The sequence below is a fragment of the Drosophila takahashii genome, chromosome 2L (genome assembly GCF_030179915.1).
Source record: "Drosophila takahashii strain IR98-3 E-12201 chromosome 2L, DtakHiC1v2, whole genome shotgun sequence".
Classification (NCBI taxonomy): Eukaryota; Metazoa; Arthropoda; class Insecta; order Diptera; family Drosophilidae; genus Drosophila; species Drosophila takahashii.
The window spans coordinates 33,903,905-33,975,993 of record NC_091678.1 but is presented as its reverse complement, the minus strand read 5'-3'; the positions used below and the strand labels follow the sequence as shown (position 1 = coordinate 33,975,993).

Sequence of the window (72,089 nt, the reverse complement as noted above, 5' to 3'; positions counted from 1 at the left end):
TCGCCTCGTTTCCACTCCCTTCGTGGTATGGCTGGGTCACAAATGAACACCAGGTCTCCTTGACGAATGGGCTCGACGCGCTTGCACCATTTCTCCCTGCGCACAAGAGTCGGCAGGTACTCATGCACCCATCGCTTCCAGAAACGATCCCGCATCATCCTCGCTATGCGCCACTGCTTCCTGGTAGTGCATCTCACGGACTCCTGTCCGTCATCCTTGGGAAGATCTGGGACATCGGGTGCTCCCTTCAGCAAATTGTTGGGTGTCAGTGGAGCCTCCTGGTCCACAGTCACTGGTAGATGAGTGAGCGGACGAGAGTTTACTATACTCTCCCCTTCAATCAGCAGGTTCTCCAGTACGTGCTCCTTGGGCGCGAGTTCCTTCATCGTGTGCGCCAGCACCTTCTTTACGCACTGCACCATCCTTTCCCAGGCGCCACCCTCAGCTGGGTTCGCCGGACAATTGAAAATCCACTCGACTCCTTTAGACGACAGCTCGCCCTGGATCTGTAAAGGATCGAACACTTCGCTGAACCTCTTGGCCTCGCGGTCGGCTCCAACGTTATTTTTCCCATTGTCGCCCCTAATTCTGACGACGGGTCCACGGCGGCTCATGAAGTTCCTTATAGCGATTATGCAGGAATCGGTGGACAGATCGTGAGCCATTTCCAGGTGGATAGCTCTTGTGGTCAGACACGTAAACAGTGCCACCCACCTCTTTTCCGTGCGACGTCCAACCGTCACAAATAGCGGTCCAAGATAGTCCAATCCGATATACTTAAAGGGCCATCCGTTGGCCTCAAGCCGGTCCTCTGGCAGGGGATCCATGTCGGGCTGAGTTGGTCGTGCTCTTCGCAGCTTACCACCCTCCGTAGCAGCCTCCGTACAATCGGCTGCCCTTGGCGGCCCTTCCTTGGCTGTCCTCAGCAAACGCTTCTCGCTGCGATTGCCGTACCAGCGCGCGCTCAGCTTCAGCGCACTCCATCGACGTCAGTCTGTAATCCTCTCCACCATATCGTAGCCCACGACACCGTCGAATGAATCTGAGCACCCATGCGGTGCTCCTTACCAGACGATTGTAGCTGGAGAACCTCTGCAAGGATATGAAATTTACCATGACCAAGGTAAACTCAGATTTCATCTCCTCTTCGTCGGTCGTCGGTGGAATCCATCCATCGCTCGATCTTGGCCAGCTCTCCTCTTGTGCTCGTAGAAATGGTGGACCGCTTAGTCATCGCGAATCGATGCTCAGGTCCACGGCCTTGCGCGGCCTCGTCGCGTCATCTGCCACGTTTTCGGCAGACGGAATCCATCTCCATTGGGACGCCTCTGTGGATTCCAAGATCTTCGGTGGGTGCTGCTTATCCAGTGCAACACAGTCTTGGAGTCCGTCCATAATACGCAGTTGCTGATCGCCACACCGTGCTCCTGCTTGACGGTGTCCATCAGTCTGGTACCCAATACTGGCGCTTGAAGTTCCAATCGCGGGATCGACATAGTTCTTATCGGAGCGCACTTCGTCTTGGAGCTTATGAAATGCGCCCGCACGTCTCCGTTCTCGTAAGTGGCCCGCCAGTAGGCCGCTGCTGCGAACGCCGACTGACTGGAGTCCACGAAGATGTGCAGCTGTACCGTTCGCACGCGTCCACCGCCAAAATAGTAGCGTGGACACCGGAACTCTTCGATTTTTCTCATTCCTTGCCGCCAGTCCTCAAAGCCTGCGGCCAAACTATCTGGTAGCGGCTCGTCCCAGTTGACTCCTCTCCGCCAAATCTCTCTCATTAACAATTTGGCAGTCACCATGTAGCAGGTCAGAAATCCAATCGGGTCGAACGTGGACATGACCAAGCTTAGGATCTCCCTTTTGGTAGGGACTCGTTTCCCTGTCATCACGCTTCTCGGGACTCGATAATATTTGACGCCGAACTTGAAGTCGTCTGTAGCTGGCTGCCAGTACATTCCTAGTACCTTCTCCTCAGCTTCGGTCCATTTGACGCTAGCAATGGATTCAAGTGGGCTCAACGCTCTGACCACACTTGCCGAGCTGGAAGTGAACCGACACAAGTCAAACCCTGCATCTGCATGAATTCCTCTCAACCGTGTCGAAATGCTGATAGCTTCTTCATCACTGGTGAAACTGTCGACGTAGTCGTCCACGTAGTGGTACTCCTTAATAGCCAGGGCTGCTCGCGGATCCGTGCTGTTGTACTGCGAGGCATTCAAGGTCTTCACATAGTCTGCCGAACATGGTGAGCAAGCTGCTCCGAACGTCATCACTTGCATCTCATATACGTCCGGCTCCCGTTGGTCATCTCCGTTTCTCCACAGAAACCTTTGGGCACATATGTCCTGTGGCTGCATAAGGACCTGATGGAACATCTCCTTGATGTCTGCACAAACCCCAACTGCTCCTTCCCGAAAATGGAAGAGCACTGCTGGGAGGGGCTTGTAGCGCTGTGGGCCTTTCATTAGTGCTGAATTAAGGGAAACGCCGTTCACCTTGGCAGCCGCGTCGAAAACCAGCCGGATTTTTCCAGGTTTGTTCGGGTTTTCCACCCCGAAGTGCGGAAGGTACCATAACTTGCCTTCCTGGAACCTCTGGACCTCCTGGGGCTCCAGTCGTCGTACATACCCCTTCTTGACGTAATCGTCCATTATGCCCTTATAGGCCCGTGCGAAGACCACATCGCGCCTCATTTTTCCCTCGATGTTGACGAGTCTCTTGAGCGCCATATTGTAGCTCTCCGGCAGTCTCACCTCGTCGTCTCTCCATAGCAGGCCGGTCTCGTATCGTCGGCCTACTCGCTTGGTCGTCTCCTCCAGGATACTCAGGGCCCGTGCGTCGCCGCCAGCTGCGACTGGCTGTGCCGGCTTTACTCCGAAATTTTCTATCTCGAAGTAGTCGCTGACCATCTTCTCCAGAAGATTATCCTGGGACACGGCTAGGAGGCACGAACTCTGGAGCGGTGAGCTCGCCTTTCCGTTCACCGGTCCATACACCACCCATCCAAGTGCGGGTGCTCTGCATCAGGCTCAGCATCGGAAGGCTCAAATTGGCCGCTCCGTACACGTTCTTCAGCCCATGGCGCTTTGGCTTGCCCGCTGCACTGATCTGCAGGCTGACCACTTCCGTGTGCTCTTTGACAGATTTCCCACCAAACCATTGCACGCTCAGTTGGCGACTCTCGCCTTTCAGGTTCAGGCTGCGGATGAGTTCGTCGTCGATGAGCGTGACAGACGATCCTTCATCGAGCAGTGAATAAGTGAGGCTTGCCGCTTTCCACTTCCGCTTGTCACTTATCTTCGGAGTCTGTGGCTGCTGCCGATTACCAGCCGCACTCGCAGAGCTGGTCGAGGTGCCAGTTGCTGTGGCCGTGGTGGTCGTAGCTGCGGGAACACCCGAGGCTTCCAGCCTGGGGCTCCGCCGGGGCGAATGCTTCGTGGGCATCGTCTTGCAGAGTGCGAATAAAAGATAATGTCGGCGCTTGGCCGATCACGGGGAATGCCTTAAAACAAACGCTTCTCGATAGTTGGAGTTCTGTTCGCAGTGTTGTTGTGCGTTAGCGTATTAGCGTGTTTTATTCAGAAAGAATTTTTTACTTTGTAGTGAGACCGAATAACATAAACTAAAATACCAGATTTCAAATAATACTGACATCGATTATCGGCGCTAAGTTTGAACTTTTACTAACTATCGCTGGCCCTAGTCCGTTCCGCGACAGCCTTAGCAGGGACTTTATCTGTCCGAGAAATGTTAGCCGGCACTCGAGAGACCGGCGCTAAGTACTGTAAATGTATTTGAAATACTCCTACTACTACTCCTATTTTGTTCATATGTCAAATCCAAAGTAACAAAAGCAGGCCACTTGCCTTTAAAAGCATTTTTTGGAAATGGGTTGTTTCACTTAAAAATGCATAACTTCTAGAATTTGCACTCCATTTGCAAATATATGGCCTTAACTTGTTAACAACAAAAGAGCCTTTAGATTCGAAAGCTCAAAATAATTTATTTTTTTTTAAGTAAATGAAAACTAGCTATAACAAAAAAACGCCAGAAATTAAATTTTTTTTGAACTTTCACAGGTTGTACCTACATTAATTGCGACCCGATCGCAACGAGTCGTAGCTTTTCGGAAAGGTGCATCTCTTGTAAGGTTTTATAAAAGTGTTTAAAGTTTATAGTGTAAGGTTTTATAAAAGAAGTTCCGAAAATCTGGATTTTTGCGAATATCTTTAGAACGGTTCTTTGAGAATTTTTTTTATTTGTTCAGCGTGATCAGCAACTCAAAACTAATCGAACAAAATTGGTCTCAATGTTTATCTTTTTTTGCTGTAAACTAGTGTTATTGGCCCTTACCCGAATTTTTCTATTAGACATAAAGCTTGCGGCTGGCGAAAATCCTCCAGCTGAACCCTGTACGAGGGTGCCGGCTGGTCAATGGTCACTGCATTACCCCGAGGAGGGTAATGTCGCTTGTCCTGCCCGGGGCAATGCAGTGTCTAGCTAAGGCAACTGCTAACTGCTAGCTAAGGGAGGGGCCGAAGCGCACAAGCGAGGGGATGAAGGCCAAGGCGCAGTACAAGGCAGCCCTCAAGATCAAGAGCCGGCTCCAGGACAAAGCGGACCTTTCCCCGGAGGAGAAGGAAAAGCCCAACAAGAGGGCTAACATCAGTGATGTAGTCAACCGACACCAGATCGTGGCACTCATTGACAGGAACGACGAAAATGGGAAGATGACGGAGGCGCGACTGATCCAGTCTTTCTTTGCACGGATGGAAGAATCACCCACAGCCCCATGCCCACATGCCCACATTCGATGGTGCAGGGTGGTTGAACGGAAGTGGCTGACTCAAACGGTCTGCCAACTGGATTCGCTGTGGGAGGGCGCCAATCTAGATGTTGTGGACAGGGAGTTAATCCCATCCATACCCCATCGCATTCCAAGGGGATCGGGCGCTGAAGCTGCTTCAGCGGCAGAATCCAGACGTCCAATTGGCGAATTGCACATGGCCAGCCCTCTACCCAACGAGGGGGGCCAAAGTGTGCTTCTCCAAATCAACAAGGAAGCGGAGGATCTGCTGTACCCAAGATTCGGGAAGATGACGACACCCCAACGATGCTCACATCCTGCAGGTAGGCGAGGTGGAGAAGGACCTAGGTCTGGAATCGTGGATGCCGCTCAGGAACTTGCTCTGGACGACTCGGAAGACGAGGAGGACGGTGACCTGACTGTAATAGCCAACCCGTCGAGCGGAGATGAGCCAGCCATTCATGACACTGAGGGTGCTGCAGCTCAATCTTCATAAAAGCAGACTCGCATCGGCAGAGCTCCTGATTGCGCTAGAGCAAGGCCCGTCGTCAAGAGCCATCGATTGCCTCGGGCAATATCGTGGCCGGACTAAGGTCCTTAAATTACAATACATTCTACTCACCAACGGTAAGCAGGAACAGAAGCGCCTCCTCCTACATAGCACACGACTGGCCGGCGCCACCAAACGATCTGAGCAGCTTGGTGGAGCAAGGCTCGAAGGATGATCAACTCCTCATTAGTGCAGATGCCAAACTTGTGCTCCAGCTCCCGGAAACAGCTAGACTCCGGACTAGACTAGACCAGGACTAGATGGAATATTTCCAGCCATGTTACAGGCGACCAAGGAAAGGATCACCCCATGGCTATATGAAATATACTCTGCTTGTCTAAGCACGGGCTATATCCCAATCCAATGGAGGACCTCTCGGATTGTCTTCCTCCCAAAAGCGGGAATGTGCAATCACGCGAGCCCCAAGGATTACAGGCCGATAAGCCTTACCTCTTTCATACTCAAGACACTGGAAAAGCTGCTGGATCTACACATCAGGAATAATCTAGGGAGGTTCATGTCATCCAACCAGCACGCCTACACCAATTTTTGTTTTCCTTCAATGAAGCTCATTGAAGCGACCAGAATGTTGCGAAAGCGTCTGCATTAGAAGGTTGTTACTACTATTGCTTTTAATCGCATGGATTTGTGTGGCTTTGTGGAGACCGCAGAGTTGTCTTATTTTGCTCCAAATTGCTTCTGGTTTGGATTGTGGTGTGATTGTAGAGGTGAGTTCAAACAGGCTGTCTGTTTTGCTTACTTTTATTTCTCTTCTGTATTGGGCGTTTAGTCGTTTGTAATTAATTAGGTTATTTGTTGACATTTCTCTATTAAAGGTCCTCCAGGCCTTTATTTTTCCTTTCTTTAAAGCTTATAGTTTTTTATTCCACCAGGGGACACTGTGATGGGATTTTAGAGGTTTGGTATGTGGGATACTGTTGTACGCACTTTGGAGAATGATTTTGTTGATATTGGTTGCTTCCTTGTTGATATTCGAAGACGTTGGGATGGAATTGTTGAGGTTTCTTGTAAGGTTTTCAAATTTGTCCCAATCCGCTTAATTCGTCACAAAGCGTTGTATAAATATGTCTTTTTTGTTTCTGTGGCTTGGGAAAATTTTGATGGTAATTGCGAAGTGGCCACTTCCTCGAAGGGAGTCGCTGACGTTGAAATCACAATAGATTCCAAGGTCGGGCGAGGAAAAAGCTAAGTCGACATGCGTGAGTGATATATGGGTTGAAAAGTGAGTTGGTGGACCGTTGTTAAGGATGATGAGGCCGTTGTCAAGGGTGAATTTTCAAAGAATTCTTCCCAATTCTTCTTCAATTCCGTTTAAATGACATAAAAATGTTCTTAGCCCATTAGGCTCCCTTTGAAAAGTTAGAAAATTTTGTAAAAGTCCAATTTAAACTTTTTTCCTGGGGTTTAAAATTTTAAAATACTTTTTATACCCTTTTAGAGGGTATTATAATTTCAGTCAGATGTTTGCAACGCAGTGAAGGAGACGTTTCCGACCACATAAAGTATTTATATTCTTGCTCAGCACCAATAGCCGAGTCTATCTAGCCATTTCCGTCTGTCCGTCTGTCCGTTTCTATGCGAACTAGTCTCTCAGTTTTAAAGCTATCGCGATGAAACTTTCCCGAAAGTCTTCTTTCTATTGCAGGTAGTACATATGTCGGAGCGAGCCGGATCGGACCACTATATCTTAAGGCTCCCATAGGAATATTCAAACATATATAAGAAAATTCTTGTTAATTTGTAGGAAGTAGGCGTTTTAATTCTTGACTAATTAAAAACAAATTTCAAAAATAGGAACACTGAATCTAGAATCCCTGGAACTGCACCGAGTGAGTATTACTTTATCTGCAAGGGTATATAAGTTTCGGGTGGCCGAAGGTAGCTTCCTTTCTTGTTTTTTTGTATTTTTTATTTGAAGTTTATTGGGATTGATAATTTTTGGTAGTAATTGATGTGGGTCTTCGGGAGGGAGACGATTTTAGGATTGAAAGGCTTAATTAGAACTACTAGTTCATTGTAGTTGTTGAGATAGCCATTAATATTTCATTGTAGAAGTTTAAGGTACATCTTTGTTTTGGTTTTGTGTTGCATTGGAGGAGGAAAGGGTATTTTAGTTTTGATCTAGTCATTACAGAGTTTTTAGCATTTTTATACCCTTGCAGAGGATATTATAATTTCAGTCAGATGTTTGCAACGCAGTAAAGGAGACGTTTCCGACGACATAAAGTATATATATTCTTGATCAGCACCAATAGCCGAGTCTATCTAGCCATGTCCGTCTGTCCGTTTCTATGCGAACTAGTCTCTCAGTTTTAAATTCATCGCGATGAAACTTTCCCGAAAGTCTTCTTTCTATTGCAGGTAGTACATATATCGGGGCGAGCCGGATCCGACCCCTATATCTTAAGGCTCCCATAGGAATATTCGAACAAATATAAGAAAATTCATTGTAACTTTGTAGGAAGTAGGCGTTTTGATTTTTTACAACTTAAAAACAAAATTTAAATAAATAGGCACGCCTAATCTGGAATCTCTGGAACTGAGATACGGTCCGGGTAGGGATCTTGTATTTTCGAGCCGGATAACATGTGTTCATCTGGTACGAAGTTAGACGCATTCGGAAGGGTAAACTCATCTGATTCGTAGCTTATGGTTCTCCGTTAAGTATGTGCTGCTGTCGTTGTCAGTGTTGTGGGTGGTTGGATTTGATTTGAGTAAGAGGAGGAAGATTTGGCTGCAGAGGAGTATAGTGAGCCGTCGTGGTGACGACTTTTGTAGATGGACCAGGCTGTCCTGTTGTCCACTTTATTTAAGGTCTTAATTGCTTGAACTTCCTTGAGTGATAAGAATACTGGGCAGTTTCTGTCACGAACGTGATGATCTGTGTTAAGTAGTTTTTTCTCGGTGCAATTGATGCAGTTTGTTTTATTTAAGCATATTTGTCCTTCCTCTGTGTGAGCTGCAAGGTCGCAGTTTGAGCAGATTAGCTTTCTTCTATTTTTTGAGATTTAAGATTTTCTAATATAATTTTTTCATCGATTCCACGTAGATCGTTCGAATAATTCACACCTTTTGTGCAGTTAAGACTTCGGTGTTCTGAAATTTTTATTGGGATATTGATATATGGGGTGTTTGAGGGTATGTTGTAAAGTTTCATTAATTTTTCAGCTTGTAACAAGTTTTTGGTTTGAATTATAAGTTTTCCATCTCCGGATTTTCTGCAGCTTTTGTCTTCTCCTTGGATTTTGTTGTCTATTGTTTTCTTAATGATGAATGGTGAGGGTTCAGCAAGAGGCTTTGGATCGTCATCTATCATAGTCGCTTCTAGGAATAACACCAGTTTACAAACAAAAATTGATGAAATACGCACTTCATGAAACCTTAATTTTCCGGTAAGGTACATCTTACTGATTAAGAAAAGAGCACTTACAATTTTTTGTATGGTACCAATCAACAACGTTTTTTACACTTTAAAAAAAATTGGCACCATACAAACAATTGTGAGTGTCTTTTTCTTAATCAGAAAGATGTACCTTAACAGAAAATACAGCTTTCACGAAGTGCGTATTTCATGAATTTTTTTTGTAAACTGGTGAAATGCGTCTGGAGGATGTCTGGAGGGTCAGGCATGATGGGGTCAACAAACTTTAAGGCTTCTTAAAGGCTGCCAAAATTTTCTGTCGCAGTGTTGGAGAAATAGATAAGGGATCACTATCATTGCTTTGCTTTGATTTTGTGTTGGTTTGTTGCGGTACTTTTACGTTTCGCGGAAGAGCACGTCCGATGGCTTAGGCTGTCGAGTGTGAACTGAATTGTTGAGATATTTTGTAGACATGTAGGATTTTGTAGCCATGTTGGAATATTTTATAGCCAATTTAGCCTTTTTATAGCTAACGCACCGAACACCGCCAAACCATCGAACCAGCAACACACCCCCCGAACATCAACATCTGCACGCACCTAACCATCGAACACATGATCGACTCAACACACTTCGAACATCAGCAGCTGCACACTTCTAAACCAGGGGTGCTCAATCCTATGGCACACGAGCACAATTGTTTTAGTAATAGCACTAAGCATACGGCAGTGCACTCGCAATGCTTGCCTATGCACACCCCGAGTCCTCTTTGTCGCTGTCCGTAATCGATAAGAGCGAGACAAGCCAACAACAAATTCCATCGAACTTTTTTTTTCTCCTCAACTCACAATGCAAAGTGTTGTTGTCTTTTTCAAGACTCTGTGTGACTCGTTACTCGCGTGCGTGTGTTTTTCTTTTAATGGTGTTTGTAACTGCACTGCCATAAGGCAGTTTTGAGCACCCCTGCCATAAAGTATATATGTTCTTGATCACCATCACTGTTCTAAACCATCGAACGCCTGAGCGCAGCCAACACGCCCATCTCAACACACACTTCGAACATCAGCATCTGCACGCACCTAAACCATCGAACAGTTCAAGCACCTGCACGAAGCTAAACAAACACACAAGCTTTCGTCGCGACACACCGCCAACACACCAACACACCACCCGAGAACGATCGAACCAAATTGCAACCAACCCGATCGATGTTTTCGAGCAAGGGGAAATAATTTTGCCTGGAAAATGCCGACGCCGACGCAATGCAAAATATGGGGTGCGCGAGCCGATATCAAAGAGAAGCCAAATCAATTACTCTTGAAGCTTCGCACGTGCCAGATTAAAATCGTAAGACTTTGCAAAAACCCGGAAAACCGCCCCGCCGCGGAAAATTCGACAAGTGTGGGAACAGCGCGTGATACGATGTCAACCGACAGTGGTGAAGACTGTAGTGCCGAAGCATGGAGATTTTGTACGCCATCGAACAACCTGAGAAAAGAACAATAAATAAACAAAAAGTGTTTTAGAAACCAAAAATCTAATCGCCTGCCGTGTTTTGTGTGTGAGTAAACGTAGGAGCGGAATTAAATTATTTTTCTCCTTCCTTCATCTAGGAAAACCCACTTCTCTGCCGATAGGGGTCGGACCGCGTGATGGCCAAGGATTTCGAAGGAGTCTTGCACTCGCTTGTCGGATCCGAAGCTATTGCCGGTCCCGGAGCGCGTAGTGGCCGTGGATTACGACGGCGCTACGCTCGTTTGTCGGGTCCAGGGGCTGTGCGGGTTCTGGAATGTGTGGCGGATGGAGTTTTCGACGGAGTCTTGTACTCGATTATCGGATCTAAATCCGTTACAGGCTTGGGCCCTTGTCATCATCTCTGGGTGACAAAATCCCTTTTTTTTTTTTGCTGCTCCTGCCGATCGTAATCGGACCGCGTCGTGGCCAAGGATTACGACGGAGTCTTGTATCCGACTGCAGGCTCCAAGGGCCATTGCGGGTTGCGATGCAAGTGGCGGGTTGGGATTACGACGGAGCTCTGCTCGATTGTCGGATCCAAACCCGCTGTGAGTTCCGGCCAGGGGGTCTGAATAGTGTCATGTTTATCTCGCCCCTCCCTTTAGTCCTTGAACCTAAATAAATTGTTGTAAGTGACCCTGGGAGCCCTCAGCACAATATCCCATGGGCTTAGTGCACACACATACTATGCATAACACGCTCTCTCTCTCTGTGCATTTGATATACATAAGCACTGGCTGCGCCGCTGCCGGCGTCACCGTCGATTTTAGCTGCGTTAATGAAGGCTCGAACATTTATATTTTTCTTAGATTTAATTATTCAATAAACAGAGCTCAAACAGAATATATCGTTCAATTTATTTTTGGATTCAATAAAGAGAACCGAACCTAATTCATATCGTTTTATTTATCTGTGGGTATAACTAAAATATAAATCAATGGTGCGAATATAACATGGCGATCGTGACAGTGCACTATGGGAAAAAAGTCAATTTTTTTGGCATAAAATCAACTTATTTTACAAATTATTTTTAAAAATAAAATATATTTTGTGAATTTACATACCCTAATTAGGCAAGAACAGTTATCTAAGATTTTTTTACTAGCAACACTATAGGGTTGATAAACGAACAAAGTCAGCTGTTTGATTGAATTTGTTGTGTGCGTAAATTAGTGAAAAATCTTTGCAAACTTTCAGTGCTTATTTTGTGGAGCAACAAAATGGTTTATTATTTCTGATCATGTCAAATCGTAGCAAAGGTATTTATAAATGTATCTTAGATTACATGTTTTGATTATTATGGCTTGTTGTCCAACTGTGAACTGTTTTAAATGTGCATCTTTTTAGCTTAAAACTAACAAGTTTGTTTGTGTTCCGTGGTGTACAACTTATAAATGGCACAAAGTTGCAAAAAGGTAAAAACGCAAAGTTATTACCAAATGTATCCTTAATATCGCAAAACTAATCATTTTTGCAACTTTTTGCACGTTTCTTAAAAAAAATGACTTGAATCCAGCAACTTATAAACATAAAAAAAAATTTTTTTAAATAAAAAAAACAATCTAAGAGGCTTTCATTAATCTTAAAAATTGAATTCATGGAAAGGGACAATTCAAATGAAAATCCTGGCTGCAAAGGACTCAAATATAAAGAAGCTGGACCCCCGTTAAAGCTAAGATTGGCATCTGCTCTTAGATAATATTTCACTTTTCTTGTACATGTCACCAATTTTTTTTTTTGACAAATTTTAAAAATTAACGTAAACCGAAATTATTTTACCGTCTTACCAATACAAATACAAATTTTTTAAAATCCCTGCCAATTAATTTGAATTTGCGGCGTGGGCGGTGGATGAAAACAATGGTCCGATTCAAAAAGCAACAAAAACCGAAATTACAGCTTTATCTTAATAGTATATATACAAAATTTCTAAATTGTATCTCTAAAACTAGAGTTTATGCCAAAAAAATAGACTTTTTTCCCATAGTGCAGTGGTTGCTTTTGTAGTTCCTGCGCAACAAATATAAAACCTATATCTACAAAAAAAATGTGCTAAAATTGAAGAAAATTATGAAATCAAACACCTAAGCAACAAATATAAATTTTATAAACCTATATATACAAAAAAAAATGTGCTAAAAAATAATAATATTAACAAATAACACTATGCAGCATCAAAAATTAACCTCGATGAATGCTATATTTTTGGATTCGTTACGAATTCCCAAGTTAAACTGCGTTTTCCAAAGAGTTTAAAAGATAAAGGGTGTATCTTTTAAAAAACTTTAACATCGAATCAAACCATGCATCCATTTGCCTCTGAGAGCTCCGCAAAGTTGGCCAATTTCAGCATTTTTCGAACTTTGAGGTCCTTTTGCTGAGAATCCTTGCGTCGGGGAACTTTTTGGAAAACGCAGTTTAACTTGGGAATTCGTAACGAATCCAAAAATATAGCATCCATCGAGGTAAATTTAAAAAGCACTAAAAATGCTGCACAGTGTAATAATACAAATAATAACACAAAAATTGAAGAACAATGTGACATCAAACACCTGTGGAAAACACCTAATTTAAAAACAAAAAAAAAATTTTCACCGTCTGTGCGAGGACCTTGCCGGCAAAGTAAAGTAACAGAATTTGATGATAATAATTCGCCATACATAGTTGGCATAAAATATAGATTTTTGAAAAATTTTCCCAAGATGGGTTTAGTAGACACAAAAGTTGTCGATTTAACGGCGAACGTCGTTAATAAAGTAGAATCTCCAAAAATAGATATGGAAACAGTAACAATTTTATTAATAACTAGCAATACCCGAAGCGACGTTTTCCGCTACTATTAGCAACGCATTTATTGCTGATTTTTTCATATATTCAAATTCAACCTTAGCTTAACAGTAAACCCACCTAGAACGCACATTATTCTAATCCTTCTAACCATAACATACCTTACCTTAACACCGCATTAACCCTAATATTACCTCACCTTAACGCCACCTATTTTATTCTAACCCTTGGCACACGTTCTTAGCACCTTAATGCTTTTTTCACAATTTCCTCGTCTTCACCCACCATAGTACCAGATTTTTATCTTCTTAGCTAACCTAACTGGAGTAACACCTTAACTTCACTTTTTTTTAGTAAACCTTGTTTGTCACCTTGACCTTATCCTCACTAAAGTCCAAACGAACCTTTTCTTTCTCACCTTTACCATTCCCTTACAGTACTTTTACCCTAATCTATGTAATACCTCCTTAATCGCAACGTAACCCCGCACTAACCTCACCTTATTCCCACCTTAACTCCACCGTTCTGGTAGCCTGAAGTCGGTTGGGGCTCATCTTCTGGGCTTTCAAAGATTTCCACAAACAAAGCTTAAAATAAAAATATTAACTTGTTTGGTTGAAAACTGTGGGAATGGTTGATGTTTTAATCAAGCAATTTCGAATTTTTCGAGAGTCCTGGGAGTCCTTATGAGCCGAATTTGAAAAAGTCCTTTCTTAGGGCACACCTCCTTTAACACACGATTCAGACCAAATTTTTTCCAGAATTTTAGGTCTTATGGTTTGGGCTGGGGGAACATGACGCAAATCGACATCTACTCTTTTATACACTCAGAAAAAAAATTCCTAGATTTAAGGAAACATGGACTACATTGTGCCCATTGTGGACTTAAAAATAGTAAAACTGGCCATAAATGTTCAATTTAAGGCCATACATTTCAAGGAATTAAAAGCGTGAAATATAGTCCACTACCTAAAAAATAGCACATGCATATAAACAACACAAAAAACTTTTTTTTTAACAAAAAATAAAAACAAATAATTTTGTATTATTCGGAGGGAAATTACGATCTTGGTACTTGGTTGTGAATAGAGGTGAACAAATTACTTCAATGGCTCATAGGCTTTGATTGACTCAAGCAATGATGAAACCTTAAATGCAAATATGGAAAAGGGCTCTCTTCTTTAAACACCTATTGTGTAATTGATAGATTTTTTTGGAAAAAACTTGCTGCCAATATAATTACAATTACACAGGCCGAAAGTGTTTTCGGTCCTGTCCTATGGGCATAAAATTGTGTTAATATAGGCATATAAAAGCATATCTGCATACTTAGTTTTCGCTTTAATATAGACATATAAAAGCATATCTATAATAGAGGTCGTGGAAAACAACAGTAAACAAAATAGCAGCAAATCCAACAACACACAACAAATCGATAATGTCCGCGTTACTCAGCAAGTTTCGGAAAACTCGCAGACCCCTTTAGATCCGAGAAATTAAAGATACAATCAACCTCAATCTCAATATATTCGTACCATTTATTAATTCAGAAACAGGGAAGCAGCTTACGTTCCTTGTGTATACGGGAGCAAATATTTTACTTCTAAAAGAAAATGCTGATACCCTTAACAATATACAAATAAAGAATACAATAATTATTCAAGGAAGAGGCAAGGGAATCATAAAATCCAAAGGTCTTTGTCCAATAGAACTCCAGACAGACAAATATATAATTCCATATAATTTTCAAAAAGTAAACCAAGATTTTGCGATTCAATGTGATGGAATTATAGGAATCGATTTTATAAAAGAGGATTGGTTTATAATAAGACCAAATAACACCAGTTTACAAAATAAAATCGACCTCTTCCTCATCGAAGACAACCTTAATTTTCCGGTAAGATACAACTCCCTGATAAAGAAATAGGCACTTAATTTTTTTTTTATGGTGTCAATTTTTTTTAAGTGTAAAAAATTTTTTTGGCCTTTTTTAATTTCTATCTTGTTTTCTGATAACCCGATTTCAGTTAGACTCATTTACAGGTAATTGAATGTTCTTTAACTTTCTTATACACAGCTTTGAGTTACAGTCATTAGTTTAGAAACTACACTTCGTCAAACTTGAAAAAGTTGAATAAAATGCAAAAACGGTGGCATAAATGGCTTCATTGAAAATACACGCCTAAAAACCGAAATTAGTTTTATGACTTATTCTGGCAGATGGTACTTTGACAAAAAAAAACAAGCTAATGATCATTAGAATCCACCAGCAAATGAATTTTATGTGAATATTTTAAGCTTTGGACAACAGTCATTTTATGGCCGTTTACAGCTGTTAACTGAGACAACAGGGCTTTAACAGGGCTGTTATACCCTTTTTTTTTGAAAAAATCTATATAAAATGGAACCCTTTGTTGATTTTTTAGCTGATGGTCTTGTTAGCTTCCTTAAACTTGTATCTTTAAGTAGAAGTCATAAAACTAATTTCGGGTTTTAGGCGTGTACTTTTAATGAAGCCATTTATGCCAGCGTTTTTGCATTTTTTTCAACTTTTTCAAGTTTGACGAAGTGTAGCTTCTAAACTAATAAATGGAACTCAATGCTGTGTATAAGAAAATTAGAGGGCATTCTATTACCTGTAAAATGAGTCGATGGCCGCAATCGGTAAATCACAGCTCGAGTTAGAAATTAAAAAAAATTGACACAATAAAAAAATTTTAAGTGCCCATTTCTTAATCAGGGAGTTGTATCTTACCGGAAAATTAAGGTTGTCTTCGATGAGGAAGAGGTCGATTTTATTTTGTAACCTGGTGGAATATAGACATTCACATTTATATTCCAACTAGCAGGGTCGGTAGACCGCAGCTTCGCCTGCGGAAATTAAAATTGAAAACTAAGCACACCTTTATATTTGGTTTTTATTTTATATTTAAAAAATTCCTTTTTTAGCCGAAAAAAGATTTTATCATAATTTTTTTCCTTAATTTCCGTAAAAACCAGGGAACAAAAATAACTGTTATTGTAAATTTTTCATACAAAAAAATCACGCACTTAGAAGGGTCCTAAAAATTTTTTAAATACACCACAATTTTTATTAGCCATTGTAGTTTACAAATCCGTAATGATTTTTATTTTTTGATTTTTATAATAAAACTCAAAAAATAACTGTTATTTTTTGATTTTTATGAATAACAGTTATTCCCTTGACATTTTTAAAAAAATTAAATAATTAAAAAAAACATGATACCCGTGCTTTTAATAACTTACTACAAATTTGTTAAAAAAGGCAACCGCGCATATTTTATACCTATATTTTTTTAAAATTTTGTTTACCCACAAAATCGCCATAAATCAAGTTTGAGTTTTATTTTTGATCACGACGAATAACTGTTATTTGTCAACTTTTACTATAAAACTCAAAAAATAACAGTTATTCTTTGAGTTTTACTTTACAAATCAGAAAATAACTGTTAAAGTGTGATTTTTAAAATAAAACTTATAACAGTTACGTTCCCTGGTGAAAACAACAGTATATTGTCCTAAGCAGACTACTTAAGAAATATAAAAAACTTGCAAAAACAGAATAAAATTCTTATTCAGGGGTGTCACAGAAACCGTCGAAGGATTTGGGGACGGTTGGTTTAAAAACCAACCGAAAAAAACCGTTGGTGTCACAGGAATTCGATAATTTCCTTTTTTCGGAAAATTGACCGAAAAACGACCAAGGCTGGATGCATACACTAAATATCGAATATTCAATAATTATCGAATTTTATTTGACTTATTTAAACTATTTTCCAATAAGTTTTAAACTTAATTTATGGTTTTTCTTGCAAAATTACAAAAAGAATATATGTTTAAAGCGCATATTGTGCATAATAAAAGAAAAAAATTAAAAATTTGAATTACCCGCCAGGCTACATATACAGCCCTGAACAGCGGTTTGCCGCGGCTGCGTTGGTTTATTTTGTTGGCAAGAATTTTAAAAGCGAACCAAAACGCCGTTTGCTCTAGAGTACTTGCGAAGGCATAAACTGCGAGAGGCTAGGACGCAGAGGAGACCCTTACAAACGGTTTTACATGGTAGTCCATGGGGATTTAACTCATTGGCCAGGTCCTTTCACAAGAATGCGGCCGCCCTGAGTAAATCCTTTGGCAATGTCGATATTATCGCGAATGAATCGGAAGAATATGGTGTCAGGCGCTGGTAACCTATGTTTACCCCTGAAAAGTAGCAACGTTTATTAGTTTAAAATAATAATAAACAAAAATTGTTTACTTTTTTACTTACAAGTGTTCTTTTTCTTCACAGCCAGCGTTTTACCTGGCAAAAATAGGACATTTTTACGACAGTGATGCCAACTTTTTGCAAAAGGCGGCCTGTTTGTATTAATTTCTCAATAACTACAACTTCTTTTACCATGAAATTTTCACCAGAAATAAGTTTCATTTTTAACTACAATACTTAGTACCTTTGAATAAATAATTCGTTAAGAAACCATTTCGATAACTAACTCCGAAATTTGGACAAGTTTTGGTATTTTAAAGTTCTAGCTAATTGGTAACACTGCCAGGTAGACGATTTGCCGACGGATTTTTTTTAGCTCATTTTTTCGAGAGGTTTTATAAAAAGCATATTTTTAAATATAAACCGAAGTAGTTATAAAAATCGTAGTATGCAGGTAGTTTATAAAATTCATTAGAGTTGTCTTAAATAAAGTTTTTTTTTTGGGAAACATTTGTAAGTTAGGTAATTTTATCAAAACGTCCGGCAAAATACGGGGGATTTAGAAACCATCAAAAATGACGTCTGGGACACCGAGATTTGCTTTTCGGGAGAAATTTGGTTGGAATGGTTTTCTGTGACTCCCCCGATTGCTTGCGTAAGTTATCAGCTGCACAGAACAGAAAAAAGAAATTCATTTTCCGATCAAATCCTTACATTAATTTTCTTCATAACATTAGTAATTAGTCCAAAACATATTTTTTAAATATAGAATTTCATACTGGGGAGCATGTAATTAAATTCCAAATCGATTAGCGTGCAAATCTAAAAAATAAACTTGTTTTCTAAAAAAAAAAAGTAGAAAAGATAGCTCTCGAACAACCAATAAGATAATTTTGGTTAAGATTTATGAAATTAGAGGGTATACTATTTATAGGCAACGAAAAGGTAAATAAAACCAAATACTCTTGGCGAATTAGTAACGGGGTCTTTTGGAAGGTATCCACAGTAGACAACTTTTATAAGGGAAACCAATATTTATGCGAAGCAATGTTTTGCTTTATGTATTCGACTAATTTGAAAAACAGCAATAAAAAAAGCAATTCCATATTACTGCATTTTACAATTGATAATTGCTTCAGTATTTTTGTTTCCATTAATTTTTCACTTTGATCAGAATTATATTAATAACTAGCAGGGTCGGTAGCCCGCAGCTTCGCCTGCGGAAATTGAAATTGAAAACTAAGCATATTTGGTTTTTATATTATATTTAAAAAATTCCTTTTTTTAGCCGAAAAAAGATTTTATCATAACTTTTTTCCTTAACTTCCGTAAAAACAACAGTATATTGTGTACTTTAATATAAGAGATCAATTGTACATATATCTGTCTTGGACTCAGGCATCATTCTGCGTTATACCTTCGAATGAAGCGGTTGTGAAATAAAGAATAAAACTAAAACACTAAAACTATTTCATATTACAATATCAGAAGTGGTTCTTACTCACTATGCCTGACACAGACTTAATTCAGTTCACGGTCGTTCAACTCAAGACCTGGTTAAGTGTGCTCGGGCTACAAACCTCGGGCTCTAAAGCAGAATTAATGGCGCGTCTTCAGGCCCTCTCAGCGGAGGCACGTGGTGACCCACCAATTAAAACAACAACTCGTTTTGAGCAGCCGCCAGAAACCGAGATAGACGGAGCCGCATCTTTGCCGCTGGAACAGCAATTGGAAAATGCAGGGGCTTTGATCGACTCTGATCTGATGACGTCACAACCAGTAAACGACATCCGCATGGAGCAGCTTTCGCTTGTGGACGTCGAAAGGGTCATGTTGCAGAAAATACGAGACGAAATCGACGCAAATAAAACCGAATTGCAACGCATTCAGTCGGAGATCGATGACGTCACCAGGAACAAAACCAATCTTGTCCAACAGTTATTCCATGACGTCATCGACAACAGCTTCGAGGAATCCGGCAACCCTAACTATTGCGCTTACAGCACCACTATTAACGTTAACAGCAACGAGGCTAACATCAACAGAGGTATCGAAATCGATAAATCCAGTACTAGTACTAGTACTACCAAGTCTCAAACGTAAAAAAACTGCTGGAATCTTCAACAATTTCGCTCGCACTGGCAAAAGAAGTCACAATGGATTACGACGGCAACTTGTGCGCCCGCAGCTGGGTAACACACTTGCAAAACATAGCGCAGGTGTACAAGTTGGACACTTTTGGTATGCGAATGCTTCTTATTGCCAAACTCAAGGGAAAGGCCCAAATCTGGCTACACGCAAACGCCACCCGCATTTTGGAGCCAACCGATCGACTTTGTGAACAATTGGTCTCAACCTTTGGTGCCAAAATGTCAAAGGGAGAGCTAAGGAACGCATTTCAGAGTCGTCTATGGCGTTCTGGAGAGAAGTTTACTTCGACGAAAAAATCATGTTGGCGAACGACATATACATCGACAAGGAGGAGCTATTGGAGAATATCATCGACGGAATTCCATCTGCAGGACTGCGCGAACAAGCGCGCATACAATGTATCTCCGAGCCAATGCAAATGCTAGAAGCCTTTTCATGAATTCATTTGCCTCAACGCAAGCAGGAAGCCAATTCTTCGCAACGCTGATCGGAAAAAGCTACAGCCACCAAGGATTTCCGCTGCGTTAATTGCAACTCAAAGGGGCACTACGCCAAAAACTGCCGCAAGCCGAAAAGGGAGCTCGGTTCCTAATACGCATGTGGGTAATTCGGACACTTTGTGTGACAGTGTCCGGAGCGCAAAAGCGCAAATACAAATAATTACGTAAGATAAATATTTGTTTCCAACAGTTCTGAAACCCCATTAATTTCAGCTTGCCTCATAGACACAGGTAGCCCTATATCATTTGCTAAAATAAATATTATATCATCTTAAATTAAAATCGAGATCGTCTCTGAAAACTACTTCTACAAAAGCCAACTGAAAATTTATGGAAGAATTTCATGTAACATAATAGAAGAAAAATCGAAATGCTATTTCTTCCTTTACATTGTTCCTGCCGAGTCTATAAGCCCTGAGGTTGTTCTTGGGCGGAATTTTATGGATGCTTGCAAATTAGAATTAGATTTAAATGTTCTAAAAATGGTCACAATAGAGCCTGCGAGTACTGAACATATTGTAAATGTGAATAATACCCGGAATCTTGACACATACAATTTAACACAAAAATTAAATCTCAATTATGAACCAAAATGTGCTATCGAAATTCCGAGGGATAAGATTACAATTAGTAGCACGGTTAGTAATACAGTTAATCGGACAGTTAGCCCAACAATTAGTGAAATAATTAGCACCAGTTAGTGAAATAGTCATTCCTACAGTTATCCCAACAGTTAATAAAATACATTTAGTCATACAGCTAGTCCAACAGTTAGTGAAATAGTTAGCAAAACAGTTAGAGAAACAGTTAGTCCTACAGTTACCACAACAGTTAGTCCTACAGTTAGCAAAACAGTTAGTCCTACAGTTAGCACAACAGTTAGTCCCACTGTTAGCACAGCAGTTAGTCCTACAGTTAGCACAATAGTTAGTCCTACAGTTAGCACAACTCTTAGTCCTACAGTTAGCACAACAGTTAATCCTACAGTTAGCACAACAGTTAGTCCCACTGTTAGCACAAAAGTTAGTCCTACGGTTACCACAACAGTTAGTGAAACAGTTACTCCAACAGTTAGCACAACAGCTAGTAAGTCAGTTAGTCCTACAGTTATAGCAACAGCTAGTAAGTCAGTTAGTCCTACAGTTAACCCAACAACTAGTAAAGCAGTTAGCTCCACAGTGAGTCGCACATTTAGTCAAACAGTTGGGGACACGGTTAGTGATAAAGTTAAAACAGCCGATGAAACAGTTACAGATACAGTGAGCCAAGTAGTTAGCGATACGGTTAGTAAGACGGTTAGTTATAAAGATAGTGGAAAAATCGGCAAGGTAGTTAGCAAGATAGTTAATAAAACAGGCAACTCTGTAATTAGTGAATCAATTGATCCAACGGTTTTCAACTTAGTTAGTAATGGCGCTTTAGCAAGCAATAAATGCGAAAATAATACGTCAACTGCAATTCGAGATATTTTAAACATAAACTATATGGATGACGAGAAAACAGATTACTTATGCGGTACAATGATAATCAAGACTTAATACGACAGTTATAAGAGATAATTGAAAACCATTACGAAAGGTAGATAAACCGAAAGAACCGTTTATTAAAAGCGAGATAACACTTATTTTAGAGAATTCGAAACCCTTTAGCTGTGTCCCACGGCGACTCGCCTATGCTGAAAAAGAAAAATTGGAAATTTTATTGGACGATTATTTAGAAAACGGAATCATACAACCAAGCCAATCGGAATACGCCTCGCCTATAGTATTAGTAAAGAAAAAGACTGGAGACATACGACTTTAGGAAGCTTAACCAGGTTTTAATTAAAGACAATTACCCAATATCCCTAATCGACGACCTATTAGACAAATTAGTAAATAAAAAAGTATTTTCTAAACTTGCTTTAAAAAACGTTTATTTTCATGTTTTTGTTAACAAGGAATCAGTTAATTACACTTCGTTTTTGACACCGTTAGGTCAATTTAAGTTTCTTAGAATGCCAATGGGTCTAAAAACTGCATCGGCAGTGTTTCAAAGGTTCATAAATAGAATTTTCGATGATCTTATTAGAAACAACCAAGTGATCGTATACATGGACGACATAATGATAGCTAGAAAGGATATTGATGAACATTTCCAGATTTTAAAGGAAGTATTTTTTAGACTAGCTACAAATAAGTTAGAATTGCGAGTGGATATGGCAATTCAAAATTTTCCGATCCCAGACATAACGCAATCGGTTCAAAGTTTTCTTGGTCTATGTTCGCATTTCCGCAGATTCATTAAAGACTTTTCGACTTTAGCCAAACCTTTATATGATCTATTAAAAAAAGACGAGAAATTCCATTTTGGAGAAGAAGAAATGAGCTGTTTTGTAATGCTTAAACAAAAGTTAGTAGTTAGTAAAAGTTAGTAGAAGCTCCAGTATTAGCTATATACAACTACAAGGACGAAGTAGAACTACACCGCGACGTCAGCTCTCTCCGATTTGGCGCCATACTACTCCAAAAGAAAAGAAACGCACAACTGTTGCCGAATCAAAATATCAAAGCTTTGAGCTTGAGACAACGCATTGCGTAGATTTAGAATATATCTATTCGGTAGACATTTCAAGATTATTACTGATTGTAACTCTCTCACATTGACACGAGCTCAACCCGCGTATAGCCAGGTGGGCATTAGAACTACAAAATTACGACTACGATTTATTACATAGGGAAGAAAACAAAATGCAACACATAGACGCCCTTAGCAGGTGTACAAACATCTTAGTGGTAGAAACAAATTCGTTTGAAGACAATTTGGTTATTTGCCAAGCCAAAGATCCAAAAATTCAAGTGACAAAAAATCATTTAGAGGAAAATGAGCACAAATTATTCGAGATGAGAAACGGAATAATTTATAGGAAAAAGTACAATGGCAGGTTATTATTCTACGTACCTACAGATATGGAATAGAATATTCTTTTTAAATACCACAATGAGATCGGTCACATAGGTAGAGACAAAATGTTAGACATAATTGGTAAAAGTTATTGGTTTCCAAATGCCAAAGACAAATGTTTAAGCCATATTAATAACTGTCTAAAATGTATAGCATTTTCCCCCAAGATAGGCAAAGAAGGATTTTTACATTCGACTCCGAAGGGCAGTACACCCTTTGAACTTATCCACATTGATCATTACGGTCCAGTCGATTCGGGCAGGTCAAAGAAACACATATTTGTCGTCGTCAACGGTTTTACAAAGTTTGTACGTTTATATACAACAAAGACTACGAATACCCGAGAAGTTTTCTTAGCCTTAAAGGATTATTTTAGAGCATACAGCAAACCAAAATGCATAATTTTAGATAGGGGAAGCTGTTTTACGTCGAAAGAATTTGACGATTTTATGTTAGAAGCAGGGACCGTAAATAATCATTATTTCAGATTTTTATTTTAAAAGGCCTACTGAGGTTTTGACAACCATTAGAACCGAGGCTGAAATATGTCAAGAGGAAGCACAAGCGTACAACAAACTGCAATATGATAAGACAGCTAGAAAACCCTCAGATTACAGAATAGGAGATTATGTAATGGTCAAGAATTTCGATAGCACAACAGGCGTCTATAGTAAGCTAATACCAAAGAACAAGGGACCCTATGTAATTTCAAAAGTATATAAGCATAAAACTATTGTAAATTTTCACTGTGATCAGGAGATCATTCAGGCAGGATGGCCGAGTTGAGGTAGGACAACCACATATACACACACACATATATACATATAGACACACATACCCTGTAGTTCGCCGGGACTGGTCCCGAACTAGCGAAATCGCCATACACCGGGGGCTTGGGACTAACTCCCGTTCATACCACCCGCAATGTAAATTTCTATCCACTTTTACCACGGCATGTCCTAGGCGGTGGTCATATGGCGAAGTTCTGCATTACCTTTCGCCACAAAAGGGACCGACAGGTGGTCCCATATTATACCCCTTTTCGCCACAAAAGGGGCCACCTATCGGACCATCTATCGGACCACCTATCGGTCCCTTTTGTGGCGAAAAGGGGTATTAAATGGGACCACCTATCGGTCCCTTTTGTGGCGAAAAGGGGTATGAAATGGGGTTGGTGTTTTCAATACCAAAAAAGCTGAATGCTATGAAACTTCCCAAGAAAAAATACTTTTTGTTAAATTAATTTATTGTATTATAAGTAGACAATTTTTCTATTTTTTTAATTTATATTTATTGAACAAATTCCTCTGCTGACACGTTTTTGTTGAGTTTCTCATTGTTGTTATTATTTGATTTGGATTTATTTTTAAAAAATCGTTTCTTTTGCAATTGAATTGCCTTGGGAATCAATATTTCTGCATTACCAGATTCTGAAACAATATCTGAAAAAAAATAAGATTTTAGTGTTTTAAAATAAAACAAGAAAGGAAGCTACCTTCGGCCAGCCGAAGCTTATATACCCTTGTAGATAAAAGAATACTCACTCGGTGCAGTTCCAGGGATTCCAGATTCAGCGTTTCGATTTATTTCAATTTTGTTTTTAAGTAGTCAAGAATCAAAACGCCTACTTCCTACAAAGTTACAATGAATTTTCTTATATTTGATTGGGAGCCTTAAGATATAGTGGTCCGATCCGGCTGGCTCCGACATATGTACTACCTGCAATAGAAAGAAGACCTTCGGGAAAGTTTCATCGCGATAGCTTTAAAACTGAGAGACTAGTTCGCATAGAAACGGACAGACGGACAGACGGACAGACGGACATGGCTAGATAGACTCGGCTATTGGTGCTGATCAAGAATATGCTGAAACTTGAACCGACAGACAGACGGACATGGTTAAATGGATTTACTTTATAGGTTTGAAAAGGTCTCCTTTACTGCGTAACAAACTTCTGGACTAAATTATAATTCCCTCTGCATGGGTTTAAATATATATTTTAAGATTTTGTTATACAAGCCTGTTTACATCAAACCATGTTTTAAAAGTGAAAAGCAGAAAAAGACAGAAAGAAATAGGATTAAAGACAGATGGCATTCTAAGTAAATAGATTGAAATTGAATCAAGAAACTAAGTGTATTATAAAAAATACAGTTATAAAAATAACCTACCGTGAAGTGCACCATAGAAATGTGTAAAGGAGTTTACGGCTTTTTTTTCCAGAAAGGCCTTTAACATTAAATCCCACAACAAACTCATCCGTGAGAACCCTCCGCAAGTTTTTTAAACCCCCTTCTGGCAGCAACAACGATCTCATGGCTTTAATCTAAAAAGGAAGAAAATTTCACTAAAATATTTATATCAAAGAAAAAAGACTTACGTAGGAGTCCTTTGCACCACTATTTCTCCTTCTCCTCTGTGTCTGTTGCTGTTCATGGCTAAATATCACACATTATTAGGTATTTCACTTGCACAACTCATGGTGTTACTCACCTGTTGACGACACTTCAGATCACAACAATATAACACTTTAAATGTACAATAAGACAAATTAAATACAATGTTTACAAAATTTGGCGCAAACGTTGGGTTAGTGATGGTAGCGGGGTTGGGTAGTTATGGCAATCCGTTACGATTAATATTGCGACTACCGATATCGTATAATCGATGGCAATAAAAACATTCGCTAATATTATTTTTGTTTAGTTCTATGTATATAAAATTAGGTACTTATATATTTTTTTTATATATCTAAGCACCAATAAAATCCGCTTGTTATGGAAGGAAAGAAAACGTTTTGCTACTGAACCACCGCTATTGTTAAAAATATTGCTGCAGCTAAATTGCTCATTATTAAATATAAATAATATAAAAAGAAATAAAATTCTATCATTTATTATTTTATTTTATCTCATTATTAAGTTTTTATTTTATTATTTTAACTTTTTTTAAATTTGTTTTTTATATAAACAAAATAAAGTTGTATTCGTTATTAAAATCATTATAAACTTGTCAAAAATTTCATTTTACAATTTTTTTAACACATATAGAAGTGTTCACATAGAAGTGTTCACTCTCCGATAACTCTTTTGCTCTTGTAAAAAATACACACGCCACCTATTGACCCTTAAGGGACCACTGGGTGGTCGATCCCTTTTCTACCCCGAAAGTGCCACCGGCCCCCTTGAGAACTACAGGGATACTTATACACACACACACTCATACATTATTGACTAACTCACTGTTCCTTTAATTAAGCGCTAAAACCTAAAGCTAGTTAACTGTATATATTATGTGGTCATCCCTTTCTTTCGTGTACTTTAATATAAGAGATCAATTGTACATATATCTGTCTCGGTCACACGAATGAGCGAGCACAAGAGAGAGCGTGGACTCAGGCATCATTCTGCGTTATACCTTTGAATGAAGCGGTTGTGAAATAAAGAATCAAACTAAAACACTAAAACTATATCATATTCAGAGTGCGTTTAACTCCCGAGCAATAGCAGACTGTCGCAAATCTCTTTACGAGATGGCTAGTCAGTTTACTGTCAGCCTTATATGGGTTCCGGGAGACAGGGGTAAGTAGTATAAAAATGAGAGTTCTGAATCGTATTTAATGAGAGTTCTGGATCAAAAGTGGAGGGGGAGGTAATTAATTATGCTAATTAGGGTAATAAATCAGGACAATGTGACAGGTGTGGGGGGTAATTAAAGTTAATGGGTGCGTGACGAGTGATCGTTAATTAGGGTCCACAATAGTTATATCCAGCTTTTGTATCTAGGATTTGTATTCAGGAATCAGGAATCCCGAAATTCGGTCCAGAAAATTAGGGTGATAAGTTGCTTATATCTAGGAATTGTATTCAGGAATTCGCTCCCCCGAATTTCGTTTAAGAAATCGGGACCCTAATTAAGCGGGTGAGAAGTTACTGGGGTGTGACGGGTGATCGTAAATTAGGGTGATAAGTTGCTTATATCTAGGATTTGTATTCAGGAATTCGCTCCCCGAATTTCGTTTAAGAAATCGGGACTCTTATTAAGCGGGAAGAAGTTACTGGGGTGTGACGGGTGATCGTAAATTAGGGTCCACAATAGTTATATCCAGCTTTTGTATCTAGGAAATGGGGTCAAAGAGGGGAGGCATTCTGCTTAAGTGGTTGACGAGTAGGTTGACGGGATCGAACGTGGGAGAAGTTAGAAAAATAGGGTGAAACGAGGGGAGGGAATCTAGTTAAGCGGGTGAGAAGTTACTGGGGTGTGTCAGGTGATCATAGCGATATATTTGGGTTATCCTAGTTAATGGGGGAGAAATTACTGGGGTACGTGTTAGAATGTCACGGGCTGTTGTCACGTCCAAAAGAAACAGCTGAAAGCAACCACCCTTGAAAAGGGATCCCTTTGCTTGCCACTGAGAAACAAACTCCCAAAGAAACAGCTGAAAGCAAGCACCCTTGAAAAGGGATCCCTTTGCTTGCCACTGAGAAACAAACTCCCACCCCAATGACAAAAAGAATATGTAAATTTTAAATTCAAGTATATTTATTTATTTTTTTTACTTTTTGACCTGAAAGAAATAGCTGAAAAAAATCACCCATCCCCCAAACAAAAGAATATGTTAATTTTAATTTCAAATATATTTTTATTGTTTTATTTATTTTTTATTTGTAAATTTAAGGTTAAGATTTTTGTATTTGTTAATTAAAGCAATAGCTTTAATTCTAATGTATGGTGCCTGGTGACATTGACATGTATCCGGGCCTTCTCTTACGTCATCGTCGGCCCAGGGACATGTTAGCATATGCACACCATACCTAGATTCTCTCTCACCGACTCGATCCATCTGTTGTAGCTTGGAGAAGTCCATCTCCAGGGACTCCCGATGATCCTCAAAAATGAAGTCACCAAATTCTTCTAGGAAATTGGTGATTTCATCACACACGTGGTTGTTATTCATTCTGCTGCTGTTTCTTGTTGTTTCTTGATGTTGTTGGCGCTGTTTCTTGTTGTTTCTTGATGTTGTTGGCGCTGTTTCTTGTTGTTTCTTGATGTTGTTGGCGCTGTTTGTCTGTTGATGATGTTGTTGTTTGTTGATTTTTGGTTGTTGCTTAGGTGTTTGTTGTATAGTTGATTTTGGTTGTTGTATAGTTGTTTTTGTTGGTTTGGTTTGTTGATTTTTGGTTGTCGTTTTGTTGTTATTCCAAACTTATGTTGCTGCTGCTGATATTATTAATCCAGACTTTCAATTCGAACTGAACGTTCTTCCCAGTAACTTCTCACTTTAATCCCCTCTTCATATGGGGAGCAAAAATTTTCCACCACCATTCCTTCCCTCGCGATCATCCCTTTGAGAAAATTAGTTAGACAAATGCAAATGTGATTAGAAACCGAGTAGTCAACAACCTGGTTGCTAGGACACGGTTCACTTTTACCCCTCCCTCGCCATCAAATACTCGATGGAATCAACCAATGAAAATAATGCAAGTCTAATTTCTTATATTAAATTTAAGGAAAATATTTTCATCAACCAATCAATTCGTTGCAACTCTAATTTCCTATATTAAATTTAAGGAAAATATTTTCATTAACCAATCAAAACTTTGAATTTTTAATTTTCAAACTAAAGTTTAGGTTCATACTAATAATCTAACCTCAAAGTTATATTTAAGCTAGAATTTAACCAAATTCAGATCAGTGTTTTCAAATTTCTTGAAGTGACCTACTCTTTTTACTAGTTTCGAAAAACAGTAAAGTGATCTTATCAACGTGTGTACCTTAATTGAAAGTGGCTTTGTGAGAACAATTAAATTACAATTACAAATTAACTACATTACAAGTGACTTTGTGAAAAGAAAATAAAAATTTAAAACAATCTACAAATTAACTACATTACAAGTGACTTAGTGAAAAGAAAATAAAAATTAAAAACAATCTACAAATTAATTACAATTGTAATTCTTTCCAAAATAAAAAATTAAAATGAATAACCAAACCCAAAAATATTGTGAGTCATGCCGTCGTTTCATCCCGGTGGGAGTTCAATGGAATCACCATGCACGAACCGCGAACCACAAGATGAATGCTATGGTACCTTTGGATGGAAGAATCAAAAAGATTTCGGATGGATTCAAGGGTCGAATCCTTCATTATATGTTTGTTAATGAAGGAGAGGAATTAAGATACCCGGAAGAGTTCCTCTTCGAAGCAGGAGAGGCTTTAAAATCGCATTTATTTAATGTGCTTCAAAGCTACATGTCCGGTAAAGTTAATTTTGAGCTTTTTGCGGAATATATGCTCGTGAAAGATGACGATTTAAAAACGGAGACTAAACAATTCCAAAGCAAAATGGAAGTTGTTACAAGCCACTCGGATTTAGACCGCATATTCACCAATCACTCAAACCATCTGAAAATAAAAATGGAAGAGTTTCAGGAAAGGGATAGCGGGTGGACCATACTCCGCATAATTCGATTGGAAATGAATTTCAATCAATTTAAACCGCTTTCTGGTTCTTCATTTATACCAACACCACCCAAGCTTTTTTCGAAAAAAACATTAATTAATGTCCAAAATAAGAATGACTCATACTGTTTTAAATGGACTTTGATTTCGGCACTTACAAAGGTAGCAAGTAACCCTAGTATGTGCTACACATATAAAGTTGATATAAGGGCCGAAAGATTTGTTTTAACATCTGGAATAAATTTGGACTTCAGTGGGTTAACATTCCCGCTTAAAATAAAGGACATAGACATCTTCATTCAAAAAAACGTTACATTGAGTATTAACGTTTTTGGATATGATGAGGAAAGTGAAACTATAATTGGACCTCTTTATCAATCTGGAGTTGAAAAGCCGACGCACATAAATATACTTTTCCTGGAAGGAAACGGTTGGTTGTCACTCTCCCAAAACCATATAAATCGACATTGAAGTATACGGCACTGCGTCATCAACTAAAAGTTCCGTTCGCAGTGTATGCAGATTTCGAGTGTATACTTTGACGTAAAAATATTGATGTAAGTCCTAAACTGTTTAATGTAAATGAACATGTACCAATTTCATATGCTTACTTTATAAAGTGTGCATATGATTCTAGCTTAGATAAATTTGTAATGGAAACGGGAGGTAATTCAGCCATACATTTTGTCAATTCCCTTGTAAATAACTTAAAAACTATTCATACAAATTATTTGAGTAAAATTGTTCCCATAGTAATGAATCCAGAGGACGAATATGATTTTGAGTTTACCCTCAATTGTCATATTTGTGAGAAGGCTTTAGCGGATGATAGGGTTCGAGATCATTGTCATTATACAGGTAGATACAGGGGTGCAGCTCATTCGAAATGTAATTTAGAATTGAAAACGTCCAATTTTATCCCAGTTTTCTTCCACAATTTCTCCAAGTATGATTGTCACTTGTTTATCAAAGAATTGACACTTATACCTGGAGAAATTAAGATTATTCCCATAAACAAGGAGCACTTCATTTCAGTAATGAAAAAAATTGAAAATGAATGTGGAAACAGTTTTGAGATAAGGTTTCTAGACAAATTTAGATTTATGTCATCTAGTCTAGATGCCTTAGCGTCCAATTTAGAAGATGATCAACTTAAATCAGTAAGATCACATTTTAATTGTGAAAATGAATTTAGGCTTATGCGGAAGAAGGGTGTATTCCCATATGAATATCTTGATTCAGAGCATAGACTAGAGGAAACTAGTTTACCATCAAGAGACCAATTTTATAATCAGTTTACTGAAAAGCATTGTTCTCAAGAGGAATATAGTCATGCTGTTAAAGTTTGGACACAATTTTCCTGTAAATCTCTAAAGGACTATGTAGAGATTTATTTAAAAACTGATGTATTATTATTAACTGACGTTTTTGAAAATTTCCGTTTAATTTGCATGAAAATTTATTCTCTTGACCCAGCTCATTTTTATACAACACCAGGTTTATCTTGGCAGGCAATGCTGAAAACCACTCAAATTGAGTTACAGTTAATAACTGATATTAATATGTATAAATTTATACAAAATGGAATTCGGGGTGGTTTGGTACAATGCTGTCACAGATATAGTAAAGCAAATAATAAATATTTAAGTGATTATGATGCTAGTAAAGAGTCATCATTTTTAATGTATTTAGATGCAAATAATTTGTATGGTTGGGCAATGTCTCAACCTTTACCTTACCAAGGGTTTAAGTGGTTGTCTCCCATAGACATAGAAAATTTGGTAGTAGAAAATATTCCAAGCGATGGACATTATGGTTATATTTTAGAAGTGGATTTGGACTATCCATACAGTATCCATGATTTACATAGTGATTTACCGTTTTGTTCATCAACAAAGTTAGCCACTAATAGCGAAAAAGTAAAAAAATTAATTGCCGACCTCGGAAATAAAAAAAATTATATCATTCATTATAAAAATTTACAGCAATGTTTGCTTAATGGGTTGCAGCTAATAAAAATTCATAGAGGGTTACGTTTTGAGCAAAAACCTTGGCTCAAAACGTATATAGACCTTAACACCCAATATCGTCAAAAAGCTAAAAATTCATTTGAAAAAGATTTTTTTAAATTATTAAATAATGCAGTCTACGGTAAAACCCTAGAAAATATCGAGAATCGCGTTGACATTAAAATAGTTTGTGATTGGGATCCTCCACAGAATAATAATAATAAAAGTGGTCGTAAAAAATTATGTGCAGGAGCATTAATTTCCAAATTTAATTTTCAAAGTGCTACAAAACTAGAGAATGATTTTTATACAATTCAAATGAGAAGAATGTCATATGTATACGATAAACCCATGTATCTTGGGTTTACAGTATTAGAGTTATCAAAGTGGAACATGTATAATTTCCATTATCAGTATATGAAACCGAAATTTCAAGATAATATAAGATTAAATTACATGGATACAGATTCCTTCATCTATACAATTAAAACTGATGATTTTTATAGAGATATTCAGAATGATATAGAATTCAAATTTGATACATCTGGTTATTCCGAAGAAAGAGCCAACTTATATAATTTTAAAATATGCAATAAAGCGGTATTAGGTGTTTTTAAAGATGAGCTTCATGGTAGACCAATGTCAGAGTTTGTTGGTCTCCGTCCTAAGGTTTATTGTTATAAAATTGATTCTATGGACAAATCGTTTATGAAATCTAAGGGAGTAACGAGAACAGCACTAGAGTATCTAGATATTGAAAAATATAAAAAGGTTCTTTTCACTGAAAATCGAATGTATGGCGGCATGCCAGTTTTTAGATCTAAAAATCATACCATAAATACTTACAAAATGACAAAAATAATTCTCGATGGTAATGATACGAAGAGAAAAGTTGAGGGTGATAAAATGTCTACACTCCCTTATCATCATAAGGTTTAATAGAAAGGGAACTCATATCAAATGTTCAAATCCTTGAGGGAGAGTCACTTGTTTTGGGGAGACAGGTAGATGAAATAGAAAGTCTTGAATTCCAGACTGAGGAACAAAAAACTTTACTCAAGCGTCTAAAAACAGAAATTGAAAATGTTGAACATGATTTACTTTACAAGTCGCTTGAACTTGAAATGTTTTATAATGAATTGCCCCCCGATCCCAAAAAACAGAAACAATTTTAGATTTAACAATGCAAAATATTTATTTAATTAGTAAGTTTGATAAAAGGTGTTGAACAATAAAAATTAACAAAATATATATAAATCTTAAGCAATATATATATATATATAAATGTTTATATTTTGTTAGTATAACATTAAGTTGAACGAATAACAAATACATTTCAATAAATTGAGTATTAAATATAAAATATTTGGGTGTGTTTGTAAATTTTTTTTGGAAATTTTTTATAAATTGGGTGAGTATATTTTATTTGATTGGTTTTGTACCCGTTGCCTATATAGATAATTCCACAGTTCTAATTCATGTGGGTTCATTTTAGCTTCAGGTTCAGAATCCCTGTCTTGAACAGGTTCATCTTCTTCTTCAGCTGATTTTTCTTCCTCGTTTTTTTTCCCTATCTGTTTTAGATAATAACCCAACTCTACTTGTTCAGGAGTAATATCACTATTTTCATTACTCTCATCGCTATTGCTTAAGTTAATGTTTATATTTTGGTGATAAAGTTGTGTGATGTCATCATCAGTTAAATTAAAACTAGAAATATTATTAGAAATTGAATTTACTGAAACTACGTTAGATCCTAAAAGGTGAACATATTCAACTGAAATGAGAAAAACAAAAAAAAAAAAACGAATTAATGAAATGAAATATTGTTTTGTTTAATTTATTATTTCCTTGAGTAATTTTTATATCCTTCTGAAATAAATAAGTAATATGTTATCCCTAATTCATATAAAAGTTGTTGCGGTTCAACAACTCGCTACACTCTAATAGACATAATTTTCCCCCATCAGAGTCTATACCACTCAAGTCTAGTTCCTCAATTGTTATAACCTCTCTTTTACTTATCTTGGGTGGAGGTGGTAAATCTATTGTTTTTGGTAGAAGTGGATAGTAATATAATTCTTTATCAATTTCTACACAGTTTATTTGAATCTTATACATATCTAGATGAGAATGTTTTTTTAACCTTTTTGAAACGTAATGACACTGGATTCTTAAAGTGAAAAGGTCCTTATAACCGAGTTTATAATATCTATCGAAACCTCTGTTTCCTGTTACAATAGTTCCGCCCTCTCTATTTTCCCTTTCAAGCAAGTCTGATTTAAACTTCTCTAACAATTCCTTTTTAAGAAAAGAATATTTTTTTTCTACACTACGCTTCTCTGTTTTATTTAAAATTTTTGACTCTTCACTTACATTATCATTATTACCATCTTCTTCATTTAGTGGCGTAAATGATTGTTTGGAGGGTGACGACAAATCATCGTACTCATCATAGATTTGGAAATTAGCTGGTGGGGGTGTTGATGATGATGATTCTTCTGTTGCTTCTGTTGATGATGATGATGCTTCTGTTGATGATGATGCTTCTGTTGTTGTTGTTTCTGTTGTTGTTGTTTCTGTTGTTGTTGTTTCTGAAATTAAATATCAAAACAAAAGTTAACAAACATCGAAAAAGGAAAAAAGTAATTTGTGATGTTATTTATATTGGTATTTACCTTATGGTGCTTCGTCGTCTTCATCTTTTTTTAGTTTCCTCTCTTCTGTAATATAGCTTGTCATTGTTGTTGCTTCTGAAATTAAATATCATAACAAAGTTAACAAATCAAAAAAAAAAAAAATTTTATTGTTTATTGTTATTATTGTTTTGGTGTTCTTACCTTGTGAGGTTTTTAGTTTACTCTCTAACTCATCAATGTTATTTATATTCGCTTGTGAACTGTTCTTAAATAGATACAATTTCAGCTGAATATTCAAAACATCATTGTTAGGGAGTAAAATTTGAATAATTGTGGTTTCCATTGTCTCGTTGTATGTCGTTAGATGTGAAGTGGGTATTACACCCATTTCCACTACTCCTATTACAGAAACTATTAGCAAAAATAGTTTTATTATTTTATTATTTTTCATTTTCACACACACACACAATTATTAATAAAGTTTGAGTTTTTCACTTTCACTTTCACTTTTATATGAGCAATTTGAGCTCCAATTTTCACCGTCTTGTCTTGCTTTCGATCGCTACTGAAAAAATCATAAGCGCCCCAGTGGTATTTATTTAGAATTTTCAGTATATAACTCTTATGTAAACGAATAAAGGGATGGGGCAATCATTCATAAATATGCTGGCGAACCAGTCCAACAAACAGAAACAATATATACAAACCTTGAGAAAACATTCTTATAGCCCTCCACACGCCCTCCACAGAAAGCATAACATTCTTATCGCCCTCCACAGAAAGCAGAACATTCTATCAGACTTTGCGTGTGCGTATGTGGAAACTATTTTTGACTTTGTATACGTAGGGTGCGGCCTTTCGATGCGGGCGATTGTGTCTGGAAACTATTTTTGATGATGTGTACGTACATGAGCATGCGAGTCTGAACATAATTATAGAAACCACTTGTATTGGATGACCTTCGAAGTCTTTGCGTGTGCGTATGTGGAAACTATTTTGACTTTGTATACGTAGGGTGGTGAGGGATTTTGGCTGGAGACTATTTTTGAACTTGTACATAAGCTGTTACATGAGCATGCCGGTCTGAACATATTTATTTTTCTGTTGCTGAGTTGATTAGTATATGGAGTATATATTCTTTTATTTTCATTGCGAATAAGAGTTGCTCTATAAAATATTATCTTTAGATTCCCAGCTATCATATTTTTTTGAAAACCCCAACCAACGTACACGGACTTTATTCCCGTCTCTCTTTATTATTTTTTCCACTAAATATTTGTCTGGGAAACGAGTTTTTTTCAGTTCTTCTTTGTAAAATCCACCTTGTATTGGAGTACCTTCAAAGTCTTCCAACAAGTATGTGGTAGGGTATGTGTTTTTCACACTTATTATTTTAAAAATTTCTGTAGTCCAATTCGGTGTATACCCCTTTTCAAACACATGTTTATATTTACTGATGCGTACATAATCTCCATTACGCAATTTCCCCACACTAAACATTTTGAGATGATTGTAGGCTGTTTTTCATTGGAAGAATTGACGTCAATTGGGGCGACATTAATTGTTGTATGTGGTCTTTTGTTGTATATATCAATTAATTTTTTATACATATCAACTCACTTGTATGTTCCGCTAAAACTAAATTCACGCCACATAAGTTCCTTCCAACTTCTGTTGAAGCGTTCCACAATTGAAGCTTTTACAATTGAATAGGTAGAATAATGGTTTATTCCATATTGTTTCATTAACGCGTTAAATTGTTTGTTAAAAAATTCAGTTCCATCATCCGTTTGTAAATTTTTTGGTGTTCCACGTCCAGATTTGAAAATTTTTTCCATTGCCATTGAGACATCTTTAGCGCTTTTTGATTTTAATGCTTCTCCCCAGGCATATTTGCTAAAACAATCCACAACAGTCAAAATATAAAAATATCCTCCGTTAAGCTTTGAATACTTTCCCATTTCCACTAAATCTGCTTGCCAGAGATTATTTATACCCTTTGTCACTACCCTTCGACGTTTAAAATTACGTCGACACGGAGCATGAATTTCTTTAACAATACCCAATTTATCACTCATATTTTTTGGTACTAGAACTTTCTTACTATTGGAGTTGCAGTACCTTCTATTTCAACTGTCTGTGATTTTAAAACTGATTTCGGTTGAGTAACATATTTATAAACATAGCTCTCAATACTATTAATCTTTGTTAACATATTGGATAGGATTTTATCAACATTATCAACCCTCCCATTATTAACTTGAACTAAATTTTCCAAAGAAGTTATTTTAGTAAGTCTTCGATTAAGGGATGTATTTATTTTCGTATTAAGGTCTTTCTTTAACGTCTCCAAGTTTTCATCGACATATTTTTTCGTCGTTGCATCCGAATAATCTATTGGGTTCCCACAATTTTTAATTCGTTTCTGTTGGGTATTCAGGTTTTCGTCACCATCAATGTACAACCCCACAACAGTTTTAATATCCCTTTTTAAAATATCTGTGTGCTCTTTTTCGTCTGAAAAGTGACCAAACTTGTCGACAGACATTTTGTTTATAAGGTAATTTAAAGTTTGTGAACCTTATTTATTCAATTAGTATATAATTTTAGCCTCTCGCAGTTCTTCTATTATAGACATGATCTCGTTATTGTGATTAGTGTTGCCAGCGGCCTTTGAAGCTATTAAAAGCTGCAATCTTTCAACTAATTCATTGACGTCATCCCAATAAATATAATTGGGTTTTGCTCTTTGTAGGGACATGTATCCAAATCCCTTTTTATTTGATTTTTTTTGTTTTGATTGAATTGGGGTGGATATAGCTGAAGGAGGTATATTTTCATTGCTCATGAACTTTTTAATAATGTTTGTATACTTGTATCCTCTAGTTCCTTTTATTCGCTTATTTGGATCAAAATCTATTCTATGTGCACTTGTCTCAGTAATGATATCTTTATAATTTTTCAAGTCTGTGGCACTGAATTGTGTAGGTTTATTATGAACAATCAGAGAATAAAGCCCAGGAGTCAAATCCCACGTGCTTCCACTTGATAATTGAATTTTATTATGACTTATATGTAATTCACTATTCCCCAAATTTAAGGATTTGGGGGTTGATGAACTTTTTCTAGGTCCATAAGCATTGTCCAGAACTTTATTTCTCGATAGACTGCTAATATTAAAATCATAGTCTGCATGAATTAGACTGCTAGCATCTGCTTCTTTTTCTAGCTGTGTTTCTAAAGGTGTTTCTAGCGGTGTTTCCAGCTCTGATCCCAATTCAATATGTGACTGTGAAAAAAATTTATCATCTGAGTCACTAGTAACATCATCATTATAAATTTTTGTTTCTTCATTTCGGCTATTATTATCATCATAATCGTAATCATGATCATCATCGTCATCATACCTTAATTGATGTTTCTTAAGCTTTTTACTGGGGGTTTCATTTTTAAATATTTCACTTTTTATACCCGTTACTCGTAGAGTAAAAGGGTATACTAGATTCTTGCAAAAGTATGTAACAGCTAGAAGGAAGCGTTTCCGACCCCATAAAGTATATATGTTCTTGATCAGGGTCGCTAGCCGAGTCGATCTAGCCATGTCCGTCTGTCCGTCTGTCTGTCTGTCTGTCTGTCTGTCTGTCCGTCTGTCCGTCTGTATGAACGCTGAGATCTCAGAAACTACAAAAGCTAGAAGGTTGAGATTTCCCACACATATTCTTTGGCTTCCTACGCAGCGCAAGTTTATTTTAGCCGAGCGCCACGCCCCCTCTAACGCCCACAATCGCCCACTAACGATTTTAAAATGGGTCCTGCGCCCACATCTTTAAAGATTTCCGAGAAGTATAAATGCAATTTTGTTGTGCATATTTATACCTATCGAAATGTAGAAGACATTTTTCAAATCGGACCATTCATTAAAAAGTTATACGCAATCAAAAATTATATATCTATCTCCCTCGCACTCCCTTTAGCTGAGTTACGATTATTAGTCGGGACACCAACCCGACACAGCGTTCGCACTCCCTTTAGCTGAGTGACGGGTATTAGATAGTCGGGACAACAACCCGACTATAGCGTTCTCTCTTGTTTGCTTTAGAACCGTTGATTTATCTTCGTTTGCATTCATAAACTTTCGTTTTTTATTTTCACTAACTAGTTCGTTTAAGGGATCTGTTATTGGCTTAAAAGTTTCTTCCAACTCGTAAGCATTTTGTGATTTAAAATGTTTTAGATCATTAAACTTTTTCTTTAATATATTTCTCGTTTTAGTAAGCTGACTTAAAATAAATTGACTCATTTTGGGTACTTTCAAAACTTTCACCACCGTCAGCACAAAAGATGTAATACCAGTTTATGAACTATACTTTACAGGGTTACATTTCATACTAATGAAAGTTATAAAATATATATATTATTTATATGATTTTATTTTTGGCTGAAAAAGAATCATTTTACTGTTGATGCAGTTGTTTACATTTCCTCTTCAAATAAAAGAATTTAATGTGGGTGTGTGTGTGTGTGTGCATGTTTTATTGAATATAATAAATGATTATGTACAAATGTTATAAATATTACAAAGTGATAAGTGGATTAAACAATTGTATTTAACTCTAGTTGCAGGGAATCATTGCTTCTTTTTATAACTCGATATTTCTTGTCCCATCTTTCATTATGTTATATCTCTTAGGTAGATATAGAATATATTTATCCAGTTCCAAGGCAATGGAGTCCCCATAAACAGTTTTCTTCCTCTGCGCATTGATAATTGGGTAGCTAACGTTTATACCCATCTTGTTTTGTGATAGCAAGGGCTTCAATGCTCGCGTGTTGAACTCCTTTAAAACCACGCTTCGAAGAATTTCCTCCTCCATAATGGTGTCCAGCTCACTTTCTGATGGAATTGGTTGATTCATCATGTTGTTGTTGGTTTGAAGATTGTCCTCGAAGAAGGTGGTTTAAATGAGAAGCAAGCTGATCGACTTGACAAGTTAATGTTAAAGTTCTGACTGTAAAGACTAAACGATTTCCGAGCTCATTTTATACCAGTTCTCAGACCGAGATTTCCATAGCAACAGGTTGTTGTTTTTCCACCCTTGTTGTTTTCCACCCTTGATGTTTAAAAGTCGTTAAATCAGTTACTTTATGCAACAGGCTGTTGTTTTTCAACCCTTGTTGTTTAAAAGTCGTTAAAGCAGTTACTTTATTTGAATGAAAGCAGGAATTCAATGCACAGGTGTCCACAATTGTATGTTCCAAAACGTTGTACCTGTTCATAGTTATATTTGATTTTATCCCCTAAGTATTTCACAACTTCTTTTGGTGGTTGTAAATTTCCAAAACTATCAAAATAGAATATGCTGTTTTTGTTTTTGTGGTAAGCTACCCAATGTGTACCCCTTGATTTCGAGTCACCCAAGTTAATCACTCCACTTTCATTATTTTTAGATGTTTTAGGGAGAGAGTCTCTCATAAACACTCCCCTAAAATGCGGTATATTTCTTTGAGCAAATTCCATTATATCTATATTTGATAATGCTCTTTTGGGTAGCTGACCAATTAGTTTTTTTGTTTCTTCATTCTCCCACCACGACTGTTGTATGGTTTTAGGTATAAGGCGTAACCATTTTTATGGGGTTTTAAGTATAGACCTTCACCCACGGAAACTTCTTCCATCTTTCGGTTGTGTCTTTTATTTTCTTCTAGCTGTTGCTTAGCAATTTTTGCGTTTGTTATTAATTTTGCGACACTAGAAGCTCCTGAGGCTAAACTACCTATAGCACTTAATGCAGTTAAAATGGGTACCAGTGGTAAAGAACCCCCCATTTTGGGAACATTTATTATTCGAGGAACTTTAACGTTTTTCTTAGATCCGATTGAATTATGAATTGCTTTACGTGCAATTTTAATTGCATTAACCACATCCAGGGGTTTTCGTTTTTTCAATTTCCGACTCGCTTCTCTTACAACAGATGATAGTCTATTTATTTTCATCCTCCCACGCTTCCTCTTCTTCTGTTTTTTCTTATTTCGCTTCCGAACACCCATTCCAAAATGTTTCTTTGCTTTCATAATATTAGTTACAAAATATGCTGCTGCTCGCTCCCTAAGAGAACTATCCTTCGCCTTTACTCGCTCCCAAGCCTTGTTAATTAATTCAGAATCTGCCTTATGTCGATTGCTTAGATCCTTGTTTTGTGAATAGGCAATATCGTGAACCTTGCAAGCTTCATCCAACTGATTAATTCCGTGATCTCCACGCTGTAATCGCTCTGCAAGCTTTGTACCGGGTCCACAATAGTTATATCCAGGAATGTGAAACTCAATCGGAAGAGAATCTATTAACTTATTAATAAGACCACTTCCACGTTTACGGTGTAAATAATGACTGATGTGATTATAAAAACGTTTCCCCATTATATATTGTCTTTATTCATTGAAGATTTATCACGGAATAAACATATTTATAATAGGATGCGATTAATAAAGCAAAAAAATAACATTATTGTTCGTAACTTTGAGAACGTGAATAATGTTAAACAACCACCACGTCACAGTGAATTATTACCAAACACAATTAGAGCTCTTGTGGTTGGACCATCCAACTGCGGGAAAACTAATGTAATGATCAGTCTTATTGAAAGTCCAAATGGTTTGAGATTTGAAAATATATACGTGTTTTCAAAGAGTCTATACCAACCGAAATATGATTACTTGGAAAAGCTATTTAAACCGATTAAAGGTATGGGATATCATACATTCTCTCACAACGAAACTGTTTTACCACCCACCGAAGCAAAAAATAATTCAATCATGATTTTCGACGATGTGGCTTGTGAGAGACAAGGTAATATTCGATCATATTTCTGTATGGGTCGTCACAAATATATTGATTCTTTTTATTTATGTCAAACATATACACGGATACCAAAACATCTTATACGGGACAATGCAAATGTAATTATTATGTTTAAACAGGATGATTTAAATATGCGATACATATTTCGGGATCATATCATCCCTGACATGAATTATGAGACATTTACGAAAATTTGTCAAAAATGTTGGGAGGATAAATATGGATTTTTATTTATAAGTAAGGATGACAATATTGATAAGGGACGATATAGAAAAGGATTTGACCAATTTATTCTTCTTTAATTTTAATATAAGATTGGGGCGGGGTTGTATGACACCCAGTTGAACAACAGATTTCAAAATGGTTAGATTATTGACTCTATCAGTGAATGGAAATAGTTCCATCATAAACACAGTTTATTTTCCACCAATTGAATTAAACGGGGAATATGAGTGTGCGCTAGTTGAGTTTAACATGTACAACTCAATTCCCAACGTGGATGTAAATAACAACCTCTTTCATATTGGTGATAAAGTTATTATTATTCCCACCGGCTCCTATGAACTCAACGATATTTCTCAATTTATTTACAACAAGTTCAAGGATTATAATCTGGAAAATACAGTGAAAATTGAAAGCAATAATAATACACTTCAAGTGGAAATAATTAGCAGTAAAGAAGATATATACTTTAATAAGGAGAGGTCAATAGGTCATTTGTTTGGTTTTAAGCAAAGAGTGTTAAAGGCAAACCAAAATCACTTGTCCGATAATGCTGTCAACATTTTAAAAATTAATACCATTCGTTTGGAATGTAATATTGTGAGTGGCTCTTACGTTGATAATATACCAAATCACGTATTACATGAGTTTGCAATTTCGGTTCCACCGGGCTATAAAATGACTGTGACACCACACAATCTCATCCATTTACCTATTAACTGCAGAGAAATAAGTACTCTCTCAATACATATCGTTGATCAGAACGGAGATTTATTGAACTTGCGTGGTGAAAGCGTATCAATTCGCATACATATTCGCGCAATAGAATGATAATTTACAATAAAAGCAACGGTATACTTCATCAACCGCGCACTAGCAGTTGTAAAGCTAAAGGAACAGGATTAAATCGAAAGGGTCTTACATTAAAAAACAAATTGTTTTTAAAATCACTGGGCTTCAAAATTCAAATCTGATAATAATAATAATAAGAAACATTAAAAATGAATGAAATTTTAAATGTTCGTGAGAGACCGTTTTCAGATGAAAGTATTTCGAAAAAGGAATATCATACATATTCCTCGTATCATCAATCATTTAAAGCAAATGATGAAATACGTATTTGTATTCAAAATCAGGACTTGTATGTACTCCCTCACGAAAGCTATCTTAATTTTCAAGGAGTTGTTAAGAGAGTAGCAGCCGATGGTACAAGCACCACTGATAATATCGAGGTTACGTTTCGCAATAATTGTATGGCAAATTTTATTGATGAAATTAGATATGAAATAAATGGATACGAAATTGATAGAACACGGTTTGTTGGCATGAGCAGCACCCTTAAAAATTATCTATCGGAAAGTCGTCAGGAGAGTCGCAAACTTTTAAATGCTGGATGGAGTGATGGAAATGATATTATTACAAAAGGTAATTTTAATTTCTCGCTACCCTTAAAAAATGTAATGGGGTTTGCTGAGGATTATAAAAAAGTTTTACTGAATTGTAAGCATGAACCTATACTTTTGCTCACAAAAAATCTGGATGATGTATATGTTAAAAACAAATCAAACCATACATATGTTTTGGAAATGACTAATATTAGCTGGAAAATCCCTCATGTAACACCCAGTGATGCTGCAAAAATTAAAATGTACGATATAATAAAGAGTGGCGGAAATTTACCGATAGCTTTCCGTAGTTGGGATACATACATTAACCCAAAACTGATACAGGGAAATCAACACGTCTGGAGCCTAAAGATAGGAAGTAATAGGGAAAGACCGAGATTTGCTATTATAGCCTTCATGTTGAATGGAGAACTAATTACAAATAATTTATCCAACCTGAAAGTCCACTTGAATTCAGAAACGTATCCATATGATGACTTAAATGTAAACTTTGAAAATGATAAATATGCCCACCTTTATGATATGTATGCAATGTTTCAAAAGAGTTATTACAACCGCCCAGCAGAACCATTTTTATCACCGACAGAATTTAAGAAAATAAGTTTAACAATAATTTCGTTATACAACCTCCATTTGATTTCACTCGTCTTAATAACAAGTCCCGAAAAACTGCTCTCTGGCTTACCAAAAACCATCATAAAATTGTTTGGAACGATGGAATAAACAACTTTAAGCAAACAAGAAAATATATTAAACAAATCACTTCGGGAAAGGTGGTTTTATGCAAGGGAATTGAAGAGAAACGTTTTCTAGAAATCTTTCTCAGATCACCGCACATAAGAGATGTTGAGGAATTGGGTTGCCCACCATTAAACACCGTAAGCATAAACCAATTCCCATTTTGCTCAATACATATTAAAGGCGGTATTTGTGCTCTGAATAATGCGCACAATATTTTAAATTTTTGCAATGGAACTATGGTCTAACACTTATACATATACAATGGATAACAGACAAAGTGGATTAATAAACCGAATTAATAATTTCACATACCAATTTGGTGAGGAAATTTTTAAAGAAGATTTAAAATATCTCATTGATACGAGGAATATGTTCATGGATAAAGGAGAAGACGATCTTAACCAAACGGTATATGGTAATCATTTTACGTTTTGTAATAATGGATTCGGCGAAGACGCGTGTGCCTGCTTTTTCTATAAAAATCATCGAGACGGAGCCTTAAAACTAATGTCATTATATTTAGTGTATAAGAAAAGTCTGTTAAAAATTTCCAAATAAACATGAGCTAAATTCATGACCTAAATTCAAATTAACATCTTCTTTTGTTTGGGGGTGGGTGATTTTTTTCAGCTATTTCTTTCAGGTCAAAAAGTTAAAAAAAATAAATAAATATACTTGAATTTAAAATTTACATATTCTTTTTGTCATTGGGGTGGGAGTTTGTTTCTCAGTGGCAAGCAAAGGGATCCCTTTTCAAGGGTGCTTGCTTTCAGCTGTTTCTTTGGGAGTTTGTTTCTCAGTGGCAAGCAAAGGGATCCCTTTTCAAGGGTGGTTGCTTTCAGCTGTTTCTTTTGGACGTGACAACAGCCCGTGACATTCTAACACGTACCCGTGTGAGCACCACACTTTCTTAATCTAAGCAAAGGACACCCGGCACACCCCAGTAATTTCTCCCCCATTAACTAGGATAACCCAAATATATCGCTATGATCACCTGACACACCCCAGTAACTTCTCACCCGCTTAACTAGATTCCCTCCCCTCGTTTCACCCTATTTTTCTAACTTCTCCCACGTTCGATCCCGTCAACCTACTCGTCAACCACTTAAGCAGAATCCCTCCCCTCTTTCACCCCATTTCCTAGATACAAAAGCTGGATATAACTATTGTGGACCCTAATTTACGATCACCCGTCACACCCCAGTAACTTCTTCCCGCTTAATAAGAGTCCCGATTTCTTAAACGAAATTCGGGGAGCGAATTCCTGAATACAAATCCTAGATATAAGCAACTTATCACCCTAATTTACGATCACCCGTCACACCCCAGTAACTTCTCACCCGCTTAATTAGGGTCCCGATTTCTTAAACGAAATTCGGGGGAGCGAATTCCTGAATACAATTCCTAGATATAAGCAACTTATCACCCTAATTTTCTGGACCGAATTTCGGGATTCCTGATTCCTGAATACAAATCCAAGATACAAAAGCTGGATATAACTATTGTGGACCCTAATTAACGATCACTCGTCACGCACCCATTAACTTTAATTACCCCCCACACCTGTCACATTGTCCTGATTTATTACCCTAATTAGCATAATTAATTACCTCCCCCTCCACTTTTGATCCAGAACTCTCATTAAATACGATTCAGAACTCTCATTTTTATACTACTGGGGTATTTTAGGCAACGAGCTAGCCAGGAAAGGCACCACCAAACCTCTCCTTCCAGGAAAGGAGAATGTTGGCATGTCTACGTGCAAGCTAATTATTAAAAACCAATTCAACAATTTAGTCAACACACATTGGCAAAACACACCACAGTGGCGAACCTCTCACCAGACATGGCCTGAAATAAACAATAAATAACTTCGGAACTACTCAAATTCTGCCGCACGTAGCGTCGCCAGCAGGCTAAAAGCCCTAAAATATGATTTCTGTAGAAGCTGCAGGGATGAGGAAGAAGATGAAACGGTGGAACACCTACTCTGTTCTTGCCCAGCCCTATGCCCTGACCGAAATATGGGAGATTAACCTTAAGGATTTAAGCTCTTTTATTAAATCCTCCGGATGGAGGACTTGTTGATCAACCAACCTAAAAGCTGACTCAAAACTGATAGGGGACCCAAAAGTATAGAGACCATACGGTACCACAATGGACCCCCAGAGGTTTAAGTGAGCCAGGCTGCCAGGTAAGATGTAAACCGACAGTGGAGAAGACTGGCGGGGCAAGGAGACTTTGTACGCCATCGAACAACCTGAGAAAAGAACAATAAATAAACAAAAGAGGGGTGTGTCTAGCCTACGCACGACAGAAGTGAAACATGTAGTATTCCTCTCTCGTTTATCATTTCATGGACCGACCTGTAAATATAAACATGTAATTTGCCTTCTTCTTCTTTTTCTCGATCGGTTTGTTTACCTTTGAGAATCGACAGCTGCGCGCTGCAGCGTATTCGGAGTCAACAGGTTGATAGGTGTCTGCAGCTTAATTGATGTCACAGAAATGATTTCGGCTTAAATATCATATTCTCACACAAGCAAGCTCATTCTATTTTAAGAATTTACTTTCTTAACTTTGTGCGAGCGCAGGGTGCATATATGTGCAATCACACATATATATACATTTACATATAACGGGTGTTTTTTAGAGGTATAGAACTTTTTTAGGTTGCAATAAAACAACGAAAGATAATCTTGTGGCATTACATTTTATATATGACTAGCTGTACCCGGCGCGACTTCGTTCGCTTAAAATTAGTTTTGAGTACGGTTGTCAAGACTTTCCATTTCCACACCACCCCTGAGGTCCAATTAGACCAATTCCACTGAAACTTTCTGGTTTAATTATGTTAATTAATAGATTACTTTAAAACCTCTGTGTAAACAACATTTTTAGAAGATCCTTCACACTCATAAAAATTAATTTCTAAATTTTGGAAATCTCGCCATTGAATCGGCCTACCTTTGAAAATAGAAAAAAAATTTCTTGTTATTAGAAAATTGTCCTTTGAATACAGAAAACCTTTCTTGATGGAAAAAATTCAAGAAAGAATTTTTCTTAAAAATAGAAAAATGAAAATCTCATATGTTTGTTTTGCCATCGCAGCCAAAACATTTTTGTACGTATTTAAGGACAAAATCACCTTTGAATATATGAATGAAATGACCCTAGAATATAGGAAAGTAGCCATTGACTTCCTTCGGCTGCCGAATGTTAACGACAAGAAAAACGAAGTGGGACGAAGGGCCTACTCGGCCCGACTAATACCCGGCTACCGACTTCTCTGATCCCCCGAGCGTCAGTTGTGAAAAAAATTCGTGAGTGATGGACGTGATTTTCAAGCGGATAAGAGGTGAAGCCTTTTTCCGAATATTCAAAGGTATGTAAATATGTATATAATTTTTTGTATAGCGGGCGTACAATTGTATGTATATAATTAAAGGATACATTTCAAATCTCTTTACCAAGCGTATACCAATTTAGGTGAATTGTTTTTTAGCTAAGAGCTACGTACATACATACATTTGTACATAAATTTGTGGGTGTACAGTTCTATAATAACTTTATCTTATTACTCGCATTTTATTTATTTTTCAGAGTGAAAATACCTGCAGTTGCATCAGCCAAATAATTTGTTTGTCGAAGCTGTAATTTTGTTTTAAAACCTTCTAAGGTAAGAAAATTATGTTGTATTTGTTTGAAATACTTATGTATGCATGTAAATATCTATGCATGTACGCGGCTCACCCGATCTGAAACCCGATTTTCAACCCTTTCATATTCTGCTCCTCTCTCTCGCTCGCTTGACCTACGCGTCGCGACGTTTCTCTCTTCACCTTCTTAAAACTGACACGATCTGCCCTGCTTACATTCGGTCTCCCTTCGCAAAGGACTGTACATGGTGAAACTATACAAGGTGGTCTCGTCAGCTCTGCTGAGGACGTTAAATATGTTTACCTCTCTGTCTCTCTTAAGCGATAGAATGAGAAAGCTAGATAGAGACTGGCACAAATAACGTCCTCAAAAGAGGGCAGCTCTCGCGTCGAGATCACCTTGTATAGTTCCACCATGGGACTGTATGTAAATATATATGTATGTATGTACGTGTCTCTCCCGTGCCTCTTCTGTCTGAAATTCGATTTTCAACCCTTCATTTTCTACCTGTCTTGCTCCTCTCTCTCGGTCGTCTGTCCAACGTGTTTGTATTTTGGCTATTATTAACATTACATTATGTCAAAAAAGTTGTTTATCTAAAAACAAATCATTAATATCCCAATAACTCTTTTTTTTATAGATGAGGAAAGGCGAAGAAAATGGATCACCTTAGGTCATATGAAGTTCAACAGACCTTGGGTAATAATAATGTTTTCTTGAGTCAAAAATGTGTTATTTAAAAATGTTTAAATGTTAAGTTAAATGTTGTTAAATGTAAATAAATATAATATGCAAAAGAAAAAACCAAGCTACATTTTATTTTTAGGGTTTCAGTGTTAATATAAAACTTCCTTTCAAGAAATATTATTTCTTAAATCAAGAAATAAAATTTCTTGAAAGGAAATTTAAACAAGAAAGAATTTTTCTTGTTTAAAAGGTGCCTTTCTAAAAAACCCTTTCTTGTTTTAAGAAATTTAATTTCTTGAAACAAGAAACAAACCACCTTTGAAACAAGAATCGCCTTTCTTGTTTTAAGAAATATTTTTTCTTGTTTTTATGGTGGTTTTCTAAAAAACCACCATAAAAAATTAAATTTCTTAAAACAAGAAATATTTTTTCTTGTTTTAATGGTGCCTTTCAAAAAAACCATTTCTTGAAACAACGGTGAGGTCGCCTCGCCCAAAAATTCAAGAAAGAATTTTCTAGATTTTAAGGAAATTCTTCGATTTTTTTTTATGAGTGCAGGAGCGAGAATAATAAGGCTACTGGCAGAGCTAACTCTAGAGCATGCGACATAAAATTGTCCATGAGAGAAGCAATCTTCTCTAAGATCTAGTCCAGCCAGCTTCAAAGTCTGCCCCTGCGATTTATTTATAGTTATTGCAAAGCAAACTTTTAGAGGGAATTGTAGACTTTTAAACTGAAACGGCAGACTGGATGGTATTAATGGGATCCTGGGTATAAACACGGTTTTCCCCTTCGCGCATCCCGTAAATACTGTTGCTTCGATTATATTCTTATGAAGACCTTTTATCTGCAATCGTGTCCCATTGCAGAACTTTAGGGGACTTCAATTTCTCAATAACATTAGGGGTGCTCCAATCCTAAGAGACAGATTATGCTGAGGAATTCCTGATTCAAAGAATTTAAAAATTCAACAGGGTAATGAACAGCATTATCAGCATCAGGAACAGAGTCGACCGATTTATAGAAGACCATCATTCTGAACCATTAAATGAGTTTAGCAATAAATTATTAATAGTGGTTGCTCTTTCATTTTTCGTTGTCAAAATGGCGCGCTCAGATAGCCAATCTAAGCTTTTACTTGATATGTTAGAAATGTCAGGAAATATTTTGGATGTAAGATCTTGAACGTTTTTGACTACATTTCCTAAGCGTGATGTTATAACTATTTTTCCATCAACTGTTGGATGGACGCCATTCCCAATTTTTAAAAGAGTTTCGGCAAAAATTCCTGCAGAACTGTCTCCTTTTAAGTGCACTCGCATATTTTTCGTGAGCGCTAGTTTTTTTATCTGTGGCCATAAAAATTAAGATTTTAAACAGGCCTTTATTTCGTCAGCTCATGCACCTCGTGACACAACAGGAAGGGTTTGGCGAAAGTCTCCAGCTAGCAGGACTGTAATACCACCCATCAACATAGTATTCTCTTTAATATCTTGCAGGGTTCTATTTATGGCTTCAAGCCCACCTTTATGTGACATGGTGCACTCATCCCAAACAATAAACTTACAATCTTTAAACACCGCAATCATATTACATTGCTTTGAAATAGAGCAATGAGGTGTTTCTAAATTAACTAAATCCAAAGGAAGTTTAATATGTATAATAATAAAATAGCCCTCTTCTAATTGCCTGCTTCTCACTCCCAAAAATCGAATTGTGGCAAAGGAGGGCAAGTGTATTTTTTGCATACGCCTCTTCTAATACTTGCGATATTAATTTGTTAAATCGTCGATGAAAATATATATCATCTTTTTAGATTCCTTAAAAACATATATTAAATTCAGATTGCTTAAACAAATATAATAAATGAATGTGAAGCAAGTAAAAGTGGTGAACTTGTATATTTTTTTTATCAGTTACAATGTTATCAATGCAATTTTAATTTACGTACAAATATGTATACGAACTAACTTATTATTTTCCGTTTCCACATTTGATTAATAACACTATGCAGCATCAAAAATTAACCTCGATGAATGCTATATTTTTGGATTCGTTACGAATTCCCAAGTTAAACTGCGTTTTCCAAAGAGTTCCCCGACGCAAGGATTCTTAGCAAAAGGACCTCAAAGTTCGAAAAATGCTGAAATTGACCAACTTTGCGGAGCTCTCTCTCTTTTAAAGTTTTTTAAAAGATACACCCTTTATCTTTCAAACCCCATACTTAGAATAATTTTAGGATTTTTTTTAAGGCAGAAACAAATTCTAGAAAACATAGTCAAAAAACATAAAAGTATACAGCTGCGGTCAAAATAGTAGTAGTGTTGCCGTCATGTGTTTTTAAAAGTCTTTTGTTGTCACTTTTCTTATCCAATTAGTTTAATAGTACAATTATAATCAATACAATATCACCAGAAGAAGATGAATTACAACAACAAACTTTTTAAAACACAGGGCGGCAACACTACTACTATTTTGACCGCAGCTGTATGTTTTTAAGATTTTTGACTATGTTTTCTAGAATTTGTTTCTGCCTTAAAAAAAATCTTAAAAATTTTTTAAGTATGGGGTTTAAAAGATAAAGTGCGTATCTTTTAAAAAACTATAACATCGAATCAAACCATGCATCCATTTGCCTCTGAGAACTCCGCAAAGTTGGCCAATTTCAGCATTTTTCGAACTTTGAGGTCCTTTTGCTAAGAATCCTTGCGTCGGGGAACTTTTTGGAAAACGCAGTTTAACTTGGGAATTCGTAACGAATCCAAAAATATAGCATCCATCGAGGTAAATTTAAAAAGCACTAAAAATGCTGCACAGTGTAATTAATAATATTAAACTCGTCAAATTTTGCATTAGCTGAAAGGAAATGAATAATTTTATTTGTATTTGAGCACATTATCGACTTTCAAGTAGAAACATAAACACACGATGTGTGTATGTATTGTATTGTACATGTTTTGTACAAATCAAAACATATCCAAATATACATACGTATTTGGGCTAAAGTTCGAATCTTAAGATATTTAACTTGGAAACATTTTGGCTTTGTTTACAGAATTTTTTTTATCTACTTCCATGGTGGAAATTGAAATGAAAAATGAAAAATATTTTTTTTTAAATAAAACCTAAGCATTTTATCCACAGGACTGACTATTGATCGAAAATCATATTGATCGGAACAGCAGTTAAAGTTTTTAAAATTCAAAACAAATTTTAACTGAAATTGCCCTTTTCCCCTCCCCCTTCCGCACAGCACTACCCCTCCCCATCGACAGTTTTCTTTGCTGCTGCTCTCTCAGCCGTCGCTCTCTTGCCATCCGCTCTCTGGGTTTCGCTCTCTCGGCGGGCTCCCACGAAATGCAACGCAATAACTTAGGAAATCTAAATAAATTCGGTAAAAATACTTTAAAAAAATGTTAAAAACTTAAAAAATTAAACTTAAGCATTTGGGCCATTGAATAAGCATATACCAAAAAATCATCTCGATCGGAGCAGCGGTTTAGATTTTTTAAATCGAAAAGTTAATTTTAAATGTAGCCCCGAAATTATGGGGGATATCGAAATTTCTTTTAGATTTATAATTAGGCCCTTTCAAGACCTAAAATTCTGCAAAATCAAAATTTCGAAATTCCAACCACTTTAGAAGCTAAGCTTAAGTAAATCTAATGATTTTTTGCTCTAAATATGGATATTGGAGCTGTTTGGGGCCACTGGGGGGACATGTCGGACCTTAGTGGGCGCCCACGCCCCCAATGGAATACTGTGAAAAAATTTGGCTGCTCTAGCTCTTATGGTTTAGGCTGTGGTCGTATCCCCCTAAAAATCGGTCTTTCATTTTATAATCTTTAGAGATTTCCCAGAGGCCCAAGCGAACCCAGCGGAAATATTCTAGTTTTAGGCCTAGTACTCACTTCAATCGAAAAGCCTACGAAATGAAAATCTCCATACAAAATTTTGATCATGAAATTTTCCGCCTGTCATTTTTGTATGGAAATTTTCGTTTCGTTGCCTTTTTGATTGAAGTGAGTACTAGGCTTTACCCGTAATTGTTTTTCTATACACATTAAATCGTTACAAAGTGAATGAAAAATGATACTAATGGGTAAATAATATTCCTTTAATAATTTGAATTTGATCGACTCTCAACTCCTTAGTCAGCTGCAATGCACACACACAAACGTACACACGCATATATGTATCTAATGGCTGTGTGTGTAAAATACGCATTTTTTGGATACCCAGCGGGAACATTCCTCTGGAAAATAACATATTTTCATCGGGTTTCTCCATACAAGCGGAAGGAACAAAACCACATTTACCCCTTACATTTCTTCCGTCTCTGGTTTCAAAATACACGGGGGTGACACAAAAAGTAAGGGGTAAATGAGGTTTCGATGTGGTTTTCCAAGGGAATTTCCATTTTCCCTACACCGTCGCCTGCTAGAAGATACAGGATTTCCAACACTTTCTGCTAAAAGGAGCAGGATTTTCAACACACAAAGAACCATCTTCTCACTTTCCCGGTGGGTATATTTATTTTGTGCGTGTGTGTGTACAATGTAAATGAAATATGCTTTTAGCAAAAGGATATCAGTATTATCTTGAATTTGAATTTGAGCGAATCTCAATTCCTTAGTCAGCTGCAATGCACACACACAAACGTACACACGGATATACATATGTATCTAATGGCTGTGTGTGTAAAATACGCATTTTTTTTATATATTTATTTTGTGCGTGTGTGTGTACATAGCAGAGCAAATCATTGTTTGTTTTTATCACGTTTTTCCATTTGCCGACCCAAACTAAGTGTATGGTATTTTTCCCATATTTTTTGGACGCTGTTTGGGCCTTAAATTTTGTTTAACTCATAACACTTATTTGCAGTCCCTGGTTTCTATGTATATAATTATACCCGTTACTCGTAGAGTAAAAGGGTATATTAGATTCGTGCAAAAGTATGTAACAGGTAGAAGGAAGCGTTTCCGACCCTATAAACTATATATATTCTTGATCGGGATCACTAGCCGAGTCGATCTAGCCATGTCCGTCTGTCCGTCTGTCCGTCTGTCTGTCCGTCTGTCTGTCTGTATGAACGCTGAGATCTCGGAAACTATAAAAGCTAGAAGATTGACATTTTGCATGCAGATTCTAGGAGTTCCTACGCAGTTTCAAAAGGGTGCCACGCCCCCTCTAACGCCCACAATCGCTTATATACGATTTTAAAAATTTTAATATTTTGGAAAAGTAAAAATGCAGTTTTATTGTGTTTATCAATACCTATCGAAATGTAGAAGAAATTTTTTAAATCGGACCATTCGTTAAAAAGTTACGGCGGATCAAAGTTTTTCTCCATCTCTTTCGCACTCCCTTTAGCTGAGTAACGGGTATCTAATAGTCGGGGCACCCGACTATAGCGTTCTCTCTTGTTTTAAGTCCATCGAGCAGAACATTGCTTTAAATAAAAAAATCACTATGGACGGCAGTCCATGTAGTGACGAAGCGAACAAGGAGAGTGTGCGAAGGCGACTACTATTATATAGCGAGTAATACACCAAATAAAAGGTATTGCTGAAACTTAAAGGATTGCATACCAAGACCTCAAATCAATTGGTTTGGGAGAGAGAGAAACAGAAACTGAACAGGATTCTTATTTGATTCAAAAGGGTTAAGAAAATTGACCAGACAAAAGTTAAGACGAATTGTGGGATATGACTTCGAAAAACTACTTTTTTAAGGTGTAGAGAGACATATTCAATATTTATGTTTGGGTTGAAGATTGAAAGGACCTTTGGGCTGGATTACGCTCAAAATGGAACCTTTTAGTTTATACTAGCAGATTTGCAGCCCGCAGCTTCGCCTGCGGAAATTAAAATTGAAAATTAAGCATTGCTTTATCTTTGGTACTTATTTTAAATTTAAAAAATTCCTAATTTTTATTCTATAAACCGAGAAAAGATTTTATTAGAACTTTTTCCCTGATATTCGTAAAAACAAAAATATTTTGTCGTTTGAAAACTACTTAAAAAAACATGTGTCTTTTTTAAATATTTTTAAAATACGATGGATTGTTGCATAAGTTAACAGATGGACAAAACGGAAACAAACAGATTCCTTTTTCGACACAAATCCTTACACTTATTTCATTCAAAACATTAGTATTTTGTCCAAAACATATTATTTGAATATAGAATGTCATACTGCGTTGAGCATGTAGTAAAATTCCCAATCCATTGCCATTACAGCCTAGAAACATTATTTGAAAAAAAATTTCTTTAAGAAAAAATAGATAGGATACGAATTTGATTAAATTTACATGTTAACAAGAGGGAACGTTATAGTCGGACGCCCCGACTATCAGATACCCGTTACTCAGGTAAAGGGAGTGCGAGGGAGATGGAGATAGAGATAGAAAACGTTGATCACGCATAACTTTTTAACGAATGGTCCGATTTGAAAAATTTCTTCTACATTTCGATAGGTATTGATAAACACAATAAAACTGCATTTTTACTTTTCCAAAATATTAAAATTTTTAAAATCGTATATACGCGATGGTGGGCGTTAGAGGGGGCGTGGCACCATTTTGAAACAAACTTGCGCTGCGTAGGAATTCCTAAAATCTGCATGCAAAATGCCAATCTTCTAGCTTTTATAGTTTCTGAGATCTCAGCGTTCATACAGACAGACAGACGGACAGACGGACAGACGGACAGACGGACAGACAGACGGACAGACGGACAGACGGACATGGCTAGATCGACTCGGCTAGTGATCCTGATCAAGAATATATATACTTTATGGGGTCGGAAACGCTTCCTTCTCCCTGTTACATACTTTTGCACGAATACAATATACCCTTTTACTCTACGAGTAACGGGTATAAAAATATTAAACTCTTTTTCAATTTCGGAGAGTTTTGACTATTGCTGTCCCGCTCTTACCCAGATAAATTTATGCATTTTTTTGTATGAATTAAGAGTGCAAAAATATGAAATTCAAAGCAGTACTTTATCGAAAACAAAGCAAAAAACTGCCAAAATATGGATTATCACGCCGCGTTAAGTATGTAATTCAATTCCAAATCGATTAGCGTTTAACTCTGGAAAAAAACTTGTATTCTTAAAAAAAATTGCTAAAAGTTTTACATAGCTCTCCAAGAACCAATATAATAATTTTGATTAAGATTTAAAAAATTTGAGGGAATATTTTTTTTAATTTAAGTTCGCCTTGAAATGTTACAACCGCTTCAAAATGTGAAAATTAAATTAAATTAATGTCTCCAATTCTTATTTTAAAAAAATGAATGCCAGAGATAGGATAATTTTAGGCTCATTTTTATTTCATCGGTCCCTTAAAACAAATCCTGTTGATATTGGCCTTGCTACCTCTCTACATTTTCTATTTCTATTTTTTATTTCTATTTTTTGTTTTTTAAAGATGCAATTTTTAATCTATTACAAACCAAATACTCTTGGCGAATTTGCTACCGGGGGGTTTTTGGAAGGTATCCATGGTGGAAATTGAAATGAAAAATGAAAAATATTTTTTTTTAAATAAAACCTAAGCATTTTATCCACAGGACTGACTATTGATCGAAAATCATATTGATCGGAACAGCAGTTAAAGTTTTTAAAATTCAAAACAAATTTTAACTGAAATTGCCCTTTTCCCCTCCCCCTTCCGCACAGCACTACCCCTCCCCATCGACAGTTTTCTTTGCTGCTGCTCTCTCAGCCGTCGCTCTCTTGCCATCCGCTCTCTGGGTTTCGCTCTCTCGGCGGGCTCCCACGAAATGCAACGCAATAACTTAGGAAATCTAAATAAATTCGGTAAAAATACTTTAAAAAAATGTTAAAAACTTAAAAAATTAAACTTAAGCATTTGGGCCATTGAATAAGCATATACCAAAAAATCATCTCGATCGGAGCAGCGGTTTAGATTTTTTAAATCGAAAAGTTAATTTTAAATGTAGCCCCGAAATTATGGGGGATATCGAAATTTCTTTTAGATTTATAATTAGGCCCTTTCAAGACCTAAAATTCTGCAAAATCAAAATTTCGAAATTCCAACCACTTTAGAAGCTAAGCTTAAGTAAATCTAATGATTTTTTGCTCTAAATATGGATATTGGAGCTGTTTGGGGCCACTGGGGGGACATGTCGGACCTTAGTGGGCGCCTACGCCCCCAATGGAATACTGTAAAAAAATTTGGCTGCTCTAGCTCTTATGGTTTAGGCTGTGGTCGTATCCCCCTAAAAATCGGTCTTTCATGAAATGTTACAACCGCTTCAAAATGTGAAAATTAAATTAAATTAATGTCTCCAATTCTTATTTTAAAAAAATGAATGCCAGAGATAGGATAATTTTAGGCTCATTTTTATTTCATCGGTCCCTTAAAACAAATCCTGTTGATATTGGCCTTGCTACCTCTCTACATTTTCTATTTCTATTTTTTATTTCTATTTTTTGTTTTTTAAAGATGCAATTTTTAATCTATTACAAACCAAATACTCTTGGCGAATTTGCTACCGGGGGGTTTTTGGAAGGTATCCCCAGTAGACAACTATTATAAGGGAAACAAATATGCGGAGCAATGTTTTGCTTTATGTATTTGACTAATTTAAGAAAATACATCAAGAAAGGCAATTCCAAATTACTGCATTTTATCATTGATATTTTGTTTCAGTATTTTTGTTTTCACATTAATTTTTCACCTTGATTAAAATTATATTAATAATAGGGAAGGCAGGTGGGCGGGGAAGCCGTGAATCAAATTGTTTAAACATTTGAATTTGTTTAAACAATATGAGCACGTGTAATAAAGAGCAATAGAATCAATTGGTTTGAATATTTAATGTTCTATTAATATTATCAATGCGATTTGAATTTTAGTTCACAAAAATCGGTTACAAAATGTCTTATGTAAGTATGTTGTGGAAATGTAAATGAAATATTCTTTAAGCAAAAGGATATCAGTATTATCTTGAATTTGAATTTGAGCGAATCTCAATTCCTTAGTCAGCTGCAATGCCCACACACAAACGTACACACGCATATACATATAAATCTAATGACTGTGTGTGTAAAATACGCATTTTTTTTATATATTTATTTTGTGCGTGTGTGTGTACATAGCAGAGCAAATCATTGTTTGTTTTTGTTTTTTACAGATCCAAAGTTTGTCGATAACTCAACATTTGAAAACTAATAAATAGTTTGTTGATCGGGCTTTTGCATTTTAAAAAACAGAAGCAATTTTAAGGAAAATTTCGACTGTAAAATTCAGCTTAATGGGATTTCTGTAAGGTCTACCGATATTTTAAAATTTAACGTTTACTTAATATTTGCGATATAATCGATTTTTTTTGGCTGTGGTATTTTCATTTTCCCCTTTCGCGGTCACCCTTAAATTGCGACAGCAGGACATACATATTTACATACATACATGTGCCAGCAGAACATACATACAAACATATGGGGACGCGTGACGTCACATCAGGTTAGCCAAATTTAAAAATATTGGGGACTTGGTTAAGGATGCTGAATCTCCAAGAAATTTAAATGCAGTTATTTGCGGGTATGCCATAAGATTATGAACATCACATTTTTAAACCATTTTAACAACATTTATAACAGAGAAATGGCAAAAGAAAGAATTTAAAAAAAAAACAAATCAAATTTTGGGGCACTTTGGGGTCGTTTTTTTTCTAGAAAGTACCCCTTACGCGGCTCCTAATTATTTTAGTAATTACTGTGATTTTTCTAGATTTTTAGGTCAATCCGTTCTGGGTGGAATTTGGTACTGACCGTTTTTAAGGGGTCGACCTTTATAGTAGTTTAGATATGGTGAGAACGATGTAGGAAAGGACAAGACCGCAGTAAAATGCCTTAGTCCACCATCAGTTGAAAAGGAGATTGAAGAGGATAAGACCGCATTAGAATGCCTTATTCCGCCCTTATCAAAGGACCAATCATTTAATTTTGCCATTAATAATGAATCAACAGAATGCAATGAATACAGATTAGAACATTTGAACGAAGAAGAACAAGAAAATTTAAAGAAAGCTTTATTTGAATACAATGACATTCAGTACAAGGAAGGTGAGAATTTGATTTTTGGAAGTACTATTAAACATTCAATACAAACAAAACATGAAGACCCAGTATATAGGAAGCCATATAAATACCCTCAAACCTTTGATGAAGAAGTTACTAAACAAATAAATGAAATGATTGAACAGGGAATAATTCGTAAATCAAAGTCTCCCTATTGTTCACCCATTTGGATAGTTCCAAAAAAGAGCGATGCATCAGACAAAATGAAGTTTAGATTAGTAGTGGATTACAGAAATTTAAATAAGACCGAGAATGGATGAAATATTATAGGGTCTTCCCACAGAGCTCCATCCACCATCTACCATCCGTTGAACGGATGGTCCGTAAGGTTTTGCAGTTCCAAAAATGTCCCTGTTAGTCCGCCATCCAATTGTTGACGGACTTTGACGGACTCTTTTATGCGATAGTTAGGCGATGTTTTCTCGGTGTAACTCTGAATTCTTCGTCTTGACTGTGAAAATTGGAACGATGACTGCAAGAACAAATCAAATCGATGGCGCGAAAAAATTAAATAATGCTTCAGCTCATTGTTTTTTGGGTTTTTTTTACTTATTTGTAGTTTGTTATGAGCGGAAAAGCGTTCGCAAGCAGGTTGCCAAAATGTAAGCTGTTGTGCGTACGAAAACATCAATGTTTGCAGCAAAGTGTCAAAAAATGTTCTGCACTTCATAAATATAACTAATATTAATTAAAAGTGAACTTTGTACTCCTATAAAGTTCCAAAGTTGCTATAAATTACCAAAAACAGCACAAATTTGGTTTTGCTTAAAAATTTTTTATATTAATATTGGCTAGGCAGAGGCGTAGGAAGAGCGGAGTTTGAGGTACGGGAGGCTCCCCCAGTCAGCAATATGTATGCATACTCGTTGTAGGATATGTTATAAACGTTCGGATATGTTTTTAAACTATTTTCTTAATCTATTTATTGTATTATTCTACAATAAAATTAGGAGAACGTTATTTTACGACAGTTTTCCCGAGTTGAAATCCCCCTTCGTTAATGTTGAGCTGAGCAACTGCTCTTCAGTCAGCTGTTATTGGATAGTAGATGGTGGATAGAGTTCTGTGGGAACACGAGGTTTACATTCGTCAAAAATCCCAACCGTTTCAAACGGATGGACTCTATCTAGACAATTAGACAAATTGGGAAGATGTCAATTTCACTACCATTGATTTAGCCAGAGGATTCCCTCAAATTCAAATGGAACCAGAATCAATAGCTAAAACAGCATTCCCAACAAAACACGGTCATTACGAATACACACGAATGCCATTTGGTCTTAAAAACGCCCCCGCCACTATCCAAAGATGTATGAACAATTTATAAGAAGATTAAATCTATACAGATTGTATGGTATATCTAGATGATATTATAATTTTTTCCACTTCATTGGAAGAACACATTTCACAAGGTATTTCAAAAATTACGTGATGCAAATATAAAATAAGAAAGGATGCTACCTTCGGCCAGCCGAAGCTTATATACCCTTGCAGATAAAGTAAATACCTGTAGTTGTAGTTGTTGTTGTAGTTGTCAAGAATCAAAACGCCTACTTCCTTCAAAGTTTAAATGAATTTTCTTATATTTGTTTGAATATTCCTATGGGAGCCTTAAGATTTAGTGGTCCGATCCGGCCCGCTCCGACATATGTACCAGGGCTGTGAACCCATATTATTTTTGCATGGGTTCGGTTCGGGGTTCAAACCTAATCGACAGATAATGTTCCGGTTTGCGAACCGGTTCAATGATAAGCCGGAGCAGGGTTCACGTTCGAACCAGGGTTCAAAAAAATAAATTTTTGTTTAATGAAATAATAAAGTCAACATTTATTTCCATGTATTTTCATTGAAATATGTACCATAACATTAATAATAAGTAAAGTTACAAGATTTATGATTTATAAAGTGCTTACCAGTTAAGGCAAAGAGTATATACTTTTTGATTTAATCATGTAATTTTAACGTGGGCATACTGCGAAAATATTTGAAAGATGATAGTTATATATTATTAGATTGTTTGCATAGACAAAATATTTGCGCATTTTTATTTCCCTTAGTAAATAAATTCTATGTTAATATGATCAGAAAACCCCCCACAATTCTGAATAAAAAAACACGAACACACAAATTAAATTTTTCGTGAACCGAACCGAATATCAAAAAAAAAGTTCCGGTTCGGTTCCGGTTCAATTATAAACAAATTCGCCGCTCCGGTTTACGGTTCGGTTCGTTTTCTAAAAAAAAGTCAACCACTCCGGTTCGGAGTGGTTCAGCTCCGGAGCAGTTCACAGCCCTGATATGTACTACCTGCAATAGAAAGAAGACTTTCGGGAAAGTTTCATCGCGATATACTTTATCAAATAAAAACACCTCTTAACGAGGTAAAAAACTAGTGACGATCGCACCTTCAACATACAAAAGTTCTGATATCAACATTTGTGACGAAAAATTATTACACTCGTCATTAAATAGACTTTCTAATATTTTCTCATTCGGCCCGCCCTAGCAAACTATTCCAGCCTTTTTCCCTTCACAGGCATTTTCTATTGCAGCGTGCCGAATGAGAAAATATTAGAAAGTCTATTTAATGACGAGTGTAATAATTTTTCGTCACAAATGTTGATATCAGAACTTTTGTATGTTGAAGGTGCGATCGTCACTAGTTTTTTACCTCGTTAAGAGGTGTTTTTATTTGATATCAGAAGTTTTTGTTTGTTTACATTTGCTCTCATAGAAGCTAATATATACATTTAAATTTAAATTGATCAATCATAATTTGTAAGCCATTGTATTTAAACAAATTAAGTTAAAAGGCGTTTAAGTATTTTAAAATACCTTTTAAACGAGGTATAGCACATGTCTGTACCTTTAGTAGTGTAGAACTTAAAAACTAACAAAATTTAGCTATATTTAGATTTTTTCCCGCTAAAGTAGAGGGTTTTTCCAAAAGTCGTAGAACAAAAGATTCCTATATGGAACTGTTAAATGCAAATTAACTGATTTCATGACCCTAATATACAGTTTGTATACCCACGCACAAAATTCAACACTCAGGAAGCGTTAGTTGTTCTGAGCTGGCAAAAGTGGCTATTGTCGTTTCTTAATAACTTTTAAATGTGATTTTTTACAGTAACATAATATATACCAAAATTTAAGGAATCTCAAGGGCTATACGGTTTAAAGTTGTAAGGAAAATCGTTAGAGCCGTTTTTGAGAAAATTTAAAAAAAGCTAAAAAGAAAGTTAAAAAAAATTCTTTTGTTCATATCTTTTTAACTATTACATTTACACAAATTGCTAATAGAAGGCGTTTATAGCACTTAAAAATACCTTTCAAACGAGATGCAGCACAAATCTGTAGCTTTAGTAGTATAGAAGTTACGGCTTTCCGAATTTTAGCTATTTATAGCTGTTTTCCCGCTAAACTAGCGGGTTTTTCCAAAAGTGGTAGAACAAAAGTTTTTTATATCGATGTGATGAACGTCATATCAAATTTTCAGAACTTAAAAAACATATTTTGGACAAACTGACAAACAGAATTAAATTTTCATTTTGGGAAGAAGAAGAAAATCTTATTTTGGCTATAACTTTTGAACGGGGAGTCGGATTTTGATAAATGACCCCTCATTCGACGGGTATTTTCGAAAGGAATACAACTAAATCATTGCGAGGGGACATTTATCCCCACCGGCCCCAACAGCTCCAAATTTCGAAATTTTCACTTTTTCACTTTCACCGCTCTCTCTCCCAAGCCAATTGATTTTCTTAAAGTCTTGGTATGCAAACCTGTTAGTTTTCGCAATACCTTTCGATAGGTGTATTATTCATTATGATCGGACCATCACAGTAGATTTTCATTTCTTCGTGTATATATAGTAGTCGCCTTCGCACACTCTCCTGGTGCGCTTCGTCACTACATGGACTGCCGTCCATAGTGATGTGGTCGGAAACGTCTCCTTCACTGCGTTGCAAACATCTGACTGAAATTATAATACCCTCTGCAAGGGTTTTATCGCAATTTATCGAAAATGCATATCAGACTTTGCACATATCGTAAAACCAATGACAATGAAATTAAAGAAAGGCGCCACAATCAATACTAAAGACAAACCTTACATAGAATCATTTTAAAAAATGAAAGTTTTAATTACCTCAGACCCAATTTTAATTTATCCTGACTTTAATAAACCATTTTCTCTAACAACGGACGAAAGTAACATGGCTATAGGAGCAGTACTGTCACAAAATCATAAACCAATCTGTTATGCTAGCAGAACCTTTAACGAGCCCGAAATAAATTACGCGACTATTGAAAAAGAACTTTTAGCAATCGTATGGGCTACCAAATATTTTAGATCATATTTATTCGGTAGGTCATTTGAAATATTAAGCGACCATAAACCTTTAGTCTGGCTGACCAATATGACACTACAACGGTGGAAAATAAAATTAAACGAATTTGATTATCAGATTAAATATTTGCCAGGTAAAGAAAATTATGTTGCTGACGCTTTATCCAGGACAAAAATAGGAGAAAATATGTTTACAGATGATATTGAGGAAAATGTACTAAAAGAGACATCCAGTAGTGGAAACGCAACAGCACACAGTGCTCAATAGGATAACCAGAAATATATTTCTATAACTGAGAGACCATTTAATTATTTTTCCCGACAAATTGAAGTAATTAAACTAGATGAAGATAAAACAGAAGTAACGCATTATTTCCACAAATAAGAAATTAAAATTATTTATACTTTTTTTTTTAGCAAAAGAGATAATTAAAGAATACCTATGTACCAAAAAGAGCGCAATATATTTCCATAACGATTCAGATTTCCTTATATTCCAAAAATCTTATTTTGAAATTATAAATGCAAGTCATTTGACGAAATTTGAAACGACATAAAGACCTCTTACATCCAGGAATCGAAAAAACTACTAAATGCATTAGAGAAAAATATTATTTCCCTGATTATCAAAGATTAATTCAAAATATATTAAATTTTTTTTTTTTTTTAGGGTATTTTATTTATTGAATCTTCTCTCTTAGAGACTAACGACAAGTTTGCAAATGTTAATCTAGTTTATATATTTTAATTAATTACAAATTAATAATTTTTTTTTGTTTTTTTTTGGAATAACGGCCCTAACTATTGCTGCTGGGTGCTCTTCGCCGGAGTCGTTGGTCGTTGGTGTACCGAATATCTAATAATCGTAACTCAGCTAAAGTGAGTGCGAGGGAGATAGATATATAAAGAATTTAGATTGCGTTTAATTTTTGAATGAATGGTCCGATCTAAAAAATGTCTTCTACATTTCGATAGGTATAAATATACACAACAAAATTGCATTTATACTTCTCGGAAATCTTTAAAGATGTGGGCACAGGACATATTTTAAAATCGTTAGTGGGCGATTGTGGGCATTAGAGGGGGCGTGGCGCTCGGCTGCGTAGGAGGCCCAAGAATATGTGTGAAAATTCTTAACCTTCTAGCTTTTGTAGTTTCCGAGATCTCAGCGTTCATACGGACAGACAGACGGACATGACTAGATCGACTCGGCTAGAGACCCTGATTAAGAATATATATACTTTATGGGGTCAGAAACGCTTCCTTCTAGCTGTTACATACTTTTGCACGAATACAATATACCCTTTTACTCTACGAGTAACGGGTATTATCATAAAGCCAATTAAATGCGGCCTATTCATATCCGCAATGACCTAAAAAATGTTAACATTTTTAAAATTGGTCATGAAGTAACTGTTATTTCAGACTTTTAAAATAAAAGTCAGAGAATAATAGTTATTTTCTGAACAAAAAAAATAAAGGTCTTCCGTAACATTTATTCACGCTTTTATTATAAAAGTCTAAAAATATCTGTTATTCTGCGACTGAAAAACAAAAAGTCCGAAATATCTCTTGCCAAGGGCGTCACAAAATCTCATCTGTTGAAAGTCGGTTGCAATTTGTACTTATGTTGTTATGGTGGCAATTCGTATTAGAGCCTTGCATGAATCATTCAATTTTTGTTTTATCATAGTATGCCATGAAATTTCTGATTTGTTTAATTCAATTCTATGTGAAATAAATTGAATGATATTCTAATTCATTTCGAATTGAATGAATTGAATGAATTATTTTATGAATTTTTTGAATTTTCCAGATTTTTTTTGTGCTTTCTTTTGAGAACAAAAAGTGGAAAATTTTTAACAAATCAATGTTAACTGCATAGTAAATAAAATTCAGGCAGATTTAATAACAAAATTATGGCCCTTTCTTCTTCAAAATAAATTGTCGTTTGAATTATTTCGGAAATCATGCCATTCATTCATTCAATTCTATTAAACTCAAAATTCAAATTCATTCAATTCTATTAAACTCAAAATTCTAATTAATTCATTCATATAAAAGAAAAAATTCAAAATAATTCATTGAATCCATTCATGCAGGGCTCTAGACTGCATTATACAAGAGTATTTTGTATTCTAATTTTAATGGCGAGCGGGCGTTAATAAGCCAATGTAGATTGCTGGCTTTAAATTTTAAATGATTTCTCTTAGCTTCGATATGTTTACGCCAAGTGAGTCGTCTATCCAGGTGGACTCCTAGATATGTTACTTCAGTTGTTTGTGGCATAATAATGTTGTTCAGGGATAGTGAAGGGCAGGTTTGCCTGTTTAGGGTAAAGTAACAAGTTTACATTTTTGTTCGTTAACGTTTATGCGCCAGTCTGCTAGCCATTGTTCTAGAAGCACGAGGTGATCTGCTAGGTGTTGCGTTGCTCTAAGAGGACATTTAGACCGACTAAGGATGGCAGTATCATCGGCGAAGGTTGAGGTTGTTGTAAGAGTGGATGTCGGGAGGTCTGCAGTATAAATAATATACAATGTCGGCCCAAGCACACTTCCTTGGGGTACTCCAGCTTTTATTGGATGATAATCAGAGATGAAATCTTTGCATCGCACTGCGAAGCTTCTTTTATGTAGGTAGGACTCCAAAATTGTATGCGTGCTTTGTGGAAGTATTATTCTGATTTTATGAATTAAGCCGTCCAGCCACACGCGGTCAAAGGCCCGTGCGACATCCAGAAAGACAGCGGAGCAATATTCTCGCCTTTCAAATGCATTTCGTATCTCGGAGGTTATCCGGTTCACTTGTTCAATAGTTCCGTGTTTTGATACGACTGAGGAGCAGCTTTTCAAATATCTTTGATAGGCACGGCAGAAGGCTGATTGGCCTATATGACGATGGCTGGGACTTGTCCTTTCCGGCTTTATGGATCATTATGATTGAGGATAATATCCCAAATTCATCATGCTGTTAAATATTATGGTTAGAAGATGTATTGCACAGTTTGGCAGTTCTACAATCATTTTTGGGGTGATGAGATCGTGACCCGGCGCTTTCTTTTTGTCTTGGGACTGTATGATTCTTGTAACTTCTTCTGGATGGTATATAATTTGCGGGCTAGCTTCAGGATTGGAGATTAATGGCAGCACAAAGCTATTCGTTGCTGGAAGTGGTTTGAAGACATTTTCTAAGTGGTGGGCAAATGTATTCGCCCTCTCTTCGTTGCTGCGGGCCCAAGTTCCTGTTTGCGTATGTAGGGGTGATTCACTTTCTATTGGTGGACATATGCCTGACTTAGCTTTCTACAGTGGATATCTTTTGCTATTTGGTGAGAGTTTCTTCATGAAGGATAGTTCATCTCTATTTTTCTCAGCTTCTAGTGCTTTGCGGAGCATGCAGTTGGCTATTTTTAGGCGCTCCTTGGAGGCTGGGGATCTATGGGCTTGCCACTCTCGACGAAGCCTTCTCTTATTGTATAGCAGTTCTTCGATGTGCCTAGAAGCACGTCTGCTGTTAAATGGTTTATTAGATGTTATAGGTTGCGTGGAATGTTGTGCAGCCAGTGTAATAACATTCACTAACTCTTCAACTGAATTGTCGAGGTCTTCTTCACTGAAAATGTTTGGGCGGTCATTAATATGAGTACTTACATACTTTCTGTATTTGAGCCAGTCTGTTTTACCAGTAGTTAGAAAATGTAACCGTTCTGTAACCTGAGGGTGGTCGTAGAGGTGAAGCAAGATGGGCGAATGATCTGATGATAGATCTGATAAGTGCTCCACACGCAGATGAGCCTGCGGCACTCTTCTTGTGATAGCAAAATCAATCAGGTCAGGTTTCTTATTTGGATCTGTTGGCCAATATGTAGCCTTACCCGAAGAAATAAAGTCAAGCTTGTTTCGCGGAGTTATAATCGCGTTGTAGAGTTGTTTTTCCTTGGGGTTGATGAGTCGAGATCCCCAGTGGGTGTGCTTTGCATTGTAGTGACCAGCTGCTATAAAGCGGTCACCCAATACATCGAAGAAGTTTAGGAATTCTGCTTCGGTAATAGCGAAGCGCGGTGGGCAGTATATAGAGGCTAGGTTTAGGTAGCCGCTTTGGGTTTCGAGGTGTACTGCTGTTGCTTGAATATAAGTCGTAGCGAATGATGGCATCTCGTAATGCCTAATGCGATTCTGTATCAGAATTCCAGTACCTCCATGAGCCTTCCCATCAGGATGATTTGTCGAATAAAATGTATAGCCAGTAAGATGAAAATAGTTTTTATTTGTTAAGTGAGTCTCTGATATGAGAATGGCGTCAATGTCATATTGATCAAGGAACTGCATAAGCTCGTATTTGTGCTGCGAAATGCCATTCGCATTCCAGAAAGATATTTTAAAAGTAATCATTTAAGATTTTTGTTTGACGAAAAGCTCCAGGAGGAGATTTTGAGTGCGCACAAGCTCCTGCAGAGTTTGCTGCATTGCTCCCATTGTTTTTGTTATAGTTGCCAGCATTAATTCTATACCACTAGGTAATTGGGATGTGTTTACGCAGATACTTTCCGAAGTATGGTTCGATGCCCAACAATCCTGGAGTGGTTTTTTTAAATGTAGGTGTTGGAACTGAAGCGTAAGACCCGTTGTTGTAACTCAGCGCCTGAGCAAAAGAGACTCCCGGTGTCGTTGTTGATGGTATGTATGGAAGATTTTGGCGGATGGCTGGGTTTCTAGCTGCAGTTATTTTTTGGGTTAGGCGGTTGTTTGCGAATAAGACAAAGAGTGGACTGTATTTAATCTTTTTATTTGTACTGGTAAAACCTCCAAAGTTTCGGCGCTTAACCTCACGTGTGTATTTCAATGGTTTCAAAGTATGTGTGTGTGTTCTTAGGGATGAGCAGTAGAGATACATAGTTATCGCCTACTTAACTTACGATATATCGATACAAAGCATTACAGGTATTCCCTATTCCTTAGCGGGAAATATCGGATGGAAATAAAACAACAAAGTTTGCAATTACAGCATTAATTCTTAAACATACCGGCCCCCCTGAACGACGCGTTCAGTTAAGGGGAAGTACTGCGATCTTGGTGAGGTTGTATGTGCTGTCTTGACGGTGACCACTCTGACCTTTGAGTCTGTGACGACCCACTCTAACGACCGGGACGCCACAACATCCTAAGCGATTGGACGCTATTCTTTGTTACGTTATCATAGTCTTTAGTTTATATTCTTTTCTTTTGTTATTTTTCTATTATAGTTTTTAGTTTGTATTCTGTAAGGAAAAGGTGACAAGAAGTCCAAAAGTAAAATATGTTTAAGTTGATTAAAGTTAAAGTCTTTAGTTGGGTTCCAAACCACTCGCCCGGGGTGGCAACCCCCTGGGTGAAAATAGGTGTGGGCAATTGATATTCATCCTGGACACTAGAATACTGCAGAAAATACTAAAAATCCCAAAAAAAAGTAAGGAAACAGGAAAAAGGAAAAAACTGTGAGGTGGACACACTACGAGAAGGTTCGCTCTCTTGGCTTCGGGTTTTCGATCGAGGTGGTCACGCGCGCGGAAGGAAAAATACGGTGAAGTCGGGAAGTGAGTCAACAGTTAGAGAAAGGTTAGTGAAATAAACGACAGAGACGGTGCAGTGAATCGAATAGATTAAAAAGGAGAACGAATGAATAAATTGTGCGAAAATTAACGAAAACGATCTTGGTGCTAATTATTTAAACCCCCCTCCCTGTTTCTCCCATGAAACCACATTCGGTGGTCGGAATCCGACTAGTTATTGGAAAGGCTAGATCCTTCCACCCTTGTTTAACCCAGTAGTTGATGGAAAGGCTAGATCCTTCTGTCCTTGTTTAACCCAGTAGTTAATGGAAAGGCTAGATCCTTCCGTCCTTGTTTAACCCAGTAGTTAATGGAAAGGCTAGATCCTTCCGTCCTTGTTGAACCCAGTAGTTAATGGAAAGGCTAGATCCTTCCGCCTTTGTTTAATCCAGTAGCTAATGGAAAGGCTAGTTCCTTCCGCCCCTGGTCTGTCTGATAGATAATGGAAAGGCTAGATCCTTCCATACCCGTTGTTTAATCAAGTGGTTCGTGGAAAGGTTATGTCCTTCCACGCCCGTTTAGCCCGGTAGTTAGAGGAGAGGTCTGAACTATGGCTCCTAGAACAAGGGATGTGAACCGTGACGGCCTTGAGCCTCGCCAAACACCGAATCCCTTTCGGAATCCCAGTTTACCTGGACCAGGAGGAAGCGCTACCCATCGGATGATCGAGCAACCAACGCCGAATATTGACGTACACCGAGCATGCGGCCGATGTGGAGAGGTCGGACATTTCCGGCGGGATTGTCCGAATCCTCGGCTGAATTTTTGTTGGGACTGCGGTCGCCGGGGTATCCTGAGTATCGACTGTTGTAGGCGAGGCTCCCCGGGAAACGAGCAACGTCTCCGCCGAAGGCCGGGAGCGGTGGAGACGTACGATCCGACGACCCAGCCACAAGAAACGCTCCACTAAGACTACACAACGGTCTGATCACAGCCACCGTACTGATCGGAAGTCAATGGGTGAACGCTACGGTGGACACAGGGGCGTCCAGGAGTTTCGCTAGCGCAGGATTCGTCCGTACGACGGCCAGACCGGAGGAGATACACGAGATTGTGACTACGATAGCGCTGGCCGACCGATCCAACTTGGAGGTGAAAGAGTTATGGCGAACCCGGGTGGAATTGGCTGGCACGCGAGTAGTGATGCCATTGCTGGTCATGCCTACCATGTTGGACTGCGTCATCTTAGGCATGGACTTCTTGGCCGCAATGGGAACACAGATACAGTGCGGAGGGACGTCGCTTACGGTAACACTAGGTCCTTCGGCGGAACATCCCCGACTACGACCGAGTGAACCCGTATCGGCAGCGCCAGACGGCGTCAAGGTCGCTGTAACGGATTATGCAGGAGAAAACCCTATGAATAGCAGGATCACACACCAGGAGGCCATCCGTGGAGAGGAACGGTCCGACCGTGAGGTTCGAAACGGGCCGACGGACAAGGGAACGGCACAGATCGGAAGACATTCGCCACCAAATCAAGGGCATGAGTCGCAGGATGATCAGTGGACGGCGGAAGAAGATGACCTAACTCCCGATCAAAGGGAATTTATAACAAAGGAATTGATCCTCTTCGACGAACTCCGGGGTGTGTCACACATAGCGGAACACCGCATAGTCATGCGCGATGATAAACCACTGAAACAAAGGTATTACCCTAGAAACCCCGCAATGCAGCAAGTGATCGATAAGCAAGTGGACGAATTACTCAGGGATGACGCCATCGAACCGTCACGAAGTCCCCACAGTGCGCCCATCGTATTGGTAAAGAAGAAGACGGGCGAATGGCGTATGTGCGTCGATTATCGTCAATTGAACGCTCACTCAGTGCCAGACGCGTACCCCGTCCCACGAATCAACCACATCTTAGAAAGATTACGACAGGCCAGATTCATTTCCACGTTAGACCTAAAGCACGGTTACTGGCAAATACCGATGGCACGTGACAGTCGCCAGTTCACGGCCTTCACCGTGCCGGGTAGGGGATTGTTCCAGTGGAAGGTGATGCCTTTCGGGCTTCACTCAGCCAGCGCTACATTTCAACGCGCTCTGGATCGTGTGATCGGGGCGGATATGGACCCGTTCGCCTTCGCGTACCTAGATGATATTATTGTCATTGGTGCAACGGAGGAACAACACCTGGCCAACCTGAAGGAAGTCTTTCGCAGGTTACGTGCGGCAAATTTGAAGGTGAATCCCAAAAAGTGCGCGTTCTTCAGGCGAAAACTCGTTTATCTAGGCCACGTGATTAGCGACGAGGGAGTCCAAACAGACCCTGAGAAGGTAGCAGCTATTACCAACCTGAAAGCCCCCACCAACATTAAGGAACTCCGGCAATGGCTGGGTATGGCATCTTGGTACCGCCGGTTCGTCCCGAACTTCGCGACCGTGGTACAACCGATGACTGCCCTGCTAAAAAAGGGTCGGAGGTGGTTGTGGGGTCCCGATCAACAGAACGCCCTGGAGGAGATAAAGCGGAGCTTGACGACTGCTCCAGTATTGGGCTGCCCTGATTTCGATAAGAAATTCGTGCTACAAACAGATGCTAGCGACGTGGGTCTATGCGTGGTCCTTTCGCAAAATATCGACGGTCAAGAAAAGGTCATTGTCTACGCTAGTCGTCGACTCACAACTACCGAGGCCAACTACACCACGACCGAGAAGGAATGCCTCGCCATCATATGGGCCGTTCGTAAAATGCGGTGCTATTTGGAGGGTTATCGGTTCGAGGTAATCACTGACCATCTAGCACTCAAATGGTTGAACTCAATCGAAACTCCGTCAGGTCGAATACCACGTTGGGCTCTAGAATTACAACAATTTCAATTTGACGTACTCTACCGTCGGGGAAAATTAAACGTGGTGGCCGATGTCTTATCCCGGCAACCATGTGAAGTGCTGCAGCAAATGACAGAGGTCGAGAACACTTGTAAGTGGATTCGGAATATGGAAAACAAAATACGCGATTATCCCGAGAAATTCTCGGATTATATCTTGGAGAATGGACAGCTGTACCGCAACTTAGGGAGCAGAGTCGACGACGAGGATTACATCCCGTGGAAACTTTGCGTTCCAAGCCCGAATAGGATCCGACTTCTCCGAGAATGTCATGACACACCGTCGGCCGGACACTTGGGCGTTCGAAAAACAATCACTCGACTGGCGCAGAGGTATTTCTGGCCGGGGATGTTTAGAGATGCGAAACGCTACGTACAGCATTGCGAATCATGCCAAAGATTTAAGGTTATCCAGACCAAGGCGGCAGGTAAGATGCTAACGCGAGTGACAAACGAACCCTTCGACATATTGTGCGCGGATTTCGTGGGTCCCCTACCGCGGTCGAAACAAGGCAACACCATGCTCCTCGTTTTTCACGACTCCTTTTCTAAGTGGGTGGAGCTAATACCACTGAGGAAAGCTACCGCCGCGCAGGTCCAGAAGGCCTTTCGAGAACGTGTGTTAAGTCGGGTGGGTATCCCCCGAAAGTTCGTGTGTGATAATGGCACCCAATTTACCAGCCGAGCTGCGAAGGAATTCTTCGCCACACTTGGAGTTGAAATCCAGTATACGGCCCCATATTGTCCACAAGAAAATCCCACCGAGAGGACAAACCGCACCGTTAAGACAATGATAGCCCAGCTCTCGGAGGGTGATCAAAGTTCCTGGGATCAGTGGTTACCGGAAATAGCGCTTGCTATCAACTCCAGCGTGTCAGACTCGACGGGATATAGTCCTGCTTTTCTGACGCAGGGAAGAGAGCCTCGATTACCCGCCACGCTGTACGACGAGGTAACCCCAGGATCCGCCGTCGAAGCTAAGAGCCCCGAAGACAGAGCTCGCCAACTAAGTGGGATCTTCAAAATCGTCTGGGCTAACTTACAGCGAGCGTCGAAGGAACAGGCAAGACACTATGATCTTCGGCGACGGGAGTGGAGGCCGAACCTCGGAGACCAGGTATGGCTACGGCAACACCCCCTCTCAAAAGCAGCAGAGGGATTCGCCGCCAAATTGGCCCCTAAGTACGACGGGCCCTATGTTGTCTTCAAGTTCGTATCACCTAATCTGGTTCTCTTAAGACGTCCGGGAGAAAGAAAGCGACGATCTGCCAACATCGCACAGCTGAAACCCTACTACTCCGAAGAAGCCACGGAAGAAATACAGGACGAGACTACGGGAGGTGAAAAGGCGATTGGGTAAGAAAGAGAGAAGGAACTCGCGGTAACTTATAAGATGCGAATGTATACACACACAATGTAATAGTTAAGTACTTTAAGTTTACGATTTCACTGCACCAATAGGTAGGGAGTTAACACCGTCAGGGCTATGTACCAATAAGTTTAGTTTACGATATTTCAGATGGATGACGACATCATCTTGTCAGACGACTCCGACGAGACCGTGAGTTTCCACCACGATCTTTCTGACCGGGATGTGTGGACCGCAAGAGGGTACGAGGAAAGTGACGAGGATACCGACCTC

The 72,089-nt window shown here is 37.7% G+C and overlaps 3 protein-coding genes and 2 long non-coding RNA genes across 7 annotated transcripts in view; 1 reads left to right on the top strand and 4 right to left on the bottom strand.

Moving 5' to 3' along the window:
- LOC138914877 (uncharacterized) overlaps nt 1-1,140 on the bottom strand; it is a 1,216-nt gene extending 76 nt beyond the window's left edge. Inside the window, exons 1-2 of the mRNA XM_070219574.1 lie at nt 1,069-1,140; nt 1-968 (exon numbers count right to left, since the gene is read on the bottom strand). The exon at nt 1-968 is cut by the window's left edge and continues 76 nt beyond it. Of these exons, the coding sequence (XP_070075675.1) occupies nt 1-968; nt 1,069-1,140 (1,040 nt within the window). The remainder of the gene's footprint in view (nt 969-1,068) is intronic.
- A 107-nt stretch (nt 1,141-1,247) lies between these two features.
- On the bottom strand, nt 1,248-2,912 carry LOC138914876 (uncharacterized). The gene has a single exon (XM_070219573.1). The coding sequence runs from the start codon at nt 2,910-2,912 to the stop codon at nt 1,248-1,250; it is 1,665 nt and encodes a 554-aa protein (XP_070075674.1).
- Nucleotides 2,913-24,026: 21,114 nt separating this feature from the next.
- On the bottom strand, nt 24,027-25,374 carry LOC138913914 (uncharacterized). Its single transcript, XR_011419828.1, has 4 exons — nt 25,360-25,374; nt 25,247-25,304; nt 25,038-25,192; nt 24,027-24,308 (listed from the first exon to the last, which is right to left on the bottom strand). It is a non-coding gene; the product is annotated as an uncharacterized lncRNA (long non-coding RNA).
- A 7,214-nt stretch (nt 25,375-32,588) lies between these two features.
- Nucleotides 32,589-34,845, bottom strand: LOC138911989 (sex-determining region Y protein-like). 3 transcript variants are annotated; one of them, XM_070211671.1, is made up of 4 exons: nt 34,178-34,845; nt 34,016-34,090; nt 33,714-33,931; nt 32,589-33,114 (listed from the first exon to the last, which is right to left on the bottom strand). In XM_070211671.1, exons 2-3 carry the CDS (start codon nt 34,037-34,039, stop codon nt 33,740-33,742), a joined length of 216 nt encoding a protein of 71 aa, XP_070067772.1. In that variant the 5' UTR covers nt 34,040-34,090; nt 34,178-34,845; the 3' UTR covers nt 32,589-33,114; nt 33,714-33,739. The 3 variants fall into 3 exon arrangements, with proteins under 3 accessions (XP_070067772.1, XP_070067771.1, XP_070067770.1); XM_070211670.1 differs by lacking the exon at nt 32,589-33,114 and having other exon boundaries at nt 33,177-33,931; nt 34,016-34,087; nt 34,178-34,822; XM_070211669.1 differs by lacking the exon at nt 32,589-33,114 and having other exon boundaries at nt 33,178-33,931; nt 34,178-34,819.
- Nucleotides 34,846-46,468: 11,623 nt separating this feature from the next.
- LOC138911990 (uncharacterized) lies at nt 46,469-47,620 on the top strand. Its single transcript, XR_011417623.1, has 3 exons — nt 46,469-46,589; nt 46,808-46,883; nt 47,505-47,620. It is a non-coding gene; the product is annotated as an uncharacterized lncRNA (long non-coding RNA).
- Nucleotides 47,621-72,089: the final 24,469 nt, after the last annotated feature.

What these genes read in the sequence shown, in the direction of transcription:
- LOC138911989 (XM_070211671.1), bottom strand. Translation starts at nt 34,039, where the DNA reads ATGAAGACGACGAAGCACCATAAG. An exon ending in AGACGACGAAGCACCATAAG is followed by an intron (nt 33,932 to 34,015) that starts GTAAATACCAAT and finishes ATTTAATTTCAG; the next exon opens with AAACAACAACAACAGAAACA.
- LOC138914876 (XM_070219573.1), bottom strand. Translation starts at nt 2,912, where the DNA reads ATGGTCAGCGACTACTTCGAGATAGAAAATTTCGGAGTAAAGCCGGCA.